This window comes from Gastrolobium bilobum, unplaced genomic scaffold (assembly GCF_033153095.1).
Source record: "Gastrolobium bilobum isolate Gb01-03AN ecotype WA unplaced genomic scaffold, APGP_CSIRO_Gbil_v1 utg11831, whole genome shotgun sequence".
NCBI classification, from domain to species: domain Eukaryota; kingdom Viridiplantae; phylum Streptophyta; class Magnoliopsida; order Fabales; family Fabaceae; genus Gastrolobium; species Gastrolobium bilobum.
In genome coordinates this window covers 12720-84808 of record NW_026899596.1, presented here as the reverse complement: position 1 = coordinate 84808, position 72089 = coordinate 12720, and the positions used below count along the sequence as shown (strand labels likewise).

Sequence of the window (72089 nt, the reverse complement as noted above, 5' to 3'; positions counted from 1 at the left end):
TCTTTGCATTCCACACCTCAGGCATATTATTCGTTATATTGTCACATTTAGGCCAGTGACTGTAGTAGGCCTTAACCCAACATGAAAGGTGTATATTGTCAAGATACTTCCAAGCTGGTTCGTTTAGAGTCTTGAGCTTTAGCATGACCTTCTCAAATTGGGGAACAGTGGTGCATCTAGCACATTCCCACACAATGACTCTTGTCTCTTTATCCTTCCATTGCTTGATGAAGTTCTTCCATACATGTTGTACACAGAACCTGTGGTGTGAACCTGGCATAATTTCCTTCAAGGCTGGGACAAGTCCCTGTGTGTGAAGTTGAAACAAAAAGTTAAAACACAATCTCATATGAACATAATGTGAAATAAATATCAGCATGACTAATATCAGCATGTACAAGGGGACATGACATTGCTGGTGTGGTAAGTGCCCATGGTGGCACTGGTGTTAACAGAACTGTAGCAGGGACCAATAAAGACCCCGATAAAATTGTGAGGGAACAAAATGGTCCCCTTTGTTAAAAAACAAAGACTGAAATGGTCCTCAATAAAAATTGTGGAGGACTTGTAAGGGAACTTAAAAAGCATATGGATGACAAGTGCAGTTAAGCAACACATGACCCCTAAATGGACAAAGCAATCAGAACAAACATACCATTGTTGACAAAAACCAGAAAGTGTATAAGTAGATACATGGTTTGGAGCAACATTTACAAATTTCAGCATTGAATACAGTCATGAAGACCAACACAATCTTCCATTCATTTCACAGCAATGACAACAATGAAAAATATTGGCAACAACACAGATATAGTATTTCACAAAACATATTCCATTTATATCATCACTTATACATTTTCTGGTTTTTGTCATTGCTGTCATTGCTGTGAAATGAATGGAAGCACAAGCATAAGGTCAAAAAAGCAAAAAAAGGTTGCTGTAATAAGCACAAGCAAAAAAGCCTTACCTTTTGTTGATCTGATATGAAGTTCCAACCAAATACTCCATGATCCCCTAAATCTTCCTGTAATAAGGTCAAAAACCACTTCCAATTATCCTTTGTCTCACTATCAACCACGGCATAGGCAATCACATAAAATTGCTTGTTTGCATCTTCACCCACAGCACTCAATAATTGACCTCCATAATAGCCCTTCAAAAAGCAACCATTCAACCCAATTAAGGGCCTGCATCCATCTTTGAAGCCCTTCTTATAAGCATCAAGGAAGATGTACATTCGGTCAAATATTGGCAATGCTTGTGGAATAGGTTGGGGGGTGACTTGCAATTTGCAACTGGAGCCAGGGTTGCTCCTCAACAGCTCAGCCAGATATTCTCTTAGTCTTCCATATTGTTCCTTCTCACAACCTTCAATGGTTCCCTTTGCTTTTTTCAAAGCCTTGCTTACTTTCTTCATATCCAAATGAACATTGTATTCCTCCTTCATGTGCTCAAATGCCTCTGTCTTGGTCATCTTGGGCTGTGTTAGTATTCTCTTCTCCAATTTCTTGGCAACCCAATCTCGTGTAGCCCTTTTGTTCTTGAAAACTCTACAGCATGTATGAGTCTCGTTAAAAGTCTTAACTTGGAATGTGCTTTGCTTGGTGTTCCAGGAACAATACACCATCCATTCACAGTCTTCTACACTGCATTTGGCCCTTACTCTGACCTTGTAAACCTCATCCTCTGCACTCTCATATGAATCTAAGTGTGAGGAAGTATGGTCATCATCTGCACTATCATCTTCAAAACCATTACCAGCATCCTCTGCACTTTCTTCATCATGGTCCGAATTGATCCCATCATCATGTAAATTCAAGCCATCAGCAGCCTGTGCATGGTCTTCATTTTCTTTGATCCCATCATCATGTAAATTCAGGTCACCAGAAGCTTGTGCATGATCTTCATTTTCTTTGACCCCATCATCACCTTGTGCACACCCTTCATGTGAATTGACCCCATTATCAACCTCTTCATGGTCCTCATTATGTGCTGAATTAATGACATTATCCTCTTCACTGTCATGTTGAGGTGAAGCAAACTCAGGAATTGAGATGCAGTCCTCAAAGTAGACATGTATCTCATTGACATTCCCTAAAGCAGCCTCACACATGGCACACACATCTGAATCTGTACTAAGAGGTCTGAGCCCTTGTTCCAAATCGGGTACCCCAGGTTGTAGCCACATCATCCTCTTGCATTTTTCATACCCATATTGCTTAAACAGGGTGTCAAGGTCACAGATATTGCAGTAGTCAATGTCCATCTCTGGCAATGAGTCCACCCTTCCATTTATATAGGTCATCACTCCATCTTCATCTCTGATTAGAATACCACCATGATGATAAACAATCACTATGTATTTGGACATCTGTCAAAACCAAAAAAACAAACCTATCATTAATCCCACGGCCACAGACTGTAGACCACTTAAACAATACAAAGCAATACCCTAAACCAACATTTTTTATGGATGCTGACTTTTTTCCCATATATTACCGTGGGGTTTTTAATTGATACTGGGTCAACCATGGCCCTCTTTTCTAAAACAGGGTCCACACCACCCGGTAGTTACAATCTTTAACAAAAAACCCTAAATGGAAACATGGACCACAATGTCCACTTCGCATGCAGAAAAAAATAAGCATTAAACAAAGGGGAACAACATGGGGACCACAAGCAAATGGATGACAAAGAAAAATATAAAAATGTTTCAACATATAAATACTCTTACCTTTTTGTACGGAAGGCTCGGCCTCACAAAAAACCCAAGTTCTCTTTGTCTTCCACTGGTTCCCTCCGATTGTTCTCCAAGTTCGTAGTATTCCAAATGCAGGCGAGTGTTTACTCCACGGTCTTCTTCCTTCCTTCTCAAATATGGAGCGTCGAAGTTAGAAGAGAGGGAAATGGTAAGGTGTCCAACGGTTAGGTGAGGGGCAATTTTGGGTTTAATAAAAAATGGTATGTCCAAGGTGTATGAGACTCTCAAAACGACGTCGTTCCTCAACCCACATGGCCTTCAATGTAACACCCTGTGTATACTCGAAATATTAACATTACATCGTATTAAACGGTGCTTAACTAAAAATGCGGAATATTCTTTTTCTTTTCAATTATGACGTCATTATCAATTACCAACTTGATTACTTAATCAATTTCATAAAATATAGCATGTATGTAAATTGCAATAAGACATCTACTGAAATACCTCAACATATAGATAAAGTGTGTATCTAAATCACGGCATTACATCAAGTAATCCGGACAATAACCTGATACATTATTACAACTCCAGAAGACTCAAGACATAAACAAGACATAACAATACTATGTGTCGTGGACAATCCCCATGCTCACCAAATAAACATAGTAAACAACCAGTCTCAACATAAAACTCCATAAACATAAACTGAAGCTATAAGCATAAACAGCATGCAAATTCAGCATCCAATCATGGCAGCATAATATAACAGCAATCTAACTCAGCTCCGGCCTCCTGCCGCCTGAGGTCTCAACATTACCTGACCCTGAAATAAGCATTCCCCAAACATGGGGTGAGATCTCTAAACTAGAAATCTCAGTAAGACAAGGGGTCCTCAAGGATCTTCCATCCTAAGCTCACTTACATGTGCAATATAAGTTCTAAAAGTATTTATATCATTATCAGTTCCAAAACTATGTAGTGCAACAGATATCTATGGCATGTGTGTAATCACTATCTACTGGCCAGAGAAATGTAGGAATACGTCTATTCCCTACATGTAGTACAAGGAACACCGCTTGCACCTCACCCACAACCTCACCCTCTTGTATGTTCTACATACTCAGGCTTACCGTATAGGTGGAACACCTCCATGCATATCAACAAGGCACTAACATACAATAGTTCAACAGCATTTCCAAAACATCAAAAGCATGTAACACAGCATGCATATACCATATCCCCATGGGACATGGTGGAACCACAACATGGCTAAACCGAGGACACGAAAGCTTACCTCTAAGCTAGCTATCCAATGCCACAAGCTCAAAGTCCAATCACAGTAGATCACAATCTGATATGGACCAATAAATCAATAAACATGTACCACATGCATACAAATTAAAGACAACGCCTTTTCATTACGTTTTCAAGTCTTAAGGCTTCTAACAAAGCCACAAGCCCTTAATCTCAAGATTCTGGCTTAGCCCAATAAATACAGAAGTTCAACTTCATCAAACTAGGGTCCACAAACCCCCAATAGCCTACTGTACACACAACACAGCTACTGTTCTGCGAAATCCCAGAATATCCAGATATTTCTCGGGACCATATCCGGATATGCAATATCCGGATATCTCACTGTCCATATCCGGATATTGCATATCCGGATATACAGATTCACATATCCGGATATCCAATATCTGGATATCCCAAAACCACATATCCGGATATCCAATATCCGAATATCTGTTCGACAAATATCCGGATATTTCACAACAGAATGCAGTTTCTGCATTTTCGTGAAGATATCCCTTAAAGGTTCCTTTTTTACCGACTTTAAACATCTAATCATGCATTTCTAGGCGTGTTCAACATTACCCAACAACAAGTTATCATCTTTTAGTCATTAGATGCATCAAGGTACCATTTTTAAGCCTTAAAACTCAAGTTAAAGGTTGGTACAACATACCAAGACTCAAAACTCAGAATGGAGATGCTCTTGGAGCTCACTAGACACTTCCAAGATTCTATCTCTCACTGCACACGAAAATGGTGCACAAAGGTGGTTCTTTTACACAACAAGGAGGCTCCTTGAAGCTTCAAACACCAAGAACAAGATGACTCCTCTCAAACTCAGCCCCCTCACCAGCTCAACACAGCAGTTGGAACCTCAGAAAAGATCCTCCTTTCACTCCCACAAGGATGCTCTCAAGTGTATACAAACTCAAGGATGAAGAATCAAGAAGAATGAGGAAGAAAAGGCCACAAGGCTCTCCAAGAGGAAGAAGACAGCAATGGAACAGTGTATAAGGTGCAAGTCAGCCACCAAGTCACGTAGACAAATCTGAGTGCCTAGGGTTTAGGGCCAATTGTGCCTATTTATAGTGATTTAACACATAAACGCACAGTATTAACTTTAATTGCTACGCTTAGCATTTTAATCCCAAACTTTGGATTATGAAAGTACATAATTTTCTAAGATTTATCATATTTTTATAATATTTTTCTGAGCACCTTTCCGGTACGCGCTTTTCAAAGCCAGTACCGGTTTCTAGCACCAGTTCTCATTATTTGGACTTGAAACTCGTTTTACAAGTCCTACATATTATTCTAGTAATTATCATGCACTTATATTAATTTTTCGGGATAATTTTTTGGTACGCATTTATACCAACTAGCAGAACCGGTATCTGCACTTTTCTTCCGAAAAGTGACTTTCAGCATTCTAAATCACTTATCATAATTATTAAGCCTCATAAATAATTATTAGGGTCAATTATGGAATCATTTCCTATTTTCACATAATTAATTAATTAAATACCTTAATTAACGGTGCGGGTTCTTACATTCACCCCACCTTTTTAGGATTTTGACCTCAAAATCAGAAACATACCTGGTCGAAATTCGGGGTACTGCCGGAGAAGCTCGTCCTCACGCTCCCAAGTACACTCCTCAGGAGTCCTTCTGGTCCACTGCACCTTAACCATCAGAACGATCTTGCTCCTCAGTTGTTTCTCGCCACGATCGAGAATTTTGAGTGGTCCGACAGGAGTCTTTAGGTTCTCCCGAACCTCCACATCATCCGGTTGCACCACGTGCGAAGGATCTGCTATGTACTTCCGAAGCTGAGACACGTGAAACACGTCGTGGATGTTAGCCAGGTTCGGAGGCAAGGCAAGCCGGTAGGCAACAGGTCCTACTCTACCAAGGATCTGGTATGGCCCAATATATCGCGGGCTCAGCTTCCTCACTCCGAGTGCCCGACCAACACCAGTGACAGGTGAAAGTCTCACAAACACGTGCTCACCCTCACTGAACTCCAGCGGGCAATGCTTGACATCTTAGTAGCTCTTCTGGCGATTCTGCGCCTGCTTCAACTTTTCACGGATCATCTGGATCTGCAAGGTGGTATCTTGGACAAAGTCCAAGCCAAAAAGCTCCTTGTCCCCAACCTCAGACCAACAAGTAGGAGTCCGACACCTACTACCATACAGTGCTTCGTAGGGCGCCATGCCCAGGCTAGCATGAAAGATGTTGTTGTAAGAAAACTCAACCAACGGAAGGTACCTATCCCATGCCGAGCCTTGCTCCAACGTGCAAGCTCGCAACATGTCCTCCAAGGTCTGGATGGTCCTCTCAGTCTGTCCATCAGTCTGAGGGTGATAGGCGGTACTCAATCTCATCTGTGTACCAAAAGCCTCCTGCAGCGCCTCCCAGAACCGATATGTGAACTTCGGGTCCCTATCACTAATGATACTCTCGGGAACCCCGTGAAGCCTCACAATCTCGCGGACATAAAGCTTGGCCAACTGCTCTGTAGTGAAGCTCACCTTCACTGGAAGAAAATGGGCAGACTCCGTCAGTCTGTGCACAATGACCCAAATAGAGTCACAACCCGCCTGAGTCTTCGGCAATCCCACCACGAAGTCTATAGAAATACCTTCCCACTTCCACTGTGGTACTTCAAGAGGTTGAAGTTCACCAGACGGTCTCTGATGCTCAATCTTCACCTTCTGGCAAACCAAACACTTGGACACAAAGATAGCAACATCTTTCTTCATGCCCGGCCACCAGAAGTTCTTCTTCAAGTCTTGATACATCTTAGTAGCACCAGGGTGGATAGAAAACTGACCCTTATGGCCTTCTGCCACAACCTCTTCTGTCAACGGACCTCGAGGAACTACAATCCTCTGCTAAAACAAAAGCAATCCATCATCATTCCAAGACACACCGTCTTGGTTCTTCACATAATCCAGAAACTCTCTCTGAACTTGTGCCTCTTTAATCTTTTCTAGCAGCTCGCTCACAATATCAGTTGCTTCCAACTCGAGAAGTACACTCTCACACAGAGCGGTCACTGCCAAGTTGCGGAACTTCTCAACCACATCGAAGTTACCAAGTAACAAACTGGATGAACTACTGGATTTCTGACTCAAAGCATCAGCTACCACATTGGCCTTGCCAGGATGATACCTCAGCTCGAAGTCGTAGTCCTTTATGAACTCCATCCGTCTCCTCTGCCTCATGTTCAACTCCTTCTGGTCGAACAGGTACTTCAAAGTCTTGTGGTCACTGAACACCATAAACCTCAAACCAAAAAGATAACGCCTTCAAATCTTGAAAGCAAACACAATAGCAGCCAACTCCAAGTCATTAGTAGGGTAGTTCTCCTCATGAGGTTTCAACTGCCTCGAAGCATAGGCAATCACTTTGCCCAACTGCATCAACACACAACCTAGCCCCTTCCCGGAGGTGTCGGTGTAAAGCTCAATCTCAAGCGCAGGATCAGGAAGGACCAACACAGGAGCAGTAGTCAGTTTCTCCTTCAACTCCTGGAAACAGACCTCACACTCGTGAGTCCACACAAATGGAGTTTCCTTCCGAGTAAGGCGAGTCAATGGCAAAACCATGGTGGAGAATCCCTTGATGAACCTCCGATAGTAACCTGCCAAACCCAGAAAGCTCCTCACTTCCGTAACTGTCTTGGGTCTCTCCCAATCCAGTACGGCCTCAATCTTGTTCGGATCCACTGCAACTCCCTCAGCAGAAATAACATGCCCAAGAAACTTCACAGACTTGAGCCAGAACTCACATTTTGGAAGGCTTCGCATACAGCTTCTTCTCCTTTAGCACTTGCAGAACAGTTCTCAAATGCCCCACATGCTCCTCCTCCGTCTTGGAGTAAATCAAAATATCGTCAATGAAGATGATCACAAACTGATCCAGGTACGGTTGGAAAATCCGGTTCATGTAATCCATGAACACATCAGGTGCATTGGTGAGACCGAACGGAATCACCAAGTACTCAAAATGACCATATCTCGAGCGAAATGCGGTCTTCGGGACATCCTCGGCTTCACCCGAATCTGATGGTATCCGGACCGGAGATCAATCTTGGAATACACACAAGCACCCCTGAGCTGATCCAACAGATCATCAATCCGAGGAAAGGGATACTTGTTCTTGATTGTCACCTTGTTCAGCTGCCTGTAGTCGGTGCACAATCGCATTGTCCCGTCCTTCTTCTTCACAAAGATAACCGGTGCTCCCCAAGGAGACACACTCGGTCTAATAAAATCTTTCGCTGAAAGATCCTCAATATGCTTCTTCAGCTCTGCCAACTCCGGTGGCGACATCCGGTACGGAGCTAAAGAAATTGGCCCCACACCAGGCAACAAATCTATGGAGAACTCTATCTCCCTCTGTGGCGGAAACTCAAGAATCTCCTCAGGAAATACCTCAAGGAACTCCCTCACCACAGGAATGCCGGTGATGTCCTCCTGTGTACCACTCACCAAACCTCCCAACATGACATAACCAAATGCCCCTGCTCTCAAGGCTCTCCTAGCCTGCAGCAACGAAATGTACGGTGAGGAACTGGCTGTGGAATCACACGGGGACAACACTACACGCTTGGCACAACAATCAATCATCACACAATTTCTGGACAACCAATCCATGCCCAAAATAACCTCCAAGTTGGCCATCGGCAACCCTATCAGATCTACCGAGAACTCACGACCGTCCCACTGAAACGCCACATCGCGATGAACAGTGGTAGCATCACATCTTTCTCTGATGGCGGTGATCACCCGCATCGGTGGAGAAAACACATCACTGGGCAACTCAAGCCCCACAACAATCGGGGGTAGCAACAAAAGAATGCGTAGCCCTAGAGTCAAACAACACATCAACAACTGATGTACCAATCGTAACAGTACCTCTGACAAGGTTTGGAGCTCGATCCGACTGCTGACGATCCAGAGTATAAACTCTCCCAGAAGATGGTGGCACTGTCGGTGCCGAAGTAGGTGGAAGGGGAACCATATGAAGTGGCACTGCCTGCACTGCAGTAGCCCTCGCCGTCGCCGACGGACAGTCTCTGGAGAAGTGGCCCTCCTTGCCACACTGGAAGCAAATCAACTGGCCGGTAGAGCACGGCCCAAAATGAGTCTTCCCGCTTCCCGAACACCTGGGAGCAGGAGGTCTCGCTGCACTCCCCGGAGCAGAAGTCCTCTTGAACTGATTCGGCGCCTGCCGAGCTGCCATCTGTTTACCCTTGCCCTTGTTCCCAAACTTCCTGTCTCGCCAAGAAGTGGAACTACCAGCTGCAACCTTCGTCGCCTCAGCAACCTTGGCCTTCTTGGCCTTACTCGAGCTGTAGTAATCTTCAATATCACGACATTGCTGAACCAGTGTCCCAAAATCTCTAGAAGCAGAACCAGCTAGGTAACCAGCAATATCCTCACTAAGTCCCCTGCGGAACTTAGCAGCCAGAAATGTAGGAGTAGGCCTCGCCATCCTGAAGTGTGCAAACTTCACCAACTGGTTGAACTTGGCCAGGTACTCGTCCACAGACAAGAGCCCTGAACCAATCTGTCAAACTCTCCCTGCTGCCTCTCCTGAGCGTCATAGGGAAAGTACTGACCCAAGAAGAAATCCTCGAACATAGGCCAAGTCATCACATGACCCTGCATCTCGTAGACATGAGAAAGGTTTGTCCACCACTCATGGGCATCGCCCTCCAGCATGTAAGTAGCGAACATCAACTTCTGCGGATCTGTGCACTGCATGACCCAAAATATCTTGTCCAACGCCTGAAGCCAACGTGCCGCAGCAACAGTATCAAAGGATCCATCAAAGGCAACTGACTTATGCTTACGGAAAGCATTCAGCCGGCGATCGATCTCATCACGATCCTCAACAAGAACAGGGACGGTCTGCATGGCCCCCGTAAGGTGACTGCCATCCCCCATCTGACTCTGAGAGTCATCCTGCAGACTGGGTGGAGGTGGTGGTGGTGGCGGAGGAACATGGCCAACAGCAGGACCATTTCTCATCTCTTCCAACATGACTCTAAACATTGTCATGTTCGCCAGACGGTTGGCCTCCAACACGTCCTCAGTGGCCTTCCTGTTCGCCCCTCTGACGGCGTCCAGCATGGCCTGGTTTGCCATTCTCATGGCCTCCTGGTCGGCTAGTCGGGCCGCCTGCATCTCAGCTAATGCAGCCAGGACAGGATCAGGCCGATCCTCCGAAGTCTCGCGGTTTCTCCCGGGTCTTACCATGACTCTGCACAAGTTACACAAATTATGAGTTGATCAGGCCCACGCAATGTGGTCACATATGCATTATCATAATAATACTCGACGGAGCAAACACACAAAACAGACACAACCAAACATCCTAATCATTGCAATACATACAGGCTTTTCCCTTGAATCGTCGATCTGATACCAAATGTAACAGCCCCAAACCCTGTAGCAAGATATTGTCTGCTTTGCCGCGCGCACAAGCACTGTCGAGCTCACGGTTTTACGTTTCTGGTTACCCCAAAAGGCCTCCTACAAGGAAAGGTATCCACACCCTTATTTAAGGCATGCTTCGTTCCCCTCTCCAACCGATGTGGGACATTACATCCTCCCCCATTGGGAATACAGCGTCCCCGCTGTACACACCGGTCCAGAACCAGGCTCTGATACCATAAAATGTAACACTCTGTGTATACCCGGAATATTAACATTACATCGTATTAAGCGGTGCTTAATTAAAAATGCGGAATATTCTTTTTCTTTTTAATTATGACGTCATTATCGATTACCAACTTGATTACTTAATCAATTTCATAAAATATCGCCTGTATGTAAATTGTAATAAGACATTTACTGAAATACCTCAATATATATAAATAAAGTGTGTATCTAAATCACGGTATTACATCTCGTAATCCGGACAGTATCCTGATACATTAATACAACTCCAAAGACTCAAGACATAAACGAGACATAACAACACTATGTGTCATGGACAATCCGCATGCTCACCAAATAAACAGCGTAAACAACAAGTCTCAACATAAAACTCCAAAAACATAAACTGAAGCTATAAGCATATAAGCAGCATGCAAATCCAGCATCCAACATGTCAGCATAAATAACAACAAATCTAACTCAGCTCCGGCCTCCTAACGCCTGAGGTCTCAACATTACCTGACCCTGAAATAAGCATTCTCCAAACGTGGGGTGAGATCTCTAAACTAGAAATCTCAGTAAGACAAGGGGTCCTCAAGGATCTTCCACCCCAAGCTCATTTACATGTGCAATATAAGTTCAAAAAGCATTTATATCATTATTAGTTCCAAAACTATGTAGTGCAACAGATATCTATGGCATGTGTGTAATCACTATCTACTGGCCAGAGAAATGTAGGAATACGTCTATTCCCTACATGTAGTACAAGGAACACCGCTTGCACCTCACCCACAGCCTCACCCTATTGTATGTTCTACATACTCAGGCTTACCGTATAGGTGGAACACCTCCATGCATATCAACAAGGCACTAACATACAATAGCTCAACAGCATTTCCAAAACATCAAAAGCATGTAACACAACATGCATATACCATATCCCCATGTGACATGGTGGAACCACAACATGGCTAAACCGAGGACACGAAAGCTTACCTCTAAGCTAGCTATCCAATGCCACAAGCTCAAAGTCCAATCACAGCAGATCACAATCTGATATGGACCAAATATAAATCAATAAACATGTACCACATGCATACAAATTAAAGACAACACTTTTTCATTACGTTTTCAAGTCTTAAAGCTTCTAACAAAGCCACGAGCCCTCAATCCCATGATTCTGGCTTAGTCCATTAAATACAGAAGTTTAACTTCATCAAACTAGGGTCCACAAACCCCTAATTGCCTACTGTACACACAGCACAGCTACTGTTCCACGAAATCCCAGAATATCCGGATATTCCTCGGGACCATATCCGGATATCTCACTATCCATATCCAGATATGCAATATCCGGATATACAGATTCACATATCCGGATACCCAGTATCCGGATATCCCAAAACCACATATCCGGATATCTGTTCGACAAATATCCGGATATTTCACGACAGAATGCAGTTTCTGCATTTTTGTGAAGATATCCCTTAAAGGTTCCCTTTTTACCGATTTTAAACACCTAATCATGCATTTCTAGGCGTGTTCAACATTACCCAACAACAAGTTATCATCTTTTAGTCATTAGATGCATCAAGGTATCATTTTTAAGCCTTAAAACTCAAGTTAAAGGTTGGTACAACATACCAAGGCTCAAAACTCAGAATGGAGATGCTCTTGGAGCTCACTAGACACTTCCAAGATTCTGTCTCTCACTGCACACGAAAATGGTGCACCAAGGTGGTTCTTTTACACAACAAGGAGGCTCCTTGAAGCTTCAAAACACCAAGAACAAGATGACTCCTCTCAAACTCTCAAACTCAGCCCCCTCACTAGCTCAACACAGTAGCTGGAACCTCAGAAAAGACCCTCCTTTCACTCCCACAAGGATGCTCTCAAGTGTAAACAAGCTCAAGGATGAAGAATCAAGAAAAATGAGGAAGAAAAGGCCACAAGGCTCTCCAAGAGGAAGAAGACAACAATGGAACAGTGTATAAGGTGCAAGTCAGCCACCAAGTCACGTAGACAAATCTGAGTGCCTAGGGTTTAGGGCCAAGTGTGCCTATTTATAGTGATTTAACACATAAATGCACAGTATTAAATTTAATTGCTACGCTTAGAATTTTAATCCTAAACTTTGGATTATGAAACTACATAATTTTATAAGAATTAACATATATTTATTATATTTTTCTGAGCACCTTTCCGGTACGCGCTTTTTAAAGCCAGTACCGGTTTCTAGCACCAGTTCTCATTATTTGGACTTGAAACTCGTTTTACAAGTCCTACATATTATTCTAGTAATTATCATGCACTTACTTTAATTTTTCGGGATACTTTTTGGTATGCATTTATATCGACTAGCAGAACCGGTATCTGCATTTTTCTTCCGAAAAACGACTTTCAGCATTCTAACCCACTTATTATGATTATTAAGCCTCAAAAATAATTATTAGAGTCAATTATGGAATCATTTCCTATTTTTGCATAATTAATTAATTAAATACCTTAATTAACGGTGCAGGTTTTTACATTAAGCGCTATTAAAATCAGAGTAATTAATTTGAAACACGAATAAACTTTTTCCTTTTCTTTTCTGTTTATTACACTTAATGAATTTCATATTCAATTCCATTAAATACTTTAATTATAATTCTTACATCACTTGGAAGCGTCAATCTTTATTTTACAATCCCTTATTAAGTAATATCATAACCCTAAAGGTATAGATCATACTCTAAGTCATTCACCATGTAGCTCTCATAGACTAACATGTTGAAAATCATACTTAGAATTGCACCAATACTAAACAGCCCAGGCATTTTCTAAAATCGAGACTGCAAATATTCACTGTGAATTCTGATCTTTTACTATGTTAAATTAGACATCTTGAGCTTTTTAATGACATATTGTAAGCTTCCATTGGACTCGTATAACTCAAGATACATTCGTCGCAAGCCAACTGCTTCAACCAGATTTCAAGAAAATAGGGCAGCGAACTCAAAATTAAATTGGAATTAATCCTCTCACCCAATGACTCTAAGATTTCATAGGGTTATAGCCCTATATGTTAGCTTCATATATGTCCAAATCTCACTAGATTTGGATCTCTATAGCTTAAATAATGCATATTTTACTGCGCTAAGTGTAATATGTACTCATACATGTGACGTTATAGTGTTTCATTCCCATGGGTTGTTCCCATATGTCGTTCCTATGGGTTGTTCCCCCATACATGGGATGATGGGACATTCCCATCCCAGAACAAAAGACGTTCTCATTTCCCAAACAAATGACGCTCTCATCCCCTGCTAGTGAAACAACTTTTCGATCTTGACATTTTAACTCCTTCTGGCAGCTTCAGTTCTATACCAAATTGGGAACGCTTCACTGCCCAGAAAATTCTCAAACTGGGAGACAAGAAACTATATTCCTGTGGCTTTATAATGGTATATAATATGCTCCATTTCGTTATGGAACGTAGGAGATATTGAAGTTCTAAGTCGACTTCACTTGTGAGAATAAAATTAATAACACTTGGTTGTACCATGGTGGCTAGGAATATTTCCCAAATTTAATACCACCTAATTGACAATTTAACAATTCTCATACATGGTCTTAGTCGTTCCAAGGCTTTAATCTTATAATACATCCATGGATTTTTACTTAAAAGGTTCCATGCCAATACTTTACATTAATTCCACAAGAATCATACAAATCATGCATTACAATGCATTGCTTAGGCCATCCATTACAGTTCATATCTCAAAATGGAATATCAACATAATCATTTACATCATTACATCAATACACCATGTCATTCAAATGTTAACATTACATAAACCTTATACATGTTCTTCTAAAAGAAATATACATAATCATGTCATATACACTAATGATAGTCCTATAATCTCACGCAATGCAAATAGACTTTAACCTGGCCTCTCGCCATGTGATGCTCCAATACCGTTGATATCAGTACCTGAGATATGATCCCTACACAGGTGATATAACAATCTCAGAAAATTGAGGGTCTTTGGACGATTCGTCTGTCTCTAAGTTCACTTCAGGTGTAAAAGCAGTAAAATAGATATAATACAATATATGCCAATCCAATGTATTTCATTCTCAAACATAATCCCCACACAAGGTGAGATATCAATTTCAGTGAGGTCATTCCTCTGGTCTATCAGCCATCTACGGAATACCCATATAAGTATGTATTACACAAGGAAATCCATCTTGCAACACACAAAGTATAAGGAACCATCATCTTATACAACACACCACGTAGCATGCCTTATACAAGGGACTCCATCTTGTGTGGACATATGATACTTTTGAGAAGAAATCCCAACGGGACTACCCTTATCAGGTTTTACCCACGTAGCATTGCATTCACGTTACTCTAGTACTAAGGGAAGTCCATATTATACTTTACAAGAGTGGGATCCTCTTAGTAAAGAACTTCCGAAAAGAAACTCCCCTTTTAGGCATAATACACACACACACACACACACACACACAATCTCCTGAAGGTAAACTAGTTGGTTAGTTTTGTTCTTGGTAGGATTCTAAGCACTTTTGGTATTGGAACTTTTGGATTTTATCTACTAGAACTCAAATTAGGTTTCAAGTTTTCTCTGAAATGGAGTTCAAAAGAACAAGAAGGAAGAAGATGAAGAAATGAAGATTGCTTAAGTCTTAAATGTGCTTTAATGTAAGTGGTTATATTTGACTTTTTAACTTTTGACTTTTGGCCAAATATCTTTTTGCTAATTACATGTTTTGCCTTCATGTTAAATCTCTTTTAATTCATGTTTTAATCATCTAATCATGATTCTAACATTTACCAAAATGATTTAATAGTTTCTCACTATATTATTTTCAAGTTTTGGGTATTTTTGCATAATTATATTTTTACCCCAAAATATTAACTATTGTACTTTTATCCCGAAAAGTGACTTATGACGTTCCTATTTTGGGGACAACTTGCTGAACATTGTTCTCACTCTGCGAATGTCGTTCCCACTTTAGGAGTAGCTTATTGTAATAATTAGATTTATGATCTAATTAATCTTTCTTAATTATGAAAAATTCTCAATTATTCAATTTAATGGCGCAAATTATTATACTAAATAAACAAGGATGACTTTGAATATTAACATTATACAAATAAACACAAAATATATTATTTTTATGACTTTGAATGTATATATATATATATAATTAGTGAAGAAAATAAGTAAAAAAAGGAAAGAATATAAGGAGAAGTAATGCCTTAGGTTTGGGCAGAAGGAATAAAGCGAGATAGATAATGTGTTTGGGTCCAGTCTCAACTTGAAAGTAGCGATTTATTGTGGTATTCAAATTTGGAGGTTTTTCTCATGTGACATGATCAATTAAATAATACATGAAATGAATTAATGATATTAAACGAGACGTAAATGTATTCTTTTTTTTTCCTTATGTTGTTATTTGAAATTATATGATACTTAGTCGCTAAAGAATGTTTTTTTAGGAGTGGGGGTTTAGCATGTTTTTTAGATTGTAGTTGTGTGTTTTGCTTGAGTGGGAAAGACGGCATATGTTTTTATGGTTTATAGTTTTTTTTTTTTTTCTATTTATTCATATTTACAGGGCAAATTTTAGAGAAATGATAGGGTTGCATCTTATAATTAGAAGATTATCTGTTGAGTATGTGAAACAATTTTTTTGTAAAAATATAAAGATAAAGTTATGTACAATCGATCTCCACCTTTATCTTCATAAGTGGGTATCTTGAGCATGGGGATTGCCCCATTTTTTATTTTTATTTTTATTTTTAGTTATATATTTTTTCCCTCAATTTGTTTTTGTTATTAATTGGGTTAATTAATTTGGAATAAAAATAATGTTGATGATGAATTAAAAATAAGTTCCTTATATTTATGCTTTTGGAGCTTTACAACTAATGTCTAATAAAAAAAACATATTTATAATATAATATTATAATAATTAATATATTTAATAATTTTAAGATGAAAATATATCTATTTTCAAACCACTACCATTTTTGTTATAGTCCACCTTCGCGCCTCGCCATCCCAAGGTTATTTGGTATCAGTTCAAAGGAAAAAAATAAAAAGTGTCCGAGTTACGTACACGTGTTTCTTATTATTATTATTTTTTTTATGTTGAAAAGCTTTTAGGCCTAAGTTTGATATTAGAGTTGACATAATTAAATAATTCAGAGTTTGTCTCATTCTAATTAAAAAAAGCTCAAATGCTCCAATTGAAGTTAAAGCATGCAGCAGTGTATTGAAAATGAGATATTTTACGCCATTAGTATTGATGAGGAGTTTAAATAATTTACATGCGTTATAGATTTATATCTTGTTTTTATTATTATATTTTGAAAAAGAGATGTTTTTATCTTAAAGTTGTTAATTATATTTATTATAATATATGTCCATATAAGATTAATTGTTTTAATTAAAAAAGTAGAATATTTTTTGGACAAAACACTTAATCACAAAGTGATTTTATATTATTTATCTGAAATAATATTATATTTCATTAAAAAATCCTAAAAGAAAAAATACTCAAAATCTTAAAATTATAAAATAATTATTTATATATAAAAAAAATTATACTTATAACTTATTTTTGTTTATAATTTCTTACAGTTATAATTTAATCGTTAATTTTCGTCAATTAATAATTATTATTTTTGTAAATCAAATTAATTAATTAATTATTAATTCATAATAAATGATAATTATTGATTGATGAAAATTTATTATTAAAATATATTTATAAAAGATTATAAATAAAAATAAATTGTAAAAGATTATAAATAAAAATGAATGGTAAGTATAATGTTTTTGAAAAAAAATTATTTTTTATTTTTGTAATAGGATTTGCTCTCTCACTTTATATCAATTAAAAATAAAAAATAAAAAAGAATTTCTCTCTCACCAGTCTCAATCTCTCGAGTATGATATCAAAGGATACTCTCCCATCCGAACCATTAAATGTAAAGAAGAGATTCCTTTTTCATTTACTCAACCTGACACGCATCTTGTTCTCTGAACCATCACGTGCCCTAGTATTTCAATCACATGGCCTTTGAACAAAAGTGAAGTCACGAGAAAAATCAACGGTTAAGATTTGATATAAATTATTTACCTAAAATCATTTGTATATAAAGCTGTCACAATTCTACGGTTGTGATTTGTTGGATCATAGTTTGAACGAAACAAGAATGAAACAGTGGAACTTCAATTACTAATGAAGTGCGCGAGTACATAAAGATTTGCAGTTAGATGTTCTCTGTTGTTGGCACTGACTCAGTCTGCGTCTGCGGACTTCAAAATTCTCGCTTTCGTCGCTTTCCCCTTGCGAAATTTCGTAAGCGTTTTTTTTTTCTTTTTCTTTTTTTTTTTTAATAATTTTTTGAGTTAGTGTAAGTGCGTGAATTTGAGTTGAGTTGAAAATTTTGTGTTTTGTGTAGAGGGGAAAGTGCATTCTCGGTTTTATCGGAGGGTTTGCAGCTGCTGCATTTTCATTTCCCGGAGGTGGGAATTTTTAACTGCTGAGATCTTCTCATATGACCTAATCATGTTAAATGATACATGAGATGAACTAATTATGTTAAATGAGACATGGATGTTGTTATTTGAAATTATATGATGTTTACTCATTGAAGAATTTTGTTATTTATTTATTTATTTTTATTTTTATTTTTTTGGTGGTGGGGTGGGGTTTGGTGTGCTTTTTAGATTGTAGTTTGTGTGTTTTGCTTGAGGGAAACTGGCAACATCTGTTTTTAGGGTTTATAGATTTTTGTTTTGTTTTTTAATTTTTCATATTTACTTTTTAGGGCAAATCTTAGAGAAGTGGTAAGGTTGCATCTTGTGACCGGAAGGTCACCAGTTGAGTATGTGAAATAATTTTTTTTTGTAAAAATATAAGGGTAAAGCTAGTATAATCGACCTTCACCCCTATCCTGACAAGCTAATATGTGAAATATCTTTTTTTTTTTTTTTTTTGTAAAAATACAAGGGCAAATCATTTTTTTTTAGTTTTATGCTTATCTTTTTTCTTAAGCTTTTCGTACTTTTCATTTGGGTTTATCTACCACCGACCCAACTAGTTTGGGATAAATGTGTTGTTGATGTTGATGTTGATGTTGATATTTATATTAATTTTTCCTCAATTTGTTTTTTCCATTATTTGGGTTAATTAGTTTGGAATAAAGATGGTGTTGGTGATGATTTAAACACAGTCACAATGGTGAAGGCAGGTCAGCCAGCACGATGTAGAGATAACCGGAGAGATTTCTTGTTGAGATGAGCTGAATTTTTGGGTAATTAGATATCCAATGGTTCCATGCAGAGGTTAATTGGATCTGTGAATAATTGGATATACATTACTCATCCTTTCAGCAAAATTGATCTAATAAATTCATCTAAAAGCTTGTTTTTGGATACAATGATGGTGCTGTGGTTTGAATCTATAGCGTCATGCAAATTACGCCCAAATCCCTCACCACTAGCCCACTCCTAGTGGCTTCAACTCAAAGCATGTTTTGATTTGGTTTGTTACAACTTAAATGTTAAACCAATAATGTGGATAGAATTGTAATTTTTAATCATCATATAGTTATTCATGAGTTACCAAGTTGAAGATTTATATGTTTTGAATACTACTCTAGCCCAATCGATTTTTATTGAATTGAGTCTATGAAGCCAGTTGAATTGCTTGACTTGACTATTACTCCTAACCGTAATTAGCTTTATCGGATGCTAATTTTCTTGCTTCTGTGCTTGGGCAGTGTGAAGTTCTGTATTTTGCGAAGCTGAGAATTCGAATATGGTATGTATTACTTTGTCAATTTCAAAATCACAACCACGTATGAGTTTATTTTGGTGCTTTATGGGTCCTCATTTTCTAGTACAAGTGTCATGTGCTTTGGGGGACTGGCGATGTGGTCCTAAAAACCTTTTCTTCTCTCTTCCTTTTTCATAATTATTTCATATTTTTCTTTTTGCTACTTAGCTTTTGCTTCTTTTTCTGATGTATAACATTCATTGCAGGTTGTGGATGATTCTGGCGTGGAGAGTGACAATTTTGACTGGAACACTGAAGATGAGCTTGAAATTGAGAACTTTCAGCCTTCATCTGCATGTTTAACCGTTCCTAATGGAGAGGCTACTACTGGGGCTGGAGTGGTAAGCTTTTAGGCATTTTCCTTTTCGTCTGAGGTTATCTTTGTGAGCAGTTGAATATTAAAAAAGTAGGGGACCAATTTCCTGAAAGTTAAAGATAGTGCAAATACATTGTCTTTCGCAAGTACAGTTGTCTTCTAAGATGAAAGCTAGCACAATTATAATTTACTTTGGCCTAATCACATTCCATATTGCTGGTGTAATTTGTTATGAGTGATAGGTAACCAACTAACCATGACAAACCAAAATGATCAACTGACCTTGCAGGCCAATACCGAAATAAGAGCCTTAGAGTTGAGTTGGGACCATACAAAATTAGTTTTATCTACATAATGTGTATTTTCTATTTAGATTTTGTGGAATTTTTATGTTGCTTATTCAGAGTAGCTAGTTCTTCTTCCTTCTTTTCTATTGCTGTTATATGGACTTATTTTCTCATTTTGGGTAATCTTCTTAATATATCTGGTTCAATATTTTTTGGCTACAGTGGAATATGCTAATATAAGCTGTATATTGATATACTCACCTGCTGTTATTTTTCTTTTGGTACTGTGACTTCCTGTATTTTATTCAACACTGCAAAATATGTAAGATTCTTTTCAGATGCATTTATTATGCTTTACTAATGTCGCTAAATCTTATGGTTTTTCCAATTAGCTTATCTATCCATGAAAGTATTTTAAACCCAATTCACATTCAACATCGAGAAACATGCTTTAGAAATAGGACTGTTCAATTGAAATGGAGATTTTTATTTGCTACTAATATCTAATTATTTTTTCTCCATTTAGGCAAGCTCATCTAATTCCAAGGTACTTGACCACTTTGTTGCTATGGGATTTCCTAGCGAAATGGTTTCCAAAGTAATTCAGGAATACGGTAAAAGCACTGCTATAATCCATTTAAGTATAGATTTTGATTCATAAGGCTCGTGAATAATATTGCTCTGATGAACATCCAGGTGAGGAAAACGAAGATAAATTACTTGAAGAACTTCTCACGTACTCGGTGAGTCGATATTTTCCAAGTCTTGATTGACAGCATTGTGATCTTGTCTTTTGAAACTAATGTTTTTCAGTTACACCAAATATCTATTATCCTCACTCTGCTATAGTTGTCTCACCTCATCTTTCTTAAATCTAAGCAACAGTTCTTTGTTGTGGAGTTGGTATCTATTTGTATCTTTGTTTGTTACCAGCATGTACCAAACTATATAAATTAATTGCAGATAATTTCTGGTTTTCTATGGCAATTGTTAATTTTGTTGGCTATAAAGTCCAACCTTGGTCATAGGATTCAGGACACACCTGAGTTGTAGCATAGTGAACTACAAATATGTTCACAATTTTACACGTTTATAGTAGATATCCATTAATTTTCCATGACATTTTAATTCATGAAATGAAATAAAATTCTTTGAGTATAAAAATAGTTTCCAGCTTAAATTATATTGATATGAAATAAGTGATAATAATGAATTCATTCTTTAAACTTGTCTTGGAAAAAATTGCTTTTTGAAATTCTTATGTATCTAAACCGATTTCCTTTATCCCAAACAACACCTTTATCCCAAACAAATCGGTGGTAGATGAACCCAAATGAAAGGTACAAAGAGATTGGAGAAAAGATAAAAATACAATTTAAGAGTATATATATATATATATATATATATATATATATATATAGAAAGCATGAAACAATTAAAAGGGAAGGTATATTAAAATAAACTAAAATATATAGATATATAGGAGGATAAAAAGGATAGGAAAGTAAGAAATAAAAAAGAATAAAATAAAAGGGGTATAGGAAAAAAAGAAAAAGAAAAACATAAAAATAAATAAGTAAGAGAAAAAAGATGGGAAAGGGGAAAAGAAATACAAAAAAAGAAGAAAAAAATAGAGGGAGGGAGATGAAGAGGACAAGGACTAAAAATAGGGGTGCTAAACGAACCAAGGGCCTTTGGCTCGGCTCGTGAAAGCATGAGCTTACATGTCTAAAATTGGTTGTTGGAACCATACCTGGACTTGTATAAAAGCTCGTTTAATAAAAAGGCCTTAGGCTCCAATTGAAAAGCTCGGCCTTATAGCCTTTCAGGCTGGCCTAATATATTAATTTTTATTTTTATTTTATATTTTTTATATTGCTTGTAGTAACCCCCTCTCCCTCCTCAATCCATTTCGCCCCATTTTATTGGTTAAAAAGACTTTTTGAATGATTTTGTTCTATATTATGCTGGTTGGATATACATTGAATTTATGAATATTTATGGAATTAACAGTGCTGTTGATTGTATTTTCTATTTGGATAAATTTCTATGGTCTTATTTTTTTAAACAGTCTAACAGGCTAAACCCGGCTTTTTTTTTTTTTTTCTTTGTAAATAAGCCAGGCCACAGGCCGATAATTATATTCATAACAGGTAACAGGCTTGGTCAGGCTGACACATTTAAATACAGGCTTAGCCTCTTAAAACCAAAGCTTGGCCCGTTGACACCCCTAACTAAAAAAGGGTCATCTGGAACATAGGAATAACAACGGGTTTAGCCCTCCATCATGCTTATAGCTTTTCTCCATTCTGTCCTAAGACACACCGTCCACCAATCTATATCCCACTCCATTAAGTCTTGTTTAACTATCTTTCCCCAAATAAGTTTCGGTTTGCCTCTACCTCTCTTTGTGTCGAGATCTTGGTAACAAACTTTTGTTCTCACGGGAGTATCTAGGGGCCTTTTCATTATTTGCCCAAACCACCTTAATCTATGCTCTCTCATCTTTTCAGCCACCGATACTACTCCTACCTTCCTTCGAATATCATTTCTCATCTTATCCATCCTCGTATAACCACACATTCACCTTAACATTCTCATTTTCGCTAATCACATTTTATGCTCATGTTGCCTATGTGTTGGCCAACATTCAGCTCTATATAACATTGCAGGGCTTACTCCTGTTCTATAGAATTTTCCTTTTAACTTAAGGAGAATTTTTCGGTCACACAAAAACCCATATGTGCTCGCTATTTCATCCATCCTGCTTTGATTCTATGGCTTACATCCTCATCAATCTCTCCACCTTTTTGCAAAATTGATCCCTTATATCTAAAAGTATCTTTCTTGAGTACCTTTTGTACAAGCAGCTGCACAAGATCTCGATCTCTATCCCTTACCAGAGAAAACTCACTTCATATCTTACTTCGTCTTGCTCCGGCTTGACATGAATTCTTTAGACTCCAACGTGCTTCTCCACAATTCAAGTTTTCTATTAACACCGGCCTCGGTCTCATCAATAAGGACAATATCGTTTGCAAAAAGCATACACCATGACACTTCCTCTTGATATTTCTTATTTTAATCTTTTGATATTTTCATTTAACATTTTTGAAGTATTAACATCCACTTGAAGAAAAAAATTATATTAAAGCTTCTAGTTATTAAGGTTTGGAGTTAATTTCTATTTAAAGTTACCTTTGCTATCTTTGTGTCTGTCATGGCCATGGACATTGGGGCTGTTTTTATGGCTTCTAGTGCTCATGCCATCGACTCTTTAAGGAAGTTCCCCTAAACTACTATGCAGGGACTGAAGAGCTTTATTGGATTATTAAGCATCTTTGTTTTCCTTTGTTTTTTGCTTCCTTATGGAGGGGAATTTATTTTCTAAACCTTCTGTATTCCCTTTAACACAAAATTTCTTCTAAAAAGAGTAATGAGATTGCATCATCAAGAAACTCTGTAAATGACTACAATTTTACTTCTACTAATTTATGTCTTGAGTTGCCTAATATGTAAGTTGTGGTTAAATACTTGAATGAGCAGCTTAATCACCCTAATATGGCAATAAGGAAATTTTGGTACCGGAACAATGAATTCTATACTTATATAAATATGATCTTAATACAATGGCAATAATATTTTACCAACCTCAATGAGTGATGTTTGAGCTTGTTGTAAAATCAATGTTAATAATTCATATACAAGAATACCATCACAAGAGTTGTAGGTTCATGGAAGTTTTAAACAAATAGCCAATATTACCTGCCTGTATGTGCACGATACATGCATTTCCTGTTTTTTTGGCACAATATATTCTATGGTTTATCACTAGTTACCTTCTTTCCTCCTTCACCTCTTTCGTTTTGGTGCTTTAAATCTTACTGACAATTTTCTTTTCCTTTTTTCCAACATTTGCATATTTTACATTTTAATTGTTAATGTTACAATTATCTTGGTATTTTTTGTTTTCATATTTGCAGGCTCTAGAAGGTTCTCCTCAGCCACAACAGCAAAATGAACCAGATCCCTGTTTTTCAGAGCATGCAGGGTGCACTTCGGATGATTTCTCAGATACTGATACTTTTTCTGATGATGAAGTAATCTTGCTCTTTGTGCTTTAATGTTTTGTTTCGAGAGCTTGTATGATTTGATTCATCTTATTATCATGCTATTTTGTGACTTTAGGGTCATCTACTTGGATAGTTTCTGCTATAGGATATACAGTTATTTCACATATGATCAATTTCATATATGAGATAAAATATTATGTTTTATGTTTCTTTTTGGGTAACTGAGTAGGTTTATGTTTGAGTAACGTTTTTTTTTCTTTTTTTGTGGGGGCGCATATTTTCAAAAGCTGTTCATGGAAACTAAAGCTTTTTCCCCACAAAATAAGCTAATCCAAACATGCAGGTTGTAAAGTTTCTCTTTAACGTACTTCACGGAAAAATGAACTTGTCTTCGTAGTGCTTCATTAGCTTTGACATGCATTTATGGGAGGTCTGGAACTGCTTATGCAAGGAAACACTTTACTTGCAGATTATGTATTTTAATTATGGTTTGCTTATTGGTTTTTTGGCAGGAAATTACAAAATCTGTTTCTGAGAATGATGCTACCTTAATGTCCTTGGTGAGAATGGGGTACAAGAAGGAGGAGGCTTTAGTTGCCATAGAAAGATTAGGTGCGTTTTACATGATTCATTCTTATGTTTGATGTAAATTGTTAGCTTGTTATTTTGCAAAAATGCCAGCCCTTTTTGATTTTATTATTGTTGCTTGCTGTATGATTCACTGTCTTCATTTGATTTCCAGTACCTTCATTTGTGCCCCTTGGGCAACCTGAACAATAAGACAAATAAAAAAAGAAGACTTACTGCATTATTATTTTCTATTCTTTTTTTTAGTTTATTTGGTTTTTTATGAGGTTTAAGGGTTGGATTTTTTTTATTGTCAGCTGTTTGATATTTTAAATGCATTCTAAGACAAGGATTTGTCACGCAAGTAAAATGCTTTCCTTGAAAGCCTTTTCTGGTTGAGTAGTTCATATTAGTTCCCTGTGTAGGGTTTAGACATGTCAAACTATTTTCCATTAATGATACTTGTGAACACTGGTAGTTTCAAATGAAATGTGAGTGTTTGAAGAATGAAGAATAAACATTGTCATCTTGAAGCTTGTCTCGTTTTATGTAATATGCTTTAGTTAAGTATCCAGATTCTTGAAGAGCAAACATATCCTTGTTTGAAATGCTGGATCTCCCAAGAAATAAAATTTTATTTTTCTAAATGGGAAGAATCAGAATGGTTGGGTTATATGACTCTGCCTTATTTTGACGGCATCCTTGTTCAACTTCTACCTACTATATTGCGTTATATAATCATCTCTAAAGTGCCACTGTTTCAGAATATTGTTCAAGTTTGTGCTAAGGTATATAATCATAAATTTTGTTATTATTCCCAAATAATATTTGAATCAAATTAACTGGGTCAACACTCAACACCAAATAAATTTGCGTAATATCTGTATGATGAAGTGTGGTTTGTCCTTGTAATTCTCAAATCTCTCATACAATTTGTTAGAATAGTATGTTAAAGTAGTACTGTATATAATAGAATAGTCCCACATCTTGTATATGATATATTAGTTTATGTACTTGGTAATATAAATATATTCCCTGTGTGCTCGTATTAGACACACAATTATTCAATCTTAAGTTGGTATAAGAGCTCTTTGTTCCAGGAACTTTAGCTTCCGCTAAAACCCTAAGCCCACTGCTTAGGTGTGCCAAAACCCCAAGCCCAATGCTTAGGTGTTCTCTCCTTCCTTGCCGTGCGTCCCCCTGGCTTGCAACTGTCAGAAGCACTGTTCACGTCGCCGGAGTTACTGTTCATAGCCAAAAATACTGTTCCAGTGTCTTTTTTTGGTTGTTCCAGGACATAACTGCTCGGTTTTGTCTCCTTCAAGATCTGCTCTTGGTTCTTCAGGGGACTCTTGTTTGGCGCTTGTTTCTTTTTGTTTGGCTATTGGTTTGATTCTACTTGCTTTGTTCTGCAAGTTTTTATTGCATTCATAATGGCAGCATCATCTCCTGTTCACTCGGAGGTCAATTCTCCTCCTCCCGCCAAAAGTTCCTCGGGTATCATTTTGACTAATGTTGGACCCATTACCTCCTCCAAACTGATGGTTTCTGTTAACTACAAGAATTGAGCCACCTCTGTTCGCGTCTGGTTCTTTGGACAGGGGCATGGATGACATCTCACAATTCAATCTAATGCTATTCCTAAAGAAGAAAAATCTGATTGGGAAAGGATTGACAACCAGCTTCTGAGTATTCTTTGACAGTTTATTGATCCAATCATTCTGGACATTTTCGATTCTTTTCAGACATGCTATGAAAGTGTAGGAGGAAGCTAAAAACCTCTATACTAATAATGTTCAACAGCTTTTTTCTATCATTTCTCAATTCATGGATTTGCGCAAATCATCTGACATTCAGATGGAGACATATGTTGGTAAAAGTCGATCTTTGATGCAGGCGTACTTGGATATGTTGCCTTACCCTACTGATGCTTTTGCATATAGGAAACAAGTGGAGCGCCTATTTATGGTTGCCACTCTTTTTGGTCTTCCCGAGGAGTATGATAGTGTCCGTGACATTATGTTGACTAGTGGGGATCCTGATTTATCACCGACTTACCAACGCCTTTTGAATCTTAACAAGAAACTAGTGCCTGCGCCTGATTCATCTTCTGTTGTTGATTCCACTGCTCTTGTTTCCCGTACTGACTCTCACGGGAACAACGGTCGTGGTCGGGGCCAGGGCAGACGTGTTCAGAGACCTCGTTGTAGTTATTGTCAGCAACTTGGTCATTATGAGGAGCGTTGTTACACGAAGTTTTCTCACTTGCGACCCTCTTATGCTGCGAATATAGCTCAGTCAGATACTACTTCATCTGGTTCAGTCTCTCTCTCCTGTAGACTATGCAACACTCCAGACTCTTCTCATGAAAGCTTATCCTCAGTTTCACCCTTCTGCTCCAGATAGTGGTAATTCTGTTGCTTGTGTTTCTCATTCTACATCACTTGGTTATTAGATATTCGACTCAGGTGCTACCGATCACCTTTGTGGTAATAAGGAACTCTTCAGATCTCTTACTTACTCTGATCATTACCTTCCTATACCCTTGCTGAGGGTACTAAAGCCCCTGTTCGTGGGATTGGACAAGCTCGTCCGACCTCTTCTTTGACCTTGACATTTGTCTATTACATTCCTGACATTTTTTATAACTTGATTTCTATTAGTAAATTGATCCACTTCCTTACTTGCATTATTACCTTCTCTAACCATTCTGTTTCTGTGCAGGATCCGGGTGCGGGAAAGACAATTGGAGTGGGTCATGAGTCATGGGTTCTTTACTATCTGGTTGTGCCTCGTCCTTCAGTGGCATGCTGTCTTACAGAATCTCCACAACTTATCCACAGTCACCTCAGCCATCCAAGTCTTTGAAAGTTGCAGAAGAGGGTTCGTCTTTTATCTAGTCTTCGGTCTTTAGATTGTCTGTCGTGTCAGCAAGGGAAGCACACACGCTTTTCTTTTGCCAGTCGAGTAAATAAACGAGCTAATGCTCTTTTTTCTCTTATTCGTTCAAATATTTGGGGTCCAAGTCATACTTTGTTCATTTTAGGTTTTCGGTATTTTGTTACTTTTATTGATGATTATTCCCGTTGCACCTGGATTTATTTAATGAAAAATCGTTCCGAGTTATTCTCCATTTATAAAAGTTTTCTGCCGAGGTTCATACTCAATTTGGTGCCTCTATTTGTATTTTACGTAGTGATAATGATAAGGAATATGTTTATTATGACTTTTCTAATTTCTTGGCCATACAAGGTACTTTACACCAGACCACTTGTCTTCATACTCCACAACAAAATGGGGTGGCCGAACGTAAAAACAGACATCTCATTGAAACTGTCTGGACTCTTCTTATTCACATGCATGTTCCTCTTCACTTCTGGGCAGATGCAGTAATCGTCTTTTGTTTTCTCATCAGCCGCATACCTTCCTCTGTGCTTAATGACATTCCCCATAACCTATTGTTTCCAGATGCTCCTCTCTATCCTCTATCCCCGCATGTCTTGGGTTGTACCTGTTTGTTCATGATATCACCCTTGGTAAGGATAAGTTAACATCCAAAGCCTTTAAGTGTATTTTTCTTGGTTATTCTTGTCTTCAAAAGGGTTATCGTTATTATTCTCCTGATCTTAAGCGTTATATTGTTTCCACTGTGTCACTTTTCTTGATCAACAACCCTTTCGTTTTATCCCATCTTAGTTGTCACGGGTTGATCAGGTTCTTCCTATTCTTTTTCTTGACTTGTCTTTACCCGCTGCAGGTGACTCTATCTCAGAGGAACGACTTCTTACCTCCATCCCCAAGGATCACCCTTTTCTCACCTATCAGGATCGTCAGCTTATGCCTCCTGCGGACTTGACCCTGGATGATTCATCGCCTTCTCTTGTCGACTCTCACTAGAGGCTCTTCCCATTGCCCAAAGAAAAGGTATACGTACTACCCGTAACCTTTATCCTCTTTATACCTTTTTGAGCTATGATCGTCTTTCTATTCCTCATTTCACCTTTGTTTCTGATCTTTCTTTTGTTTCTCTTCAGAAGACCACATGTGAAGCACTTTCCCATCCAGGGTGGCACCAAGCGATGCTTGATGAGATGGCCGCTTTTCATTTCAATGGCACTTGTGATCTTGTTCCTGCTCCTACGGGGAAGTCTATATTGTTAGTTGTTGGTGGATCTTTACTTTCAAGGTTGGACCTGATGTTGATTGTCTTAAGGCGCGTTTAGTCGCCAAGGGCTTTACTACAATTTTTAGCCTTGATTATAGTGACACGTTATCTCCTATTGCTAAAGTGGCGTCTGTCTACATGTTTATTGCCCTCGCTGCTGTTCGTTACTGGCCACTCCTTCAACTGGACATTAAAAATACTTTTCTTCATGGTTATTTACAGGAAGAGGTTTACATGGAGCAATCGCCTGGCTTTGTTGTTCAGGCGGAGTCTGGGATGGTGTGTAGACTTTGTAAGTCCTTATATTGCCTCAAGCAGTCTCCTCTTGCATGGTTCAGCCGTTTCAATTCTGCCGTTCAGGCTTTTGGCTTAATATGCAGTGAGGTTTATCATTTAGTGTTTTATAGGTGCACATCTCCTGATAAGTGCATCTATCTGTTATTCTATTTCGATGACATCATTCTAACTGGAAGTGATCAAGCTGGGATTGACCAATTAAAGTAATATTTGTTTAGTCAATTTCAGACAAAGGATCTTGGTAAGCTTCGTTACTTTTTAGGGATTGAGGTGACACAGTCTAGACATGGCATTTCCATCTGTCAAAGGAAATATGCCTTAGATATTTTAGAGGAGACTGGTATGTTGGGGTGTAAACCATTTGATACACCCGTGGATCCTAATATCAAATTATTGATCGGTCAGAGGGAGTCATTATCTGATCCTGGACGTTATCGGAAGTTGATTGGGAAACTTAATTATCTCACTGTGATTAGGCCGAATATCTCTTTTGCTGTTAGTGTGGTTAGTCAGTTCCTATACTCTTTTTGTGATTCTCATTGGGATGCTGCTATGAGGATTATCCACTACATTAAAAGAGCACCAGGGAAAGGCTTATTATATTTAGACCAGGGACATACAAAAATTTGTGATTATTCAGATGTCGATTGGCCAGGATCACCCTCGGATAGACGCTCTACTTCTGGTTATTGTATCTTCTTTGAAGGAAACCTGATTTCTTGGAAGAGTAAGAAAAAAACTGTTGTCGCCCGATCCAGTGCAGAGGCCGAGTATCGTGTAATGGGAGCTGCCACCTGTGAACTAATTTGGTTAAAGCAATTGATTCGGGAGCTCCATCTTTGTGAACAAAAACAACCCATGACATTCATTTATGACAATCAAGTTGGGTTACATATATCATCTAATCCTATATTTCATGAGAGAACCAAGCATGTAGAGATTGATTGCCACTTCATTCGAGAAAAGATTCAGTCAGGAGAAACCAAAACGACATTTGTCAACTCCAAGGATCAACTCGCGGATGTCTTCACTAAAGCTCTTAGAGGTCCTCAGGTTGAATACATTTGTAACCAAAGTTGTTAAAACGTAGAGTCTATGTAAAAATGGTAGGGATGAGCAAAAACGTAAAATCGCAAAACGTAAATGAAACGTAAGAGTTTACTAACGTATTAAATATAAAATATATATCCAACATATATAAAACCAAAACTCACAAACATGTTTATTTTATAAGAATGTTAATTTTAATCTTTGTTTTAATTTATATAGAATGATTTTAATGTATTAATTATGTAAGTTATTAAATTTAAGCTAATTAATGACTAAAAATATATATAATTTTTTTTATTATTACGTGTTATATATATATATATATATATATATTTTTGAATATGCAAAAAAAATTCATATTATATATATTTTTATATTATTCATGGATTTATTAATTACTTAAAGCATTGATTATAATAATATACAAGCATGAGTGTGGCAGTGAGTCTCTTCCTCTTCCCGTTTATTAACACTGACGTTGCTCTCTCTCTCCCCCCTCCCTTCTTAACTGTGGATATGTTTAAATGCTTTGCATCAAGAGCTGTTTAGTGCTAAAACTAAAGCGAGAGTAGAAGAGAAAAGAAAGCATTGAAACAAGAAGAAATGTCATCAATTTTTCTTTCTGCAACTACAACTTGAACTGCTCTTCTTCTTTGGTGTTTTGGTTTGGGTTGGAGTAACAACCAACAATGGTGAAGGTGTTGGCGATGAAGCTCTTCTTCTCCTTCTTCTTCGTCTTTGCTTCTCTTTCTCCCCTCTTTGTCAGATCTAACTGTGTTTTTTTTAAAAACTGAGTCAACTCGAAAAACTCGCCGAGTCAACCGTTTCTACGTTTCGACACTATGTTTGAACCTTTTCGACTCAAAACCCGTTTCAACTACCGTTTTGACTCGATTTTGGTCATAAAAACGTAGAGACGGTCCGTTTTTACGGTTCAACACTACGTTTTTACAACACTGTTTGTAACAAGCTGGGTGCACACAATATATACGCACCAACTTGAGGGGGAGTGTTAGAATAGTATGTTAAAGTAGTACTGTGTATATAATAGAATAGTCCCACATATTGTATATGATAGATTAGTTTCTATTCTTGTCAATATAAATATATTCCCTGTGTGCTCGTATTAGACACACAATTATTCAATCTTAAGTCAGTTAAAGTGGATTTTGATGTATCCCGCCGACATAGCCCGTTTTAGGATGAATAACGTAAATTATGCATTTATGATCTTATTCATCTTTTTTTTGTTTGTCATCTCTGCACCAACTGTGATGGGACTTGTCTTTTGATCTCTCCCATGGACATTGCCTGTTTTTCAGTGAATCACATAAATTATGCATTTATGATCTTATTTATCTTTTATTTTTTTCGTCTCCGCACCAACTGTGAATGAGACTATGTGCGGGTGGCTGCCATTTGTACCCGACATCCCAATTTCCTTTAAGATTTGGGTCTCATTGTTAAGGGGGAGAACCGGAGCAGTGATAAAGCTGTTCTTTCGTGACTGAAAAAAGGTCATGGGTTTGAATCCAGGAAATAGCCTTTTTGCAATTATGCAGGGATAAGACTGCGTACAAGGATTGCCTCTACCGCACACTTGCTAGTCGGGTTTAACGGGGAGTTGTTTTTTTTTATTTTTTTTATTTGGGTCTCATTGTTCTAATGAAATACTGCTGCAGGTCCGAACTCCTCACTTGAAGAATTGGTAGATTTTATAGCTGTTGCTCAAATGGCAAAGGCAGAAGATGCCCTTCTACCTCCTGTAGATAAGGTAGCATCTTGAAATGAATAAAATAGAAATTTAATGCATATAATTTTCTCTTATCTTTTTTCCTTAAAATCATGATGATCTATCTTCCATGTTACCTTTTTTTTTTTTTTTTCATTCATCTAACATTTGTAAGTAATTTTAAACTACATTTTCACAGCCGGATTACAGTAACCATGATAAGCCAAAAAAGCGAAGATTTTATGATTATGAAGTGCTGGGAAGGAAAAAGCCAAAGGGATGTGAGAAGAGAATACTCGGTGAAGATGATGAGGAGGTACTTCATCTTCCAAACCCAATGGTAGGGTTTGGGGTTCCTACTGAGTCAACAACATTCATAACACACAGAACACTTCCTGAAGATGCCATCGGACCTCCTTATTTCTACTATGAGAATGTAGCACTTGCACCAAAAGGTGTTTGGCAAACAATTTCAAGATTCTTGAATGATGTTGAACCTGAATTTGTGGATTCAAAGTATTTCTGTGCTGCGGCCAGGAAAAGGGGCTATGTTCACAATCTCCCCATCGAAAATAGATTCCCTCTTCTACCACTTCCGCCGCGCACAATACATGATGCATTTCCCCTAACAAGGAAGTGGTGGCCCTCATGGGATTCTAGGACCAAACTTAATTGTTTGCAAACGGTTACTGGCAGTGCAAAACTAACAGAAAGAATTAGGAAAGCTGTAGAAAACTATGATGGAGATCCTCCTGAGAGTGTCCAAAAGTATGTTCTTGAAGAATGTCGGAAATGGAATCTGGTTTGGGTGGGAAGGAATAAGGTTGCTCCACTAGAGCCTGATGAAGTAGAAACACTTTTGGGCTTCCCAAGGAATCACACAAGAGGAGGCGGAATAAGTAGGACTGACAGATATAAATCACTTGGCAATTCATTCCAGGTATGATAAATATTCTCTTTATATTTTTTTTTCTATAAAAAGAAAGCCTCCATCAAGATCCTCCAGGATGTATTTATGGTCATAGAGAAATGTAATACTCCTTTGAACTCTCTTATAATGGTTTAAATAATTTTTATTCATATCCAGAATAATTTGTGGTAGAGGAAGACCAAGAAAAACTGAGTGAAACCATTAAAAATGATTTAGATGGAAATAGCCTGCGCAAGGAATTGGTTTTTGACAGAACACAATGGCAACATTTGGTGAAAAAAGGCTTTGGTTGTTGTTGTCTTCTGGATAATGTTGTCAAATTATCAGGAATATTTGCAGTTCGAATATTTATTTTCTTGTTTCTAAGTTTTTCAATGAATTCTGATTATTTTAATTAATTAGGGTTATTTGCTGAAAAAAAAAATACCCAGTGATTTATGCTTAAGTTTCCATATACATTTCGTTTCCCTTATAGGTTCAGTTGATTTCAGGTTGACACAGTGGCATACCACCTGTCAGTTCTGAAGGACATGTATCCTAATGGTATCAATCTTCTTTCTCTCTTTTCTGGAATCGGTGGTGCAGAAGTAGCCCTTCATCGGCTTGGCATCCCTCTTAAGAATGTTGTGTCAGTTGAAAAATCAGAAGTGAATAGGAATATTGTTAGAAGTTGGTGGGAGCAAACAAATCAGAAAGGTAACTTAATTGATCTGGACGATGTACGGCAGCTAAATGGGGATCGTTTGGAGCAGCTGATGAACTCGTTTGGGGGTTTTGATCTCATTGTTGGTGGAAGTCCATGTAATAACTTGGCTGGTAGCAACAGGGTCAGCAGGGATGGATTGGAGGGCGAACACTCCTCCCTCTTTTATGATTACTGTCGGATTCTAGACTTGGTAAAATGTATAATGGCAAAATATCGATGAACTTGTCTAAAGAAATCTCATATAACTTGGAACTTTAGAGACAGATGCTTCTCACCTCAATTTTGTTGCCGTGGAAAGGTAACTATTTTCTAATAAAATTGTTTTCTAAACATTGCTAATTGTTGTTGCCTACTATTGGTATAAAGTTGATGTTGATTGCTCACTTAGAATTAGTTAATAACTAGTTATTTTACTTGTGTATTGTGTTTTTTTAATTTTCATATTATTAAATATGATCTTTTTTTGGATGAAAACATGGGCACAAGAAAAAGAAACACACAAGGAAATAATTAGGAGTATGGAATTACTATCAAATGATGGTAGCTCAGTTGATGCATGGAAATACTCAGGTGATGGTGAGAGTATATGTTTGATCTTTTTTAGTATCATTTTTGAGAGAGATTTAAAGTCTTAATCTTAGACTTGCTCGAATAAGATTGTTTCCCGTGAAGAATACTTCTGGTTTATTAAAAAAAAAAAAAAAGCATGAAAAAACCTAGCTAACTCTCCAAGAGGAGTTAGAATATCCTATGCACAATAACAACACAAGTGCTGCCTTCTATTTGCACAAGCCGAGTCTCCCATTGTTTTTTTTTTTTTCTCCATTGTGATGGAGATATAAAAGAGAATTATTATTTGTTCATGACATAATATTAAGTTTTATTAAATAGTACCATTTATATGTTGTCATAATCTAATAATTTGAGATTTTGGAAGTGTCATTTATGACACATTAAAACATTCTTGAAAATAATCTACTAGGATGACTGCATCTTGTAGTCTTCTAAATCAGCAAATCAAAGCCAGCTCCAAAGCAATTATAATGCTGCAGAACTCCAAATTAAAGGAAGAGCAAATGCCTATGTGAAAGTAACAGAGCTTTTTAATACAGCATGGCCACAGCTAGCATCTCCTGGGATGCAATTTAATAGTTTTTTAATTTAATAAAAAACATCTTTTAGTGTTTGAATTAGCTTGTATTTTTTTTATTTTTATTGTGGCTAATTTTCAGGACAACAATTTTTTTTTTTTGATACAAGTGAATTAAATACATAATCTAATACAAATTACTCAAATTTTTTACCATTAGATCAAATCTAGTGACTTCTGGACAATAAATTTAGTTAAGCGATAAATCAGTCTGAGATAATTTATTGATGTTTCTCATACCAGCCCAATACGTTAGAGAAATTAATTAATTTTATATATATATAAAATAAGGGGAAAGAAAAAAGAAAAAAGAAATGAAGACAAAAATATCGAAAGATTAAATTATGAATTCTAGAAAGTAGGTGAATTTCACTGATTTTTTATCATTCATTTTTCACATAAACCAAATCCTTATATAAGACTGTAAACATAAATAGAGAATAATTATACTTCAAGGAAATATTGACAAATATATTTAATTGATAAAATCATATAGTACAAGGAAATTAAATTAATTGTAACAATTAAAAATATAAGGTGGTTTAATAAAAAAAATTACCTAATTGCAAAGGGTAATGTATGGTGCGATAAAATATTATGTTTATTTTTTTTCATAATTTTTTATTTTCTTCTCTTTTATACTATTAGATCACAATTTAAAAAAGAGAGAGAAAAAATGAATGTTAGATGAGATTATAATTTAGTAATATTAAAAAAAATAGATAAAGTATGAAGAAAAAGATAAATATAATATTCTATCCGTATATAATTGGCCTTAATTTTTTTAGTCGATAATAATTTGTTTTTAATAAAACTATTTAAATGCGATCATAATTTGGTTAAGTTTAAATTGGGTCGGGTGAATACAACAACGTTAAGCCAACTCGAGCGTGATTGACTTGACCAGGTTAGATTTTTTCTTGAAAGTGGACCCAACACCCCAACCAAATACATACAAACTTGGCCTTATGACACTTAACCATGGTCAAAATTCTAACAACTAACCATGGTCACATTCGCTTTTTCAAAACTCTCTCATTTTATCTTTGATTCCTATAAATAACCATTCATCGTTTCATCTTCTACCTATTTTCCCTTCCATTTCAAGCGTGCCGTAGGGTAAGGGGTTTGCTACACCAAATCCAAACGCAGCGAACTCGATACTAATCCTAGAGAGAGAAACATCAACCTAGCACGCTACGGTCACTTCTCGCTCCTAAACAGGTACAATAAGATTCGATTTGTTTTTTTTTTTTTTTTTTTTTCTTTCTGTTTTTTTTTGTTTTTGTTTTTTCTATGTTGATTTCATGCAGTACTTGTGCCATTTCGTAATAATCCAGATCTGAAATGTGAAATATTAGGGTTTATTGTGCATGAGAACTGCTATCCCCACCGTGATGTGGGTTTGTGGTTTGGTTGAATCTAGGTCTTCTTTTTCGGAAAGGGGTTTGTGCTGCATGCAATTATTTGGATTTGGGGTTTCTGAATACGCTGTATGGATAATGTCCAGCTTTTTAGTTTTTATTTTTTTAAATGATTACTGTTTTTTTAGGATAATATTTGATTCCCGGTGATAATTTGTTGTTGTAAATGGTTTGGATTGGGGTTTTGTAGCATGCTGGGAAAACGTTTGAGCTTGTTGCTTGCTTAGATTTGCTGGGATTTTTCATTTCTAGGTTTGTGGACGAATGCTTGATTTTGGTGATAATGGATGTTAAGTTGTTATTATCAACATCATCAAATCAAATGTGTTAATTTGAGGATGTAGATTTTGATAAACGTGGTTCACTGACAGATTAAATATAATAGCTGTCTTGTACTTTCGGTCTTTTTTGTGTCTTAATTGTGAATGTTGATTCCTAGCATTTAGTTTTTAAATTTTTTGGGTAGGTTTTTACTGATTTGCAATGTTCGTATTTTTGGTGATGTTAGAATTTTATTGCTGGTTACCTTCCTATGGCTGCCACAGCAACTGCGTCTTCGGTGGGTCCCCGATATGCTCCCGCGGACCCAACACTCCCTAAACCATGGCGGGGTCTTGTGGATGGCAAGACTGGGTATCTTTACTTTTGGAATCCGGAGACTAATGTCACCCAGTATGAGAGGCCTTCGAGCTCAGCTGCCCCGCCAAAGTCATCTTCAGTGCCTAGTTCTTCTGTCCATGTTCAACAATCATCTCAAGGGCAGCAACGTGGTCGCAGTCCTGATTTGAATGATAGGTATGATAGAAATGGCATTGGTGGGTCAAATGAAGCTGGATCACGGAACCATCAGGTTTATGCTCGACTTTTTTATTTGTATTTTAACATGTTGACACCTGACGTTTAACATGTGGCACATGTGGAATTTTTGGATTTGTAGTTGCACGAAATGCTTTACAAATTGGTTGTAGTTTGGTAGCAATATTTTTTTAGTATATTTTGAATTGATTTTAAATAACTGATGCTGTTACAGTGTTATCCTTATCAATGATGAATTTGTTTAATTTTTGATAATTATCTGATTTATTATGGAGGGCTATTACTATTAAGGGTGGTATGTAAGTAATGGGAATATTAAATGCATCAAATAGTAGTAGACAAATTTTGGAGCCTTTAATCCAGTAATTTTTTATTTATTTAAATCAATTACTTATCTTGTTTCTTTCAGAGTTTTGGGTAGTATAATCATAACAAGAATTAAATAATGGTCATAATCACACAATGGTTTTGTATTCATTCTCTAATTAATCACATAACATGGACTTCACTGTAATGGAAGTGCTGTTACACCCTATCCTGCTATAGCGGTTTTGGGGTGGGCCAGCCGAGATTGATAACCATGGATGAAGCTTGTCTTTATTGAACTAAAACATATATGAAGGAAATGATCACCTCATTTTGTTAGAAAAGAAAAAGAAGGCGGTGTTTGAAAATCAGCTGTGCATTTCTGTCAATTTTAGTTTGTCTGCCTGACTTATTTTACTTATTCATTTTGTATTAGAGTTCTAAAGGTGGAAGTAGTAGTTCTCATAATGTTCCAAATGACATGCATTTTGCTGGAAATGTTAGTTCTTCTATCAGAGGTAATGGGTCATCAGATGCAGGAGTATCTCCAGAGTCTTATCGACGTCGGCATGAAATAAGTGTTTCTGTGAGTATATATATTGTCTTTTCTGTTGAAAATAATTATATCACATACTATGTCACTATGAAGTATGAACTGTGTATATGCATCTGTTGTTATTCTTACTCTATACTTTAGTGACACAAATTCCTTCATTATATCTTTTAATAAGATATTTAAAAATGTGTCCTCATTATTGGATGCTACTCCTGCTTTTAATTTTTTCTCCAATTACATGACTTTATTGAGTTATTTTCATATTTTTCCTAGGGAGATAATGTGCCTCCACCTCTTACATCATTTGGGTCTACTGGCCTTCCATCTGAGATTCTTAAAGAGGTATCAGGTTCCATTCCCTTTTCTTGTCTTACTTCAGTAGTGGTAGTTAGGATACACAATTTTCGTTTGTATCTGACTCAAGTGTTTCGTTTGCAAAATTCTGATTCCTGAAGCTCGAATTTCTAAGTTTCAGGCTCATGATAATTTTTTTGCCATCTTTACTTTTTGTCGTAGGTGCGATATTTGCTCCTGGGGAGGAGCTAATGTCGTACGCTTTGGTGCCCTCATTTGTGGGGCTAGCATTTAGTTTGACTTTGGAGCGCCCTTTATGGTGGACCAAGTTTTTGGAAGGGCTTTCCGAATCATCCAAGTTCGTGGCTGGGACTGCTGTTGGTCATGATTCAGTCTGCCACTTGGTCTGTACGGAAGAAGAAGCCTCCTCATGCGCTACCTTGCATCAGCAAACTTTGGTGGCTTGCATATGAGGGATGATGCTTCTTCCGGCATTACCAAACTCTCTATAAGTCCCAAAGAAAACCAATCTCCTGGATTTTCCTTTTTATAGGTACAAAATGCTGGGTTCTCAGCCCCAACTCCTATTCAGGCACAGTCATGGCCCATTGCTCTTCAAAGTAAAGATATAGTTGCCATTGCTAAAACAGGTTCAGGGAAAACCTTGGGGTATTTAATCCCAGCTTTTATTCACCTCAAGCGCTGTGGTAATAACTCCAAATTGGGCCCCAGTGTATTGGTACTTTCACCAACAAGGGAGTTGGCAACACAGATACAAGATGAAGCTGTGAAGTTTGGGAAATCATCGAGAATTTCTTGTGTGGTAAGTAACTTTTCTCATTTTTTGTTATCAACTTGTTAATTTTTTGTCTTGCTTTCATGCATCAGCATGGACTCCATGGAAAATTATTGTTGCACTCCTACAAAATTTAGAATGTTAAACACATTGCTTAAACTCATTCTTCATTGGATTGGATGTGGTAATAGGTTCCTTATGTATTTGTCTCTCCTATTATGTTCTGCCAACTTGTATTATGTTATTTCTTTTTATATAGAGATATTCTATGTGGGTGTACACATATATATATATATTACTTGTGGGCTTACTCCTTGAGTTAACTGAGCTAGAGAAAAAATGGCAGTAGCTTAGAGCCTATTTGACACCTCTCTTTTTTAATTAGCTTAGAGGCTGTTTGGCACCGCTTTTTTAAGCTAAAAGCTACTTTTAAGCTAAAGTTAAAAAAAGAGCTTAAAATAATAAAGCTAAAAACTGTTTGGTGATTATATAAAGTTGTTCCGATAGTTTTAAAGAGGGAAGATAAAATAATTTATTACTAGAATGAATTATTAGGGTAAAAGATAAAATTCATAAATACAAGTTTATAATAAGGGGAAAAGTGTAAAATAAATATAAGGAGTGAAAAAAGCTGGCATACATTTGGGAGCTTTTAGCTTTTTTTTCTTCGTTATTATAAAAAGCTCTTTCTATAATAAGAGCTTTTATAAAAACATGTTTGGCTAAGCTTCTGTTTTTAAGGAGAAGAGAAGCTCAAAATAAGACATGCCAAACAGGCATGTAGTGTCCCTTGCTGAGCTTCTTGCTATTTATTTATTTTTCCTTTTACTAGTGTTTATATGGAGGAGCACCAAAGGGTCCTCAATTGAGAGACATTGACCGTGGAGCAGATATTGTGGTAGCCACCCCTGGTCGCTTGAATGATATTCTTGAGATGAGGAGAATAAGTCTTCATCAGATCTCTTACCTTGTGCTTGACGAGGCTGACAGGATGCTAGACATGGGTTTTGAACCTCAAATTAGGAAGATTGTGAATGAGGTGCCTACTCGCAGGCAAACTCTCATGTTTACTGCAACATGGCCTAAGGAGGTTAGGAAAATTGCAGCTGATCTGCTGATCAATCCTGTCCAGGTGAACATTGGCAATGTAGATGAACTTGTTGCTAACAAGTCCATTACGCAGGTTAGATATCTATTACTGGTTCATTTGGGTGCAATGCCTTTTTAGCTTATATCATTAGCCCTCCTTTTCATTCGAATGCTATGTTTTCTTTAGACTGTGTATTGATGTTAGGGGATTGCTATTAACTGAATGATTAATCTGTGTTTTAATGTTACTGTAACAGCATGTGGAAATATTAGCATCAATGGAGAAACACAAACGTCTAGAACATATTTTGCGGTCACAAGATCAAGGATCAAAGATAATTATTTTTTGTTCTACCAAGAAAATGTGTGATCAACTTGCCCGGAATCTTACACGCCAATTTGGAGCTGCTGCTATTCATGGGGATAAATCCCAGGCTGAGAGGGATCACGTGTTGAACCAGTTTCGAACTGGGAGGTCTCCTGTGCTTGTAGCCACAGATGTTGCAGCCCGAGGACTGGACATCAAAGACATTAGGTTGTTAACTATTTGTGTTTTATTTTATATATATATATATATATATATATATATATATATATATATATATGAGAATAAAGTTTCTGAAGTTATTTTAAACAAATTTGTCTAATGTTCACCGAAACGACGTAGTTTTTGGTTGAAAGATTAAAAAATTAGAAAGATAAATATTGTTATAACCCTGAAATAAATTAAAATTACAAACACACTATGATTTCTATCCTAAAATGACGGTTTAGAAAAAATGAATCCTATATATATATAAGGTATTATTTTTCTCATGTTGCGTGAGACAGAAATCCTCTCATGCACACACAAAGTGCAATAGTGGGACCCACATTGCACTTTGTGTGTGCATAGATGATTTCTCTCATGTAATATGAGAAAAATAATACCCATATATATATATATATATATATATATAGGGTAAAGGATTTCTCCGGTCAATGGAGATAAGTTATCTTTTGTGAGCCAAAACGACGTCGTTTTGGCGCGGAAATCAAGGATTTTTTGTAATTCTAATATATATTGCAGGGTTATATTAGTCTTTATTATTATAATTTTTTAATCTTATAATCCCAAAACGACGTCGTTTTGAGTTCACTGGAGATAACTTTGTCTCCCGGAGAAATACTTTTCCCATATAAATACTTTAATTTTTTTTCTCTTATAAGCCCTATATGTTAGTTAATGAGGGAATTGGTGTGTACTGTACGCACTGAAGTAATCTGTTTACTGGGTGAACTTTTGTCTTGGAAAAGTGACCATCACATTTGAAAATGACCACAACTATTTGGCAGGGTGGTTGTCAACTATGACTTCCCTACAGGAGTGGAAGATTATGTTCACAGGATTGGAAGGACTGGGAGGGCTGGAGCCACTGGTTTAGCTTATACTTTCTTTGGGGACCAGGATGCTAAATATGCTTCAGATCTCATCAAAGTCTTGGAAGGTGCAAACCAGCGGGTCCCTCCAGAACTTCGTGAAATGTCATTGCGGGGTGGTGGGATGAGCAGACCCAGAAGATGGGGTTCTGGTGGCCGTGGGGGACGTGGTGACTCTGGATTTGGTGGAAGGGGTAGTGATGCAGGATATGGTGGAAGAGGTAGTGATTCAAATTATGGTGGAAGGGGTGGGCGGGGGACTGCTGCTTCTGGCAGAGGTGGAGACCGTGGGTTTGACTATGACTCTCAGAGGTTAGTTTAGTTTATTATTAGTTATATTTTCCTTTTTCAAAAATTATTGTTTCTTTGTAGCCTTTTCATACTAGAGGATTTTGGTTTTGTAATGCTGTTCTAGTGTTTTCAAGTAGTGATCACAAATATTTGTTGTCTTGTGGTCATAGGAATGATCGTGGTCGAAGCCCTGACAGGGGATCTAGTTGGAGTGATCGCTACAAAAACATTAACCGTGATCGCAGTCGTAGTCCTGACAGGGCTGCACCGCCACAGAATTCCCAAGTCAGCTTTCACAAAGCAATGATGGAACGCATTGGACGGGATAGTGATCGCAACAAGAACATTAATAGGGACCGAAGCCGCAGTCCTAGCCCTTACAGACAGGAGAGGGCCCCAGCAGTTCGTGAACGTTCCCCAGTTTACAGTTTTCATCGAACAATGATGGTACAAGGTCAGTCATCCCCTTCAACTCAACGGCAGCCTCACCTAAGCTCACCATCCTCTCCCGGTGGTGGTCGGTCTAACAATAGTCCTAAGAAAGAGCAGGCAGGATCTTTGGGTGATGGAAGGAATGGTGGATCTCATTCTTTCTACAATGGAGAAGAGGAGGAAGGGATGATTCCTGATGAAGAAGGAATGATAGGTCAGGATGATGGCTTATATCAAAGTGTGGATTAGAATTTTGGTTAGTTCCTGCCGACCACCCAAGGTTTATATATGTTAAAGGTTGTTTTGGTATACTTTAGCTAGTGGAAGGGCATCGTTGCTTGAACATGGGCGACTTAGGATCTGGTAGTGGAATTCGGTAGTGGAATTCATGGCAAATGTATGTAATATCTCGAGGGGCTGAGTAGAAGCCTGGAAATGGCATAGATGAAGAACCTAGGAACTAATATTGTGGGTTTTTTTTTGTTATTTTGGTAAACGTCAAGAGGTAATATTGAGCTAGGTTCACAGTTCCCCCACAATCAGAACAGAAGTTATTCTGCCGCTAAAAATGTCTTATTCCTTGTTCTTATATTAAATAGCATTATTTGTTCTGGGGAAAGTAGGCATCGAACATACATGACACGTTCGATTCATTGAGTGAGAACCTGCCTCTTTAGGCTGCCGTTCTAGTAGAACGTAGCTGTTTTTGTGTTTGTAATCTGTGGTGAACTGGTGTTGAACTTTTTCTTGTTTCATTAAATCCATTACTAATTCGTTTGGGTGGAGAAAATTTTCGGTCCTCCCACACTGTCAATGTAATATGTTTTCCCGTTTCATAAAATGATCTGGGCACTGCATTGCTGTCTCGTAGGTCTTGCTTGATCACGATGGCTTGATAACGCTAATGCTGACTGTGTGGAGGAAGCCTTTGTTGCGTATATCTTGGCTCTGACCTACGGCTATGAGGTATAGTTTTCAATGTTGGGAAAAATGTCACAAATTTCCCTTTCTACAAACTTTATGAATGGTTAATCCCAAGCAAAACCATTGGTCCAACAATAGCCATGCAAGAACCAATTCAAAGCGACATTAATTTTTAGGTGGAAAACCTCCTTAATGTAAGGAGTAAATATCACGGATTCCGGTTATGGAGTCCATTCAAATTTTTCACTATAAAATATAATGAGATCACAAATTCTCAAATTACTACAGCATTAATAAACAACTTGAACACGAGTTGTATCAGAAGATTAGAGGTGTGCAAACAAATGCAGGTTTTATTTGAAATTATTTTCTACCACTAGAAAAATCCAATAAAAAATCCCAACATTTAGATTATTAAACCATAAAAGAGGAACGCTATGACTAAATATGAGGATGATCCTAAATATGAGGATGATCCAATGACTGATCAAAGAGATATTTCTCTTTGAATCTCACTACCAAAATAGGACATGAACACTAACGTTCCTTGTTCTATGTTCTTAGTTGCAAAAAACCCTCCTGGAAGCTCCAATCAGAAATCCTAACAATAAAACTTTGGATACTAATGTAATGAAACATCTCTCAAAGTTTGAGCTTGCCAATTGTATGCACTTCGTTCAACGAATCCACCAATTAAGACTTAAAGATGTCATGAACATGCTAAAAAAAATTACAGCTCCATATGATGATGAAAGAAGTAAATCTGGAAGGGGCAGTAATGAACTTTTCCTTTATATTTACCACATAAACATATGATAAAAAAACTCACAGGAATATAGGTGATTCTAAGCAAACGACTGGGGCATTAATGAACTTTTCCCTTATATTTACCTCATCGGTCATGACAATCAATTGTGATTACTCCAGGACAATACATCAGCTACGTGTATTCTGCTTTGTTATTGTCACAAATTTATTGAATTAGTTCGGGTATATTCCTTTCAATATTTAGTTTTGTAACTATGGGAAGCCTCTCCTACTTTATTCCTGTCCTCCATTAGTAGGGGTGTTCGCGGTCTGGATTGGATCGGTTTTGGAAGCAAAACTCATCCGATCCAATCCCTTCGTTTTGATCATGTAATTATCCATTCGATTTGGATTTTTTTTCAAATTCGATCCGATCCAATCTAATTTTTTTCGGTTTGGATTGGATCGGTTTTTGGTTTTTTGCGTATCCTAAGACTTAAGATGCCATGAACATGCTAAAAAAAATTACAGCTCGATATGATGATGAAAGAAGTAAATCTGGAAGGGGCAGTAATGAACTTTTCCCTTATATTTACCACATAAACATATATGATAAAAAAACCCACACGAATATAGGTGATTCTGAGCAAACGACTGGGGCATTAATGAACTTTTCCCTTATATTTACCTCATCGGTCATGACAATCAATTGTGATTACTCCAGGACAATACATCAGCTACGTGTATTCTGCTTTGTTATTGTCACAAATTTATCGAATTAGTTCGGGTATATTCCTTTCAATATTTAGTTGTGTAACTATTGGAAGCCTCTCTTACTTTATTCCTGTCCTCCATTAGTAGGGGTATTCGCGGTCTGGATTGGATCGATTTTGGAAGCAAAACTCATCCGATCCAATCCCTTCGTTTTGATCATGTAATCATCCATTCGATCCGATCCAATCCAATTTTTTTCGGTTTGGATTGGATCGGTTTTCGATTTTTTGCATATCCTAAAATTAGTTTCATGATTATTGTGCAAATAACATTTTTGTATATATTGGCTTTGTAGTTTTTTTTGTTTGAAATACAAAAGTATTAGTAAACGATACTATAGTGTGATTTTTTTTGGCAATGAGATATGAAGCTCTACACATTATATTTTGTTGATGAAATGTGACTAGGTTTTTTTCTTGGGTTTAGTTGATGAGTTAATGAGTCTTGGGTTTAAAAATTTTTGGGCTATGATTGGGGAAATGACCAAGTAGGTAGAGGAAAATTAATATATTGAATCGGTTTGGATTGGATCGGTTTTCATCAACCCATCCGAAAATCGATCCAATCCAATTAAATTTTGCAGTTTTTTTTTTTTGTTTTTGATTTTTCGGTTTTTGGTTTATTCGGTTATCGATTTTTCGGTTCGGTTTTCACGGTTTGAATCGGTTGATGAACACCCCTATCCATTAGTATATATATCTGTAATTAGAGGTTTTTTTTTTCTTTAATGTTTTTGGGGTTCATCTGATAGTAGTGATGAATATATATTTAGGCTTTTAATTTCCAAGGCTGGTGCTTTGTTAATTAGTCAAGCTTAATTGACATCATTTAATATTTATCTTTTATTACTCATTCTAAATTTCAAGTACATTCTTTTGGTCATCTAGCTTTGATTTAAAGTCCCTACTTAATGGACAGAAATTGAATAATTTAATATTTTTACATTTCTGTATGGGATATTTTGGTTGGAGCACTGGAGGTGGCTGTCAAATATGGAAAAATAGAGTTGTCAAGTTTTTTTTGGTTGCCTGTTTTTGAGGATTTACTTCAGGTGAATGTTATTAGGAAAATTATTTTCTCATGCAATAAGAGATAACTTTCTCATAGAGAGACATCAAAATCCGTGCTTTTTTTTATTATAAAAGGTGATGGGCTCCACCACTTGTTGTATCTATGGCATAGAGATGTTATCTCATGTGACGTGAGAAAAGAGAAGCACATTTTCTTATCAAGAATTAAATTCAGTACTGCTTCTCTAATATCCCTTGCTGATTTCAAATTTCCAAGGGACTCGTTTATCTGTTGCTTGAAGCATATGATCATTCTAATCTTATATGTTGCACAAGATAAACAAGAACAACCTCATATCTCCCTTCTTTATAAGCTTTTAAGACTGTCTAAGATAAACACGAGCAACCACAATTTAAAACTTTGATCATAGTTGTTTTGTTTGCCAATTAAGGTTTTATGTTTGGATGTGGTGATATATATATAGTTTGTTATATGACTTATATTCTGTAGCATAGGCTCTTTATTATCAATTGAAAAAAGAAAAAGAAAAAAAAAGATAGAGGAGAAAAACTAATTAAAGAAAGGCAAATTTAGTTAATTTAAGGGAGATCTTGCAATTACAAGTTATTGAAATTCATAGGTAATTTGTTTATGATCAAGGAGCAGTGCAAATAGGAGTTCCGTTTTCATAGTAAATGGTACATCCACTTGCTGCCAAGCAGCAGTTGCATGTTGGAAGGAGATGCTGATCACCTGTGGATGGACAAGTCATGTATCCTGCCACATAGCATGTCATTGGGCAAAATTTACCATCCACACTTTTCATATTATTGGCTCCCAACATAATTGCACCTGCATCCATCCATCATAACCAAAACAATATCATATTATAAAAATTGTTAATTTCTTCATTTCATTCCTAGTTTTGCTAGATAAAAAAAAGTGAGTTGTTGGGCTCAAGAAGAATACCGCAGAAGAAGACAAGAAGAATAACCCCAACCTTGTTGAAAGCCATGTTTGTTTGGCAACCTTGGTGAATCTTATATCTCATATTTATAGATATGAAATGAAACACAATATGTTGGTTGTTGAAATGAACAAAAACAATATTCACAGAGAGGACATTCCGACACGTTAATTCTAAAAAAATGTTAAATTTTGACACGTTAGGACACGTTTTGATATTATATAATATTTTTAATTTATGTAGTGTATATTATATATTTTTTTTTTTAATAAAACAAAGGGGCTAGAGCCCAAAAGAAATTACATCAAAGTGGATTCCGCATCCAGGTTCTGACTCAGCTCACAGGGAGCGTCATCCAAAAGAATAAAATTCTCATTCGCAGAAGAAGCTAGCTTAGCAAGAGTATCTGCACAAACATTGTTGTCCCTAGTGACATGCAAGAAAATAACATTCCAATCCTTGTTACTCCAGCTTCTAATGCTGTCCACAATCTGTGAGGTTCCATTAATGGCTGTGTTACCATTTATAGCTTGGATAGCTAAAAGACAGTCACTTTCAACTAACAGTTGAGACACTCTCTTAGTCCAGGCTACCCTGATACCCATTAAGATTGCCCAAAGTTCAGCAATTAAAGGGGAGCAAATACCCACCTTATAGAGGAAACCAGATCTCCAGTTGCCTACCTCATCTCTGAATAGGCCCCCACATGTAGCCAACTCGGAGATAGGCTGCACAGTAGCATCAACATTGAGTTTAATCCAATGTATATATTATATTTAGTATTCAATAATTTAACAAAAAAAAATAAAGCTAAACTTATAATACCCAACAATTTTGCAAAGAAACAGAAGGTATCCCAAATATTTATATTAAACTCAATAAAATCGTAATCTAAAAAATCTAATAGTTGGAACTCAAACTGCAACGCAACGTAACCTTTGAACCTTTTTTGAGTCTTTGCAACGCAACGTAACCTAGTGTACTTCCGGGAGTATATATAGTGTAGTTTATAAGAGTTTATAAATTAAAAAAGTTGTAAATATAAGCCTCCCATATATATATATATATGAGGGGGGATATTTTGACTACCAAAAGTGTCCACTACCACCTTACTACCTATCAAATCACCATTGGATCAAAGAGAGAGATTGTTAAAAAGTTTTTGAAGAGAGAGAAAATGTTAATCCAATGGTGATTAGATAGGTAGTAAGGTGGTAGTGGACACTTTTGGTAGTCAAAATATCCCCCCTCTATATATATATATATATATATATATATATATATATATATATATATATATATATATATATATATATATATGGGACAAGATATTCTTACGCCGGTGTAAGAGTTAGAAGTCTTACACTCAATCTTGACCATTGATCCACTTGTATCCAATGACTCATATTACTAAAAAATTAGAGCCCTTAGATATAAGTGGGATCAAAGGACAAGATTGAGAGTGTAACTTACACTGGTGTAAAATGATCCTTATCCTATATATATATTATGAAAGAGATAGGATCCTTTGACACCGGTGTCAAACTTTAAAATATGACACCAAATCCTTACTGTTGATTTTCGTCAATCAATGGTTATCATTTATTGGAAATTAATAATTAATTAATAAGTTTGATTTATCGGTATCAAAAGTTCCTGCCCATATATATATATATATATATATATATATATATATATATGCAAATGTACTTCTGTTGTCGCTGCAGGAGAAATTTTTTGCAGCAATACATAGAAATCATGCAAATTCTGATTTTTTTTAAATGCATATGAATCCTAGTCTAAATGTAATTGTTGTAAAATCTCTCATCTGTAACAATAATAAAAGTGACGAACCTATATATATATATATAATCATTTCTACAGCTGCTTTACATACAACAATGACAAGTGTAAGGTTATGATTTCTCACATTTAATGCTTTCACGTATATATGACAAGTATTTCACTGCTGCGCATACCGTAGCTGCTGAAATATAAACTATATATATATATGTATGTATATATATATATATAAGTTTTTTCTGAAAAAAAGGCTCTCATGTAGATGATTTTCTTTTCCAACTCTTGAAGAATTGAATAACTGCCTTCAAAAGTGGAGAAATAATGAAGTGAGGAAGCTTAATAAAAAATTATTTCATTTGAGGAATATTATATTGATAACTTTTTTGTTTACTAACTTTTATAAACTTACCTATGTATAATGTATTAAGGGTACTAACTCATGTATTGCCCTTAGTATGTACTTAAGTTTACTAGAGTTTGTAAACAAACTTGTCCCATTTTATTTTATTTATGTTAATAGATGTGGAAAAACATGAAAGATCTTTCCTTTGTCGACTTAAATACTACTAATTACGAACGAAAACTGGTAAACGTTCCCATAGTAATTTATGCACTTACACAAAAGCCACTCTTTTAGTGTAACAATGTTAGAAAATTTTAGGCTCACATACTTTGATGTAATTCTCTAAAAAGTACTTTGATCTACCTTGTACACACCCATAATGTTTTGAATTAATGTGCATTATAAGTTCACAAGTATCTTTTTGTTTAATCTTTATGGCAGTCATACTTCTTATATTGCTACAAAAAAATTTCTTTTGCAATAGACATATATTTACCAGAATACGACATAAGATTTTGGCATTTTTTTAAAAAAAGAATCAATAAATTCCATTTTTTTGTCTATTATAATTTTTTTTTGCAGTAATTGTAGAAAAACAAATCCAATTTTTATAGGGTTCATTTTTTTCTAAAGTTACTTTAGACAACTTTATCTAATATTTATCAAAATAACATCATTTTAAGACAAAAATCATAATATATTTGTTATAATTATCTAAAATAATAGATATTTTTTTCATCTTTATATATACAGAAACCAACGAAATGACAGCCAATGTCATGTTGCTATAGTAGCATGTTGCATGTCCTTTTAACTTTTGTGTTAAAATCATGACTTGTGGGTAACTGATCTTCTGCTCCACCGATAATCATACTATATTGCCTTTTTTATGAATTGACCGATTCTCTAAACATTACTCTACTTTATATTTTTTTGGTAAGCTAAACATTACTCTACTTATAACTTCATTGGATTTCTCATATTCAACCTTACGTCCTTATCTTAGGATTCACGAGATGAGAAAAACAAATTACATGAAACAGTTAAAAAATTACTTTCAAATTCTCGATGTTACTTATCCACTTCTATTTGTTTTTTACTTAAATTTCAATCAAACTCAAAGAAAATTAAAAGTAGCTTGCCGTGAAATATCGTTCAACCACAAAAAATCAAATTAAAGCCCTGGAGGAACATGCAAGATGTGATGGATTGGTTTGAGAGTTGACCAATTCAAAATTCAGGAATTTAACACTAGATGAACCATTAATAAATAAACTTTATTTTAGGGTTCATTTTTTTACGGTCAATATAGATAAGTTATCTCCATTGAGTCCAAAACGACATTATTTTGGGACGAAAATCAATGTAATTTTGTAATTATAAATTATTTTAGGGTTATAATAGTCTTTCTCATTGTAAATTTTTAATTTTTCAATCCAAAACGATATCGTTTTGAAAGTGAATATAGATAACTTATCTACATTCACTGTAGAAATATTAAAGTCTTTATTTTAATATGAGATTATTTCTACATGAAATATTTTTGTCTACAAAGGTTTTATGTGACATTAATTTAATCCTCCAAACAAAGTGAATACTAATTTAATTCTTCAATTATTAAAAAAAGTATAAAAGTCACCTTTTTGTGGGTGGATCGTGAAACTATTCTTAATATAACTTCTAATTCAGGAATTAAATTAGTGGCACTTTTTATTACCAAAGAACTAAAATAATGTTAATTTTTTTTAAACACCAAATTGATTGTTGAGATATATAAAATCATTAATGTACCCTCACCTAAAAGCTTAAGCTTTTGAGTTGAATTGGTTCTTTACAATCAGAGCCTCGGAGTACCGGATTCGATCCTCACCGCCCCTCACTTTCTTTTTAGTGGAATTTCTTTCTTCGCACATGTAGGTGAGTCTGTGCATTGTCCACCCTTCAAGCCCAGTGGGCTCTTGTGTGAGGGAGCGTGTTGAGATATATAAAACCATCAATATAGCCTCACCTAAAAGCTAAAGCTTTTGGGTTGAATTAGTTCTTTATATTGATGTCATTTTTTATTATCGAGAAACTAAATTAATATCAAGGCTAAATTATACGTAACCCCCTTATAGTTTAATGTTTTTTCAAAAAATCACCTTATACTTTTAATTAAAATAAATAACCCCCTAAACTTTAATATTATAACAATTAAATATATTTAATAATTTTAAGACAAAAATACCCATACTCACCATCTGCTATATGCCATCGGTCACCACTCCTCAAGTTCCATCCAACCAAACCTTTTATATTGGCATGGTCTCTGTATTCCATTCTTAATTTCTACCACCAACATTTATCATCAATAATGTTGTTCACCTTTAATGGGATTACATCATCATAACATGGCCGTTATCTTTAGTGAGGCATACCTGAAGAGATAGGTTATAAGAAGTCTTGGTCATCTAACTGGATTCCAAAATCTATGCCAAAATGACTCATATAACAATGGTAAACCGCAAGAGATGTAAAGAGAAGCAAGAAAAAAATTCAACACGGTATAAAATAGGGAACTTGGTAGGAAAGAAGTTGAGGAAACTACAGAGGGAGGTGTGAAAGGCGATGGCAGCATGACAAGGGTATTTTGATATTAAAAGTGTTAAATATGCTTAATTGTTATAATTTTAAAGTATAAGGAGGTTAATTGTTTTAATTAAAAGTGCAAGGGTACAAGGTGGTTTTATGTAATTTACCCTAAAATTAAACTAATATCTCTTAGAGATAGAGATGTCTAGTCCAATAGAATTAATATTTTGCTTTTGGATTTAAGTGTCCTTTCTAAGGTATCTATGGATTAGATGCCCTTGAGTCAAGCAGATCACTGTGCACAGAAGAACAATAAGCGGCTTTGCCAAAGGGATATGTGTGCACAGTGACAGCATAACAGTAACAGAGAGAGCGTAACGTACCTATAGGCTTTACCTCTTATTTATAGAGTTTATCTGTGGGTACTGGATTCTTGGACCTTCAGTGTTTCGGATGACGGCTCAAGCCCATATATTTTGCTGTCGTATTAGAATTAATAAAATTCAACTAACTACTACTTACCTCTTATTTATAGAGTTGCCCCTTGTTGGATTTATCAATGGATGAGCCTCATATATGAGTCCATAACAGATCCCATTTTTTAAATTTTAGTCTCTTAATTTTTTTATATTTTATTTTAGATAAACCACATATATCCTTCATGGGATGTAACATTGTTCGAAAGGATCCGGATTAAGATTTTAAACCTCTTCAAAAAATGATACTGAGAGGATCAAACACATGCGTTCACCCACACATGCTTAATTCACATGCAGCAATTGAACTACTAAAATTTGGTTTTCTACCAAATTCTTAAAGAAGCAGCAATTCACAATAGTTGACCAAGGTATAGCTAAGGAGATAAGACCTACTCTTGCCCTTGCCCAAGGCATAGCAGGTGACAAAACTTGACTTTACAAACTAAGCATTCGGCAATACACAAATATCTGTACCGTTGACAAAATGAAAAACAGTCAAATAAAAAACACGCACACATAAAGGGTGAGTGATTTAGTAATGCCATTGGGCCAAATAGAAAAGGATTGGCCATGATACTTGGAATTCAGTTAGGGGTATTCATCAACCGTTCCAAACCGATTTAAATCGCAATAACCGAACCGAAAAACCGATAACCGAATAAACCGAAAATCGAAAAATGAAAAAAAACCGCAAATTTTAATTGGATTGGATCGGTTTTTGGATGAGTTGATGAAAACCGATCCAATATATTAATTTTCTTCTACCTACTTGGGTCTTTCCCCAATCATAGCCCAAAAATTTCTAAACCTAAAACTTATTAACCCATCAACTAAGCCCAAGAAAAAATCTAGTGATATTTCATCAATTTTTTTTTTTTTTTATCTTTTTAGAGCTTCATATCGCATTACCAAAAAAAATTATATTATAGTTTACTAATGCTTTTGTATTTCAAAAAAACAAAATTTACAAATCCAATATATACAAAAGATGTTATTTGCACAATAATCATTAAATAAATTTTAGGATTTTCAAAAAACCGAAAACCGATCCAATCCAAACCGAAAAAAATTGGATTGGATCAGATCGGATTTGAAAAAAAAAATTCAAACCGAATGGATGATTATATGATCAAACCGAAGGGATTAGATCGGATGATTTTTGCTTCCAAAACCGATCCAATCCAGACCGCGAACACCCCTAAATGCAGTGACTCCTCCTACTCAATAATTAGGGACAACGACCATTTTGCCATCTTATTGGCAAAAATTTATCGGATTGCAACGTTAGGAAATTTCTTTGTCAGAATGCCATATCACCAAACTCGCTGCACTGTGCAGTGAAATTACGTGGCACCATGTCAGTAAGTTTAAGGCCACGTAATAATTCGCTGCATTGTGTAACATTTTATGTGGTGCTAGTAACAATGCTAGTAACAATTTGACTCGTGTATTAAGAGGACGAATAAATACTGATTTATTTTTTGTTTTCTTTTTGAAAAATATAATAAACAATAAAGATGATGAAGTATCAATGGGAAAACGATAAAAACAAATTAATGTCCAATAAATGCTGATTTGTTTTTTGTTTTCTTTGTTTTGGAAAATATAATACACAATAAATACGATTGAGTGTTCATGAGAAAGCGATAAAGACGAATTAATGTCCAATAAATGCTGATTTTTTTTGTTTGTTTTCTTTTTGAAAAATATAATACACAATAAAGACGATGGAGTGCCCATGAAAAAATGATAAAGATGATTTAATGTCCAATAAATGCTGATTTATTTTGTTTTCCTTTTGAAAAATATAATACACAATCAAGACGAAAGAGTGTCCCATAAATGCTAATTTTTTTATTGGTCCTCTCAATCCTCATGTCAAATTGTTACTGGCGCCACATAAAACGCTGCATAATGCAGCAAATATAGCCCTGCCACATAATCTCACTACACAAAGCAACAAGATTACGTTGCCTTAAACTTGCTGACATGGTGCCACGTAATCTCACTGCACAGTGCAGCGAGTTTGGTGAAGTGGTATTTTGGCAATTTTTTTTCTTAACAGTAATCCGATAATTTTTTTGCCAAAAAGATGACCATTGGGTTGTTGTCCCCAATAATCAGGCTCAAGATAATAAAAGGAAGATGTAGTATTGGGGAACTGATGAGATAAACCAACCAAGATATTGTCCCACTCATTATCATCTTACTAACAAGAAATTATGTCAAATCCATATAGGCAGGTTAAGTAATAAAATTCTTTCAATTATTGGATTAGAACAAGAAGCAGAGAAGTCGCAATACTTGAATATGTTTTGATAGGCATACCAGCCATTGACATTTGGGCCATGTTCGGATATCTAAGCATATGATATGATAGTCACAAGCTATGTTTGCAATTGAATGGAAAAGGATACGAGAGGATGTAATCATTGTCTAGATATTTTATTATGGAACGAAATAAAGCTTCTATTTCATTATTTAAAAAGTGGATGAAACATTATCTGGACCATACTGGCGCGAGATAGTAGGCTCAATAAGCCCAAAAGCCATTACCTAACCAAGAAGAGAATGCATTCATCAAACGTAACTTAGCATCTCGCAATCACCTGACACATATGACTAGGAGCTCAGAAAAAATGACCATGTGACATCAGTTACTCAGAACAACTTTACCACAACATAAGCCAATGCCAAAGAGACAACATTTGTATATCGCGCTACATCTACAAGGGCAAGGGCTTAGCCCAAATAGGAGCATCTCGCCCACAATGTAGCCTAGCCTTTTATGGCTGCCCTTCTCCACCAATAGAATTTAATACTGTCATACAAAGGCGGCATAAGTAAAGTATCCTTCTACTATAAATACAGAGGCGTTAAGCTCAGGCATGATCACCTATCTATCAATACTTAAATACCTTGAACTTAAATTGACTTGAGCGTCAGAATGAAACCACCCTCTCCCCACCACACCCCATTAGGAGGTTAGAAAAATGAGAGGATTAGATAAGTGATGAGACTTCCCATCCCATCTTCAATTCTGGATTATTATTTCCATTTGGGCCTCTGTATCAGACTTATGATTGGGCCTCAGAATTATAATTCAAATAAATCACAAAATTGCATGAGATGAGATTTGAACCAATAACTAGTTGCATTAATGGGTAGTCTTTAGCCAATTAACCTAATGACAATTTCAGTCAAATATTCACATGAATATTTATTAATTTGTCATTACATGTATTGATTTATGCCACTTTATACATGTAATATTAAGATGATTAATGTGAATGATTGATTGTTTAATATTATTGCTCATGATTGATTTCAATAATATAATAAAGAATATTTAGTGATCTATATAACTTAATTAATTAAAGCTTAGCCACAACAACTTTAATTATTTAAATTATATATTAAGAGCCTCTAGATCACCTAAAGTAGAAGAAATTAATTGTAATTAGTCATATATAATATAATAGATATCATCTCACAGGAATTTCTATTATAATTTTGTATGATTAATTAGGATAAGATATTAAATTATATTTATTTGATTTGCCCACAGGGATCAGAAAAATATAATTTGATAATTTTATTATGATGTTTTATATGAATTTAATTGAATTAAAATTTTAACCTACAGACAAATATCGTTAAATTCACAATTATTTGAGCATGATTTACATTGGTAAAACAGTATATATTATTTTGCCTCAAAATTTAATTATAAGCATTTATGTTACATATTGTGCAGTTATACAACCTATAAATTCTATTGAGGCCATCTTCAATGCGCACTTGAACGGACTTATGATGAAGGAGTCTATAAAAGGGTACATCTTCAGCTTCATGAGTTCCTGTGCTCAGTACTCTACATAAGGGCTGCACACCATTGGGCTGTAGAGAAGAGTTTGGAAGGCTCATAGATGTTTTTCACATCACAGTTATAACAACCATTCAAAACAACAAAGAAAGCAATGATGAGAGGTATCTATCATATTCTGCATTTCAGTATATGTTAGAACTTGCAGGACAGTACATCAGCTACATGTTTTCTGCTTCATTATTGTCAAAAATTTATCGAATTAGTTCGGATATATTCCTATTGGAAGCCTCTCCTAATTTATTCCTGCCCTGCATTAGTATATATATTTGCAATTAGAGGTTTTTTTTTCTTTAATATTTTTTGTTTTCATTTGATAATAGTAATCAATATATATATTTAGGCTTTTAATTTCTAAGACCGGTGGTTTGTTAATTAGTCAAGCTTAATTGACATCATTTAAGGTTTAGGGTTTAGGAGGAGAAGGAAAGAAAAGAGAGGGTTTTAGTAAGCCCTTTTCCTTATTTGTGAGTTTAAAAAAATGAAGGGAAGAAATTGAGAATTTTTACTAAATCATTCAAAATCCTCTTTCTTCTTAAATTTAAAGTTCCTCCAATTTGTGGGGTTTAAGGGGGAATATTTAAAATTACTTATCTACTCTTAGCATTAAAATGCAAAAACTACATAAATGTGAATTTTTTTAAATGTGACATTATTAGAAAAGCCTCAAATACAGAAAAATTTATCGACAAAAAATATTTTATCAAAAATAGTGATGAAATTTTTGATGAAAATCATATTTCGTTGAAAATAAAGACAATTTTTTTTCATCGAAACTAAAGACAGAATTAGAGACGGGACAAGATTTGGTCACAATCACTTACAACAATTTTTGACTAAAATAAAATTCCGTCAAAACTCTTAACATAATCTAAATTTTGTTTACATCAAAATTTCCGATGAAATATATTTTCTTCAAAATTTTTGACACAACATATTACTGTTGAAATTTTTTGACGGAACACATTTTTTTTTATGAAACACATTTCCGTAAAAAAATTTGACGCAAAAAATTCCGTCAAAATTCTTGACGGAAAAAAATTCCTTCAAAATCCTTGACGGAATCTAAGTTTCGTCGAAAATTTCGACGTAAATATTTCCATCAAAATTTTTAACAAAAAATATTTCTATCAAAACTGTCGACGGAACGTATTTCTATAGAAAGTTTTCAACGAAAAATATTTTCGTTGACAATTTTCAACGATAAATATTTTCATCGATAATTTTGACGGAAAATATTTTCATAAAATTTTTTGACGAAAACACATTCTGTCAATTTTTTTTTACAAAATCTAAGTTTCGTAAAAAAGTTTTAAAAAAAAATTTTCTTTCAAATTTTTGACGAAAAATATTTCTGTCGAAATTTTTAATGGAACACTTTTGCAAGGAAAATTTTTGACAAAAAAGATCCGTTCAAAATTCTTGACTGAATCTAAATTCCGTCCAAAGTTGTGACAAAAATATTTCCGTCAAAATTTTCGACGAAACACATTTCCTTCAAAATATTTTAACGGAAAGCATTTCTGTCAGAAATTTCGACGGAGTTCTTTTTTTTATCCAAATTTTCGATGGAATTTTTTTTGTTCGAAAAAATTTAAGAAATCATTTTCCTCAAAACTTTGACGGAAACTAAATTCCGTAAAAAATATCAACAGAATTATGTTCTGGTTAAAATATTTGTGCAAATTTATTTCAATCAAAATTTCGATGAATAAAAAACTTTGTTGCCTTTGGACTAAAAAATTTCGTCAAAAATATATTTTTCTGCCTTTGAAACGTAAAAATTTCATCGAAAATATGATCTTTTTTAGTAGTGGAAAAAGTATATAAACAATTTTTAAAAAAAAATTAAATTTACTTTTATTTGTAAAATATAATAATATATTAACTTTTTAAAAAAGGATAAAATGATAAAAATATCTCACTAAATTTTAATTTTTTTCTCTTATCATTTTTTTAACTCCCAAACAAGGGAAGAGAATACCCTTCATTTTCTTTCCCTTCCTTCCCCTCCCCCTCCAAACTCCCAAACAAAGCCTTAGTCATCTAGCTTTGACTTAAAGTCCCTACTTAATGGACAGAAATTGAATAATTTAATATTTCTACATTTCTGTATGGGATATTTAGGTTGGAGCACTGGAGGTAGCTGTCAAATATGGAAGAATAGTGTTGTCAAGTTTTTTTGGGTTGCCTGTTTTTGAGGATTTACTTCAGGTGAATGTTCTTCGGGAAATCATTTTCTCATGCAATAAGAGATAACTTTCTTATATTATGAGATATCGAAATCCACGTTATTCTTTTTGTTTTATAAAAATTAGAGATCTCACCACTTATTATATCTATGACATGAGAGATGCTATCTCGTGTGACATGAGAAAAGAAAAGTCCATTTTCTTATCAAGAATTAAATTCAATACTGCTTCCCTAATATCCCTTGCTAATTTCAAATTTCCAAGGGACTCGCTTATCTGTTGCTGGAAGCATATGATCATTCTCACAAGATAAACAAGAGCAACCTCATATCTCCCTTCTTTATAAGCTTTTGAGACTGTCTAAGATAAACATGAGCAACCATAATTTAAAACTTTGATCATAATTGTTTTGTTTGCCAATTAAGGTTAGTTATATGTTTGGATGTGGTGATATATATAGTTTGTTATAAGACTTATATTCTGTAGCATAGGCTCTGTATCATCAATTGAAAAAAAGAAAAAAGAAGAAGAGAAAAACTAATTAAAGAAAGGCAAATTTATTTAATTTAAGGGAGATCTTGCAATGACAAGTTATTGAAATTCATAGGACAGGAGAAAAACATAATTTGTTTATGTTCAAGGAGCAGTGCAAATAGGAGTTCCGTCTTTAAAGTAAAGGGTACATCCACATGATAGCATGCAGCAGTTGCATTCTGGAGGGAGATGCTTATGACCTGTGGATGGACAAGTCATGTATGCTGCACCAAAGCATATGTCTGGGCAAGGTTTAGCAACCAGACTTTTCACATTATTGCCTTCCAACATAATTGCACCTGCATCCATCCATCATAACCAAAACAATATCATATTATAAAAATTGTTAATTTCTTCATTTCATTCCTAGTTTTATTAAAAAGAAAAAAAAAGTGAGCTGTTGGGTTCAAGATGAATACCGCAGAAGAAGACAAGAAGAATAACCCCGACCTTGTTGAAAGCCATGTTTGTGTTGCAACCTTGGTGAATCTTATATCTCATATTTATAGATATGAAATGAATCACAATATGTTGACTGTTGAAATGAACTACAATAAGTCTAAAGTCTGAACTAATAAACCAGAAAAGGCAAGTCATACGAGGCATGCATATAGGCGTGCTTATCAACATTTTTATATACTTTCATTTAATTTTTTTTAAAACAAAGGCAAATCATACGAGGCATGCATATAGGCGCGCTTATCAACATTTTTATATACTTTCATTTAAATTTTTTTTTATTTTAATAAGAAACAATATATATATATATATATATATATATATATATATATATATATATATATATATATATATGGAAAACATCTAATTTTATCTTTAATTTTGGAGATTTAGAAAATAAAATACAAAAGAAAAAAGAAAAAGAAAAAAAATGAGAATGGGTGATGAAGTGTGTCGAATAAGAAGAGATCACCTGTGATTGTGAACAATAACAAGGATTGATTAGGGTTTTTGAAAAAGAAATAAAATGTGAGATGCTGATACCTCTTCCTCTGTTAGGTTTTGATTGGATGATTAATGCACTTTCTTCCTCTTCCAATCGGTGGTTTTTTTCTTCTTCCGGTGAGACCCAAGGAAGAACGATCGCAAGAGATGGGACAAACTAAGTAGAGAGAAGGAAAAATTGTAAACCGTCGATCAAGAGCTAATCTAACGGTGAGAAAAAAAGTTGTAAAAATTTTTGGTTGTAACTATAACCATCCTCATATATATATATATATATATATATATATATCAGTTTTTTTTAAAGGCTCTCGTAAAGATGAATTTCTTTTCCAACACTTCAAGAATTGAATAACTGCCTTCAAAAGTGGAGTGAGGAAGCTTAAGAAAAAATATATTTTATCTGAAGCAGATTGTATTTATAATTTTTTTTATTTACAAACTTAACTATGCATTAAGATAATACATAAACCAACTCATGTATTACCGTTAATATATAATTAAACAGAAAAATATTTCAGCAGTTATTGCAGATAAGTTATCTGCATTTTCTCCCGAAACGATATCGTTTTGGAATTAAAATATTAAAAAATTATAATTATAAAGACTATAATAACTCTGAAATAAATTATAAAATTTTAGGCTCACATACTTGGATGTAATTTTCTAAAAAATACCTTGATCTACCTTGTACACACCCATAATATTTTGAATTAATGTGCATCGTAAGTTCACAAGTATCTTTTTGTTTAATCTTTATGGAAATTATACTTCTTATGTTGCTGCAAAAAAAAATCTTCTGGAACACACATATATTTACCATAATACGACGTAGGATTTTGGTATTTTTTTATAAAAAAAATCAATAAATTTCATTTTTTTGTGTCTGTTACAAAATTTTGTTTTCTGTAATAGTTGCAGAAAAAACAAACCCATTCTTTATATGGGAAATAATTATCTCACGTTGTATATGAGATAATTATCTTATGCAACAGACATAAGATAATGAGATCCACTATCTTTTCTTTTTTCCCTTTTTTTTAAAAAGTAATTGACCTCACTATCTTGTCTCTATTTCATGAGATACTTATCTCATGCAATATGAGATAAATAGATCCTTCTTTATATATACAAAAACCAATAAAATGAAAGCTAATATCATGTTGTTATTGTAGCATGTTGCATATCCTACAACTTTTGTGTTAAAATAATGACTTGTGGGCAGTGTTTTAAAATCTCATCCCGTCTCTCGGGTTGACCCGGGTCAACCTTGACTCTTTCCCTCTGAGAGTTGGGGTCACAAGTTGGACCCTATATGCATATCGACCTCTCCGACCCCCAAAATCCGGTCAGGTTTCAGTGACTCCCTGATCAGAGGATCAAAGGGGGTCACTATGTAATTTTTTTTTTAAAAAAATGCCATGAAACAATATCATTTTATTAAAAAATAAATAAAAATACATACAAACTTAAATCTAATCGTTCTCTTCTCTCCCAGCAACCTAGACGTCTTCAATCTTCACCTCGCTGCCGTGAATCTTAAAAGCTAAGAATTTTATCCATTCAAATGAAATCCTTACGGTCGTCGATGGAAAACAAAAACTCATTCTTACTTCCTTTAATTTTTTCTTTGTCAGAGACTTTCTCAAAAGAGGTAGAACTGGGTCAGTGTACTGACCCCGTTAGAATATGAGTTTTGTACTTTGGTATCTTTATACTTTAATTAGGTTGTGTAATATTGACTTGTGGTTGTAATTAGTGAATTACGTTAAGTATATTTTGAATCTTTGATGATTGGTGATTTGTTTTTTTAATAGTTTTATATATAAATATATATATATATATATATATATATATATATATATATATATAAAAAATCATACAACATGCATATAAGCGTGCTTATCAACATTTTTATATACTTTCATTTAATTTTTTTATTTTAATAAGAAACAAAAAAAAAAAAAAAATATATATATATATATATATATATATATATATATATATATATCAGTTTTTTTTAAAAGGCTCTCATATAGATGAATTTCTTTTCCAACTCTTCAAGAATTGAATAACTGCGTTCAAAAGTCGAGAAAAAGTGGAGTGAGGGAGCTTAATAAAAAATATATTTTATTTGAGTAAAGGTTATATTTATAAATTTTTTATTTATAAATTTTTATAAACTTAATTATGTATTAAGCGTAGTATATAAATCAACTCATGTACTACTCTTAGTATATAGTTAAGTTTGTAAATAAAAAAGTTTATAAATATAATCTGTCCTATTTTATTTATGTCAATAGATGTGACAAGAAAAAAATGTGTGTGATTTTAAAAGATATAAAATTGTGTTATTTTAAGAGAGAAAGAGATAGATAAAAGAGGAGAGAGAGTGAACAAATAAAAAAATAAAGAAATGACTCATCCCTCTTTGTGAGAGTAAAATGACCCAAATTTTGTCATTTATAAATACAAACACTTTTCCTATTTATATTTACAAAAACCAACGAAACCACAGCTAATGTCACGTTGGTACATTAGCATGTTGCATGTCCTATCAACTTTTGTGTTAAAATAATGACTTGTGGGTAACTTATCTTCTGCTCCACCGCTCAACTTTATCATTCATCATACTATATTGCCTTTTTTATGAATTGACCGATTCTCTAAACATTACTCTACTTTTATTTGGTAAGGTAAACATTGCTCTACTTATTAGATTTCTCATATTCAACCTTACGTCGTTATCTTAGGATTCATGAGAAGAGAAAAACAACGCAGATGAACCATTAATATATAAATTTTATTTTAATATGAGATTATCTCTGCATGAAATATTTTTGTCTACAAAGGTTATACGTGGCATTAATTTAATCCTCAAACTAATTCTTCAATTATTAAAAAAGTATAAAAGTCACCTTTTTGTGGGTGGATTGTGAAACTACTCTTAATATAACTTCTAATTTACGAATTAAGTTAGTGGCACTTTTTATTATCAAAAAAATAAAATAATGTTACTTTTAAAAAAAAATACCAAATTGATGTCGTTTTTTATTATCGAGAAACTAAATTAATATCAATTTTATTTATAAAATTAAATCGATGTCACTGGACACTGATATCTTTATGGAACTAAAATATATGTTTATTGTTAAATTAACCTACACAAAACTAAAATTGAAAAAAATCTCTTGAAAGCTGAGACGCAGAGATTGGAAAATGGAGAAAGGACTATGTTCCTTTCTCGTGGATTCCAGAATCTTATTTGATTCCATTTTCAAAATCTTAGTCTGTCAATTTTATTTTATTTTTGGATAAATCACGTGTATTTTTCACATTCACAAGAGGCAATACTGTTCGAAACAAGTCCAAGATTAAGTTTTTAAATTCCTCTTAAAAATAATACTGAAAAGGATCAAATACATATTTCCATTCTGACATGCTTAATTCATATGCACCAATTGAACAACCATCATCTCGCTGTATACCAAATTCTTAAAAGAAGCAGCAGTTCACAATAGTTGACTAAGGTATAGCCAAGGAGATAAGACCTACCCTTGTCCTTGCCCAAGGCATGGCAGGTCACAAAACTTAGACTTTGCAAACTAAGCATTCAGCAATACACAGATATCTGTAATTAACATAGACAAAATGAAAAACAGTCATAAAAAACACGCACACATAAAGGGTGAGTGATTTAGTAATTCCATTGGGCCAAATAGAAAAGCATTGGCCATGATATATGCTTGGAATGCAGTGACTCCTCCTACTCAATAATCAGGCTCCAGATAATAAAAAGGAAGATGTAGCATTGGGGAACTGATGAGATAAACCAACCAAGATACTGTCCCATACTCCCATTCATTATCATCTTGGATTAGAACAAGAAGCAGAGGTGTCACAGGAGATAAGACATGATATATTATTTCTCAAGCTGCCCAAACACTTCAACACCAGCTCAAAGTATATCGCCAACATGCAACATCCCAAATATCTCGCAAAGTATAGCTCGACGTAGATCTTCGCCAACATGTACCATGTATAATCTAGCCCAATAGTTTTTGGACAGATCAAAATGACAAAAAAGTTATTTTATTAGGAGGGTAGAAAAATGAGAGTATTAGATAAGTGATGAGACTTCTATTTCTTTTGGCGATGAGACATCCCATCCCATCTTCAATTCGGGATTATTATTTTCATTTGGGCCTCTATTTATAGATGAGGGATATTCTTATTACCAAAATTTTCTACTACCAACTTACTACCTATCTAATTATCATTAGATTAACATTTTCTCTCTCTTCAAAAACTTTTTAACATTCTCTCTCTTTGATCTAATGGTGATGTGATGGGTAGTAAGTTAGTAGTAATATTTTTTGGTAGTTAGAATATCCTTACTCCTATTTATAACACCAGTTAATTTGGGCCTCTGTTCAGACTTATGATTGAGCCTCGGAATGACCAGTTGCATTAACAGGTAGTCTTTTGCTAATTAACCTAATGACAACTTCATGTCAAATATTCGCATAAATATTTATTAATCTTTCGTTACATGTATTGATTTATGTCACTTTCTACATGTAATATTAAGATGATTAATGTGAATGTTTGATTATTTAATATTATTGCTCATGATTCATTTCAATAATATAATAAAGAATATTTAGTGATCTATATAATTTAATTAATTAAAGCTTAGCCACAACAACTTTAATTATTTAAATTATATATTAAGAGCATCTAGATCACATAAAGTAGAAGATATTAATTATACTTAGTCGTATATAATATAATAGATATCATCTCATAGGAATTTCTATTATAGTTTTGTATGATTAATTAGGATAAGATATTAAATTATATTTATTTGATTTGCCCACAGGAATAAAAAAAATATAATTTGATAGTTTTATTAATTATGATGTTTTATATGAATTTAATTGAATTAAAATTTTAGCCCACAAGCAAATTTTATATCGTTAAATTCACAATTATTTGAGTATGATTTACATTGGTAAAACATGATATATTATTTTGCCTTAAAATTTAATTATAAGCATTTATGTTACATATTTTGCAGCTATACAGCCTATAAATTCTATTGATATTCCCGAATTGAAAGGAGATAATTATCCAATTTGAAAGGAAAGAATTTTATTGACATTAGGGTTTATGGACATTGATTATGCTATCAAGAAAGCTGAACCACCAGCAATTACGAAGAACAGTGAGTCAGAGGAGGTGGACCTATATGAAAAATGGAAAAGATCCAATCGACTCTGTGTGATGTTCATTAAGGCAAAAATATCTGTTGGTATTAGGGGTTCAATGGAAAAGTATAATAATATGAGAGTGCTTGTGAAGTCCATTGATGAACAATTTGAAACTTCAGGGAAGGCATTGGCAAGTACTTTAATAATGAAATTCTCTACTATGAAGCTCACTACTCTGAAGGGTGTGCGTGAGTACATGTTAACTCTCCCAAATGAGAGTTAATTTATTATTTTTATGATGAATTTGCTGTATAAATTCCATATGAGTTCTCTTGTTTGCATGATAATTGAGCTAATTATTGTATATTTATGATTAAGTTCTTTGAGATGACTAAGGATGGAAAATAAGACAATATTCCTTGATTTTGTGTAAGAAAAGATGACTTGTTGAGTGTTTATCTTTGCAGGAGAAATTGACGTAGGAATGCTATAGCAAAGGAGCTGAAGAAGTACGATATAGCAATTGCTACAGCATGATAGCGTGGACAAGAGAATAGCTGAAATTCAAATTTCCAAAGTTAGTTAATTCCCTACAAATGGATGAGACACCAGCAAGCAAGGATCAAAGACGGTTTCAAAGATGTATTCTTATCCCAAAATCCCAAGAAAGTGCCAACAACCCAAGAATCTAGGGATACGATAAGGCTGCATCAACAAGATTCATGGATTTTCACTCCTAACCCTAAGCCCAATGTTCCAACCATTTTCCTATAAAAAGAGGAGTTCCCCCACGGACTAAAGCACGATTTGGAGGAGAGTTCAGAGAGATTCAGGGTTCGAGAAGTCAGAAGCAAGTGGGGACATTTTAGAGAGAGAAAGTAAGGTTCTTGGAGGAGGAAGAGCTGCTGGAGCAAAGCAGTGACGACATTTTCCTACAACATTCGTTTTCATCTTCTTTTCTATTTTCCAATGAATTCTTTCTTCCTTTTCTCTGTTTTATTTAATTCCATCATGAGCTAAATTGCTCCTTAGGTTAGGTGATAAAGTACCTATGCTGTAACATTGAGATGTATGCCTAAACTTTGTCGTTATTGATGTTTAATTAGTTATTCAACGAGTTTGCTTAATCTTATTCATGTATGCATGTCGAGAGATACATGTGATATTGAGGAGGTTGGGGCTGAGAGGTTTCCGAATCCTGACCCTTGTTGAATTGTGTGGATTAACTAGGTTAAGTTAACTTGATTAAGTTGTGGGTAGAGAGATCATTCACACCACATAGCCTTGAACTTGAACTTGAATAATTCAGTGATTAGTTTGGCTATAAAGATGTGGGAATTAATTATTGGGTATATAAGTTAGGTTGGCCAAAAGCCCCAACATACCTTAGTGTTCGGTTACTAATTAAGCATTGATATAACATCGTTAAAGCATCATTTCAGTATTGTTGTATCAGGGAAATTGATCCTGACCTATAATTCATCCATCATCTTAATACCTTTTAATTTAGTTTATTATTTTCTTATTATTAATTGTCTTTTATTTTATAAGTCCAATCATCACAAATAATCATTTCCTTAATTTCTTTACTCGAATAACTCACTTTATACTTATCTCCGTGGGAACGATACTTGGACTCACGCATCTCTTTATTACTTGTGACACGTGCACTTGCGTATTTGTGTGGAAGATTTAATTGATTAATATTTGCACACAGTACATCATGTTGCGGTACAGTTGAAAACTCTAGAGATGGATACGTCTGATTCTTTTCTTGTCCACTTTATTTTGAGTACTCTTCCAGCACCATATGGTCCCTTCAAAATCTCCTATAACACACATAAGAATAAATGGTCTATCAATGAACTAATGACCATGTGTGTACAGGAAGAGGGATGGTCGCAGTTAGAACAAAGGGAGAGTTCACTAATGACAATTGAAAAGAAGGATTATAAGAATGGCAATAAGAACAAGCGAAGTGGCAAAATACCACCCCAAGCTGGAATTAAGAAAGAATCTAGGTATTTTTTTCTGTAAAAAGAAAGGGTGTAACACCCCGTGTATACCCGGTTTGTTACCATGTCATCGTATTAAGCATCACTTAATTAAAAATGCGGAATAACTTTTTTTTTCCATTCAATTATGACTTCATTAATATTAGCCAAGTTAATTACTTAACCATTTCAAAATAATGCCTGTATGTAATTGCAAATAAAAAACTAACTGAAATACCTCATATATGAGAGCATATGTTCGAATCTCCCCAGTACCACCTTTGGGAGGGGTTTAAAGCCTTAATCCTGGACCTGCCCCGAATCGTATTAGTTGCGAAGCAATGAACCGATTGAAATATTTCCAAAAAAAAGTACCTCATATATATAAAGTGTGTATCTACTCACGGATCTACAACACGTAGTCCGAAGAATATCCTGATAGTTTATACATCACCAAGCTAAGAACATAACATAATAAATGTGGCATGGAATATCCCCATGCTCACCAAATAAGGCAACAAGCCTAATAGAGTCTCACATCAAATAACATGATAATAAAGATAAAGCATGTCAGCATCCAGCATAATCATCATAAAAGCATAATCTCAACTCAGCTCCGGCCTCCTGCCGCTCGAGGTCTCAACCCCAGTATTACCTGAACCTGAAAATGTGCCCCAAACGTGGGGTGAGATCATCAAATATATGTCGGGAAAATATCCGGATATCCATATCCGGATATCATATCCGGATATTGCGCGACAGAATGCAGTTTCTGCATTTCGCGAAATATCACTTCCAAGGTTCCATTTTTAACACATTAGAACGTCAAAGCATGCATCTTTACGCCCCTTTAGACCAGTTATCATGTTGGTTACTTAAACAACTCATTAAACATGCCAAGACTCCACTTTTAACCGATAAAACTTATGATCAAGGTGATGAACTTACCCAAGGCCCTCAAAACAGAGCTGCAATGGCTCTTGGAGCTCACCAATCAGCCCCCACAGTTCTGACTCCACAAGGAAATGAAAATGACAATAAAGCAAGGTCCTTTCTCAACAAAGATGGCTCCTTGAAGACACACAAACAAGGAACAATGGCTCCACAACACCCAAACAAGTGGCAGCCCCCAAACTCAGAAAGCACAACTTGCTCACACCCTCAAGACCTCACCTTCTTCCCACACAATGCTTTATCACACTTAGTTATGGAGTTTTTGTGAAGGAAGTATGAAGAAATGCTACTTGGAAGGTCAAGAAATGGTGGAGAAAGACAATGGCAGCAGCCAGAAGAAGTAACCCATGTAGAAATGCCTCAGTATCAGGCTAGGGATGTGTGCAACCCTCTATTTATAGGCGGTTTAAGGTTAATCACACTATATTAGCACTAATAGCTACACTTAGCATTTTAATCCCAAACTTTGGATTCTGAACCTAGCCATTTTTCTAGGATTTATCATATTTTTTATTTTATTTTTCGCAGCACTTTTCTGGTACGCGCTTTTACATAGCCAGTATCAGTTCTGGCACCCGTTCTCATTACTTTGACTTGAAACTTATTTTACTAGTCCTATATGTTATTCTAGGAATATTCATACCCTTATTATAATTTTTCGGGATACTTCATCGGTACGCATTTATACCGTGGAGCAGAACCAGTATCTGCACTTTTCGTCAGAAAAATGACTTTCAGCATTATTAACCACTTACTATAATTATTTAAGCCTTCTCATAATTATTACGGTCAATTATGGAATTATTTCTTAATTTCACATTTAAATTAATTAAATCCCTAATTTATGGTGCGGGTTCTTACCTTCCCCCTACCTTTTTAAGATTTTGACTGCAAAATCAGAAACATACCTGTCCTAAAACTCGGGATATTGCCGGAGAAGCTCGTCCTCTCGCTCTCAAGTACACTCATCAGGAGTCCTTCCAGTCCACCGCACTTTGACCATTGGAATGATCTTGCTCCTCAGCTTCTTCTCGCCACGATCGAGAATCTTGAGTGGTCCGACGAGAGTCTTTAAGTTCTCCCGAACCTTCACATCATCCGGTTGCACCACGTGCGAAGGATCCACAATCTATCTCCGAAGTTGAGACGCGTGAAACACGTCGTGGATGTTGGCCAAGTTCGGAGGCAAGGCAAGCCGGTAGGCAATAGGTCCTACCCTACCAAGGATCTGGTAAGGCCCAATGAATCGCGGGCTCAGCTTCCTCACTCTGAGTGCCCGACCAACACCGGTGACAGGTGAAAGTCTCACGAACACGTTCTCACCCTCACTGAACTCCAGTGGACGATGCTTAACATCATAATAGCTCTTCTGGCGATTCTGCGCCTGCTTCAGCTTCTCTCTGATCATCTGGATCTGTTGGGTGGTATCTTGGATAAAGTCTAAGCCAAATAACTCCTTGTCCCCAACCTCAGACCAACAGGTAGGGGTCCGACACCTCCTACCATACAATGCCTCGTAGGGTGCCATACCCAGGCTAGCATGGAAACTGTTGTTGTATAAAAACTCAACCAATGGCAGGTACTTATCCCATGCTGAACCCTGCTCCAAGATGCAAGCCCTCAACATGTCCTCATATGTCTGAATGGTACGCTCAGTCTGTCCGTCAGTCTAAGGGTGATAGGCTGTACTCAGTCTCAACTGTGTACCAAAAGCTCCCTGCAGCGCCTCCCAGAACTGAGATGTGAACTTCAGGTCCCTATCACTGATGATACTCTCGGGCACCCTGTGAAGCCTCACGATCTCGCGAACGTACAGTCTGGCCAACTGCTCAGTAGTGAAGCTCACCTTTACCGGAAGAAAATGGGCAGACTTAATCAATCTGTCCACAATGACCCAGATAGAGTCATAACCAGCCTGAGTCTTAGGCAAACCCACCACGAAGTCCATGGAAATGCTGTCCCACTTCCACTGCGGTATCTTAAGAGGTTGAAGCTTACCAGACGACTTCTGGTGTTCTATCTTTACTTTCTGGCATATCAAACACTTGGACACATATACAGATATATCCTTCTTCATGATCGGCCACCAGAAATTTCTCTTCAAGTCCTGGTACATCTTTGTAGCACCAGGGTGGACAGTGAATTGGTCCTTGTGAGCCTCTGCCATAACCTCTTCGGTCAAAGGACCACGAGGAATCACAATCCTCTTCTGAAACATCAGTTGTCCATCCTCATTCCAGGACACACCCTCCTGGTTCTTCACATAATCAAGGCACTCTCTTTGCACTTGCGCCTCTTTGATATTTTCCATCAATTCATTTCGACTCTCACAGTCTCCATCTCGAGAAGTGCACCCCCAAACAAAGAAGTCACTGTCAGATCTCGAAACCTCTCAATTATATCATAGTCACCCATGGTCAAACTAGATAGACTCACAGATTTCCGACTCAAAGCATCAGCTACCACATTGGCCTTGCCAGGATGGTACTTCAACTCAAAGTCGTAGTCCTTCAAGTACTCCATCCATCTCCTTTGTCTCATGTTCAGCTCCATCTGATCAAACAGGTACTTCAGACTTTTGTGGTCACTGAACACAGAAAACTTCATGCCAAACAGATAATGCCTCCAAATCTTGAAAGCAAACACAATAGCAGCCAACTCCAGATCATGAGTCGAGTAATTCTCCTCATGAGGCTTCAACTGCCTCGAAGCATAAGCAATTACTTTGCCCAACTGCATCAACACACATCCCAGCCCCTTTCCGGAGGCATCAGTATAAAGCTCAATCTCCTCAGCAGGATCAGAAAGGACTAACACAGGTGCAGTAGTCAGTCTCTCCTTCAATTCCTGAAAATATTCCTCACACTCGTGAGTCACACAAACGAAGTCTCCTTTCTGGTAAGGCGAGTCAATGGTAGAACCATCTTGGAGAATCCCTTAATGAACATCCTGTAGTACCCAGCCAAACCCAAGAAACTCCTAACCTCAGTAACCGTCTTGGGCCTCTCCTAATCTAACACGGCCTCAATCTTGTTGGGATCCACTGCAACTCCCTCTGCAGAAATCATATGCCGCAAAAACTTCATGGACTTGAGCCAAAACTCACACTTAGAAGGTTTAGCGTAAAGCCTTTTCAGCTTCAGCACTTGCAACACAAACCTCAAGTGCTCCGCATGCTCCTCCTCCGTCTTGGAGTATATCAAGATATCGTCAATGAAGACGATCACAAACTGATCCAGGTACGGCTAGAAAATACGGTTCATGTAATCCATGAACACTGCGGGTGCATTGGTGAGTCCAAATAGGATCACCAAATACTCATAGTGACCGCATCTCGAGCGAAATGCAGTCTTTGGGACATCCTCCGGCTTCAACCGAATCTGATGGTATCCGAACTGGAGATCAATCTTGGAATACACGCAAGCACCCCTAAGCTGATCCAGTAGATCATAAATGCGAGGAAGAGGATACTTGTTCTTGATTGTCACCTTGTTCAGCTGTCTGTAATCGGTGCACAATCGCATAGTCCCATCTTTCTTTTTCACAAAAATGACCGGTGCTCCCCATGGAGACACACTCGACCGAATGAAGTCTTTCGCTGAAAGATCCTCAATATGCTTCTTCAGCCCTGCAAGCTCAGGTGGAGACATCCGGTATGGAGCTAATGAAATAGGTCCCACACCAGGCAACAAGTCGATAGAATTCACCACAGGAATGCCAGCGATATCCTCCTGTGTCCCACTCACCAAACCTCCCAGCATGACATATCCAAATGCCCCTGCACTCAAGGCTCTCATAGCCTGCAATAATGATATACAAGGCGAGGAACTGGTTGTGGAATCACACGGAGACATCACCACTCTCTTGGCACAACAATCAATCAACACACAATTACTGGACAGCCAATCCATGCCTAAGATGATCTCCAAGTTGGCCATCGGTAATCCAATAAGATCTACCGAGTACTCACGACCATCCACTGAAACACGACATCTCGATGCACAGTGGAGGTCTCACACTTTTCTCCGGTGGCAGTAGCCACCCGCATCGGTGGAGAAAGCACATCAATGGGCAACTCAAGCCCCACAGCAATCGGGCTCGCAATGAACGAATGCGTAGCCCCGGAGTCAAACAATACATCAATAGCAATTCCACCAATGGAAACAGTACCTCTAACAAGGTTCGGAGCTTTGTCCGACTGCTATCGATCCAAGGTATAAACACGGCCAGTGGCTGGTGGCATAACAGGTGCCGCTGTAGGAGCAGTAGGAATCATCTGTAAAGGAGGCGCCTGAATCGCTACAGCTCTCGCTATAGACGATGGACACTCTCTGGAGTAGTGGCCTTCCTTGCCACACTGGAAACATATCAGCTGGTCCGTAGCACACGACCCCACATGAACCTTCCCATATCCCGTGCATCTGGGAGCAGGAGGTCTAGCTGCACTCCCCTGAGTCGTAGTCCTCTTGAACTGATCTGGCGCTTGCCTAGCCGC

General features: G+C 35.9%; 3 protein-coding genes across 3 annotated transcripts in view; 2 read left to right on the top strand and 1 right to left on the bottom strand.

Annotated features, from left to right (window-relative positions):
- Nucleotides 1–2371, bottom strand: part of LOC133291821 (uncharacterized) — a 3108-nt gene extending 737 nt beyond the window's left edge. The window contains exons 1-3 of the mRNA XM_061490152.1: nt 968–2371; nt 656–754; nt 1–307 (exon numbers count right to left, since the gene is read on the bottom strand). The exon at nt 1–307 is cut by the window's left edge and continues 149 nt beyond it. Coding sequence (XP_061346136.1) covers nt 1–307; nt 656–754; nt 968–2371 — 1810 coding nt within the window. The remainder of the gene's footprint in view (nt 308–655; nt 755–967) is intronic.
- A 15540-nt stretch (nt 2372–17911) lies between these two features.
- LOC133291819 (DNA (cytosine-5)-methyltransferase DRM2-like) lies at nt 17912–34013 on the top strand. Its single transcript, XM_061490151.1, has 11 exons — nt 17912–18063; nt 18167–18230; nt 19490–19530; nt 19752–19886; nt 20675–20762; nt 20845–20891; nt 24132–24248; nt 24734–24833; nt 31983–32074; nt 32232–32972; nt 33455–34013. Exons 3-11 carry the CDS (start codon nt 19528–19530, stop codon nt 33887–33889), a joined length of 1758 nt encoding a protein of 585 aa, XP_061346135.1. The 5' UTR covers nt 17912–18063; nt 18167–18230; nt 19490–19527; the 3' UTR covers nt 33890–34013.
- A 1907-nt stretch (nt 34014–35920) lies between these two features.
- LOC133291818 (DEAD-box ATP-dependent RNA helicase 46-like) lies at nt 35921–43017 on the top strand. The gene is made up of 9 exons (XM_061490150.1): nt 35921–36043; nt 36752–37093; nt 37802–37951; nt 38195–38263; nt 38769–39038; nt 39844–40194; nt 40358–40635; nt 41436–41831; nt 41981–43017. Exons 2-9 carry the CDS (start codon nt 36776–36778, stop codon nt 42489–42491), a joined length of 2343 nt encoding a protein of 780 aa, XP_061346134.1. The 5' UTR covers nt 35921–36043; nt 36752–36775; the 3' UTR covers nt 42492–43017.
- Nucleotides 43018–72089: the final 29072 nt, after the last annotated feature.

Coding starts and splice junctions, on each gene's coding strand:
- LOC133291818 (XM_061490150.1), top strand. CDS start 36,776: ATGGCTGCCACAGCAACTGCGTCTTCGGTGGGTCCCCGATATGCTCCC. Junction 37,952..38,194: donor GGCATGAAATAAGTGTTTCT/GTGAGTATATAT, acceptor TATTTTTCCTAG/GGAGATAATGTGCCTCCACC. Junction 38,264..38,768: donor CATCTGAGATTCTTAAAGAG/GTATCAGGTTCC, acceptor TCCTTTTTATAG/GTACAAAATGCTGGGTTCTC.
- LOC133291819 (XM_061490151.1), top strand. Junction 19,887..20,674: donor CTACTACTGGGGCTGGAGTG/GTAAGCTTTTAG, acceptor TTCTCCATTTAG/GCAAGCTCATCTAATTCCAA. Junction 20,892..24,131: donor AAGAACTTCTCACGTACTCG/GTGAGTCGATAT, acceptor TCATATTTGCAG/GCTCTAGAAGGTTCTCCTCA.